This window comes from Carex rostrata, chromosome 12 (genome assembly GCF_964058835.1).
Source record: "Carex rostrata chromosome 12, lpCarRost1.2, whole genome shotgun sequence".
Classification (NCBI taxonomy): domain Eukaryota; kingdom Viridiplantae; phylum Streptophyta; class Magnoliopsida; order Poales; family Cyperaceae; genus Carex; species Carex rostrata.
Window position 1 is genome coordinate 8,572,421 of NC_135929.1, and position 72,089 is coordinate 8,644,509.

The window sequence follows — 72,089 nt, forward strand, 5'->3', positions numbered from 1 at the left end:
AACAGTTCAGATTGGTCGTTTGGACTTTAAATCCATGATTAATAGTGCAATGCATAAGAGGGTTCATGCATTGCAATGCACCATAGCCCATCTCTATATATATATATATAGAGTGGCTAATATGCATTCGGTTGCATATGGACCGAAGTGCTTACGGTCCAAATTTGATTTTTCAAAATTCAAACGGTCGATCAGAACCGTTCATCTTGTTCTCCATATTAATATGTGCTTGGAGACCAAATTTTATATTTTTCTGAATTTTTTTACTATTTATTAAGTATTTTACAAAATTGTTGATCCAACGATGGCTGCTGATTTTACTGTTTTGTTAAGCTACTGTTGGATCAACAATTTTGTAAAATACTTAATAAATAGTAAAAAAATATAGAAAAATATAAAATTTGGTCTCCAAGCACATATTAATATGGAGAACAAGATGAACGGTTCAGATCGACCGTTTGGATTTTGAAAAATCAAATTTGGACCGTAAGCACTTTGGTCCATATGCAACCGAATGCATATTAGCCACTATATATATATATATATACATACATACATACATACATATATATGAGATAGGCTAATGTGCTTTCGGTAGCATATGGGCTGAAATACACACCATCAAAATTTGAAATTTTAAAATCCAAAAAGTCGATCTGAACCGTTCATCTTGTTCTCCATATTAATATGTGCTTGGGGACCAAATTTTACATTTTTCTGAATTTTTTTACTATTTATTAAGCCACTTTGAAAATCGTTGATCCAACGGTTTTACTGTTTTGTTAAGCCACCGTTGGATCAGCAATTTTCAAAGTGACTTAATAAATAGTAAAAAAATTCAGAAAAATATAAAGTTTGGTCTCCAAGCACATATTAATATGGAGAACAAGATGAACGGTTCAGATCGACTTTTTGGATTTTAAAATTTCAAATTTAGACCGTGTGTATTTCGGCCCATATGCTACCGAAAGCACACTAGCCTATCTCCATATATATATATATATATAGAGAGAGAGAGAGAGAGAGTTGGGCTATGGTGAGTTGTGAAGTAAAACGTGTTTCTACTTCACGCCGTATTTTCATTTTGAAAGTCCAAACGACCGATCCGAACCGTTAGACGTGATCTCCATATTGAAATGTGCTTGGAGACCAAATTTTACATTTTTTGGAATTTATTTACTATTTATTAAGCAATTTTGAAAACCGCTGTTTTGCTGTGAACAGTAAAAATTTCTGGACCATCGGATCAGCGATTTTCAAAATTACTTAATAAATAGTAAAAATATTCCAAAAAATGTAAAATTTGGTCTCCAAGCACATTTCAATATGGAGATCATGTTGAGCTGTTCGGATCGGTCGTTTGGATTTTCAAATCACAAAATATGAGTGTGAAGTAAAATAGTCGCTTTACTTCGCAACTCACCGTAACCCAACTCATATATATATATATATATAAAGAGAGAGGGGAGGGGAGAGGCTAATATCAAAACATTTGTTTTCAGGCCGTGAAACAAACGTTTTGGTTTTTACATTTTAATAGTTCAAACGGTCAATCTAAATCATTTAACAATTAATCTATATTAAAATGTTCTTGGAGACCAAATTTTCTATTTTTTGGAATTTTTTTTACTATTTAATTAAGTCAGTTTGAAAATCGATGTTTTCAATGATTCAGAAATATTTCACTCATTATTAAAATCAACGATTTTAAAACTAGCTTAATAACTAGTAAAAATATTCTAAAAATGTAAAATTTGGTCTCCAAACACATTTTAATATAGATATCACATCTAACGGTTTAGATCGATCATATGAATTTTAAAAATCGGAAAACCAATTGGTTACACCACGGCTCCGAAACACACGTTTTGATATTTACCAACCTATATATAGATACAGAGAGAGAGAGAGAGAGAGTTGGGCTACGGTACTTCGCGAAGTAAAGCGAGTGTTTTACTTCATGTCTATATCTTCAATTTCAAAGTTCAAACTGTCCGAACCGTTCAAGTTGATCTCCATTTTAAATTGTACTTGGAGACCAAATTTTACAATTTTTAGAATTTTTTTACTATTAATTAAGATGGTTTGAAAATCATTGATTTTAATAAACAATACATAACTTTTGGACCATTGAAAATAGCGATTTTCAGTAAAACAAATTCAAACAAATATAAAATTTGGTCTCCAAATACATTTTAATATAGATATCATGTTAAACGATTTGGATCGACTGCTTGAACTTTGAAAATTGCAAAACTGAATTGGTAGTTTCACGATCCAAAAATAACCATTTTCATAATACACGGCACGGGACACGCGAGTTACGGTACATAACCAACACACATACCATGACATTCCATATCGTAACTGTGTCGTTCCATGATGGAGCCGACTCCGCCGTGCCATTTTTTCCACTCTATATATGTAGTACCGCAAAAAATCCTGTAGCTAAAAGAACTGATTAAGGGATTTAATTCCTTTAAAAAAATTAGATTTTCACATTTAAAGGAACCGAACCTGAGGTTCAGTTCGGCAGTTCTTTTTGACATCTCTAAAGAAATTGAAGTAGGAGTTTGGTTTCTTTTATTGAATCAAAAACTCAACGCAATTCATCTAATATTCTATATTATTTTTATATAATTTTTAAATATAAGAAATTCTGAGAAGCTAGAGGATGTGGGTCCCACTCCAAGCCTAAACACATCGATTCCATCCGTAAGATTTGATCAGATTTATGATAAGATGTACTCAATAAAGGAATATTTGAATTCGTATCCTCTGAGTTACCTCAAATTTTGAGTTAAGTTCAGAACCGTCCAATTTAAATCCACACGAACATTAAAGGGTCTTGTGCTTTATAGGTGTGCACCGGATTGACATGGATTTTTATTGGACGGTCCTCTGAATTAACTCAAACGGTGTGTTAATACAGATGATGCGGATTCGAAATCATGATTCTACCAAAAGAAAATATGGTTGATTAGAATATTTTATCTTTAATTTGTTTCTTTTTTTTTTGGGATAAGTTTAACATCGATCTGATCGTTGGACCTTTTACTGATGGATCCGAATCTGCTGTTATTCTAAGAAGAATAATAGCGGGTGCTCTCAACTTTACTGTTTATCTCTCTATTCAAAAGAGGAGAAGAGAGAGAGAAAAGAGAGATAGAGAGGATTTCATTCCTTTACTCAGAGATAGTATGGGTTTTTGAAAAGCAGCGGATTTCATTCCTTTACTGATAACAATTGAAAGCTCTATTTTTTCAACTCTTGACCACTAAATAAATTGTTACATGATATGTTATATGTTTGTGTTCAATTAATCGTATGTCAATTTAATAATTAGTATTTGGTCAGATAATATATTTTTTGTGATGTTCAAGATTCAATAAAACATAGCTAGCGCAACTATCAATTCATTAAGACAAATTATCATAGCATAATCATTTTACAGACCTGATTGTAAAGCACACTAAATAAGAAAAAAAAAAAAAAAAACCTTCACCACTTACAGACCTGATTATAAACATTAAATAACACAAATAAACATTCACCACTTAGCAACTACATGTAACTATTCCATGACTATATATATATGTGAATTTTAGCAAATTGATCTAAGGCTGTTGTGCTTCAGAAGAGCTTCACTACTTGAACCTACAAAAAAGAATTGCCAATATTAGATTTTGCAGAGTTAAAAGAGTTATAGATGTCATTAAAATCCAACCATGCCCATTGTGCATAAAAAAAAGTCTTTATTTTTCCAGTCCTAAGCAAGGTTTTAGCTATATATGCCTTAAAAACAAAAAACCCAACTTTTTTTTTTATAGAGGCATGAATTTGATAGGCCCATCTCTCTGTGTGTATAAAAGCCCAAATCACAAGGTAGCTTAAACGTTATGCATGTACATTTTCAATTCTTAAAAAAAAAAAAATCCTGCAAATTAGATAAATATTTAAGATATAGAAAACTATATCTACACTATATATATACTTCATTTAGTGTGTATTTTCTCTCGTCTATATATATATCCGACCATACAACCAGTATATATGTGAAGTACATTTTAGAACATAATTATATATGATCACCTTTTTTTTCTTTTTTTTTTAACTATGCACTGTTTCATATTGTTCCTGGTAGTAAACAAAAAGCAAAGAACAAGTTTAAAGTAACAAAATAGTTATGTATGTACCAACCTAATTATCTAGTTGTAATTAGGGAAAGCCACCCGGCCCGACTCGATCTTTTTGACATCATCAATGAGTATTTCATAGTGGCGCTTGACGTCATCAGCTGTCTTCCCGCCACCTATGGCACGTGCCACCTTGTACCAACGGTCTGGCATGTCCTTGTCATACACTGCCAATGCCCTCTCGAATAGTTTGTTCTCCTTCGCCGACCATTGTGCTGAAGCCATTAATTACTTGTTGTATATGGGTATGTATCTAAGTGCTATGTATATATGGAGATGAGTTAAGAATGAGGTTGTTGAAAGATTTGTTGATATGCATGTTTATATAGAGGGGAGAGGGTGATTTGGTGGGCCAGGTACCCAGGGGTAGGGAAGAGAATAATATGGAATATATTGGTTGCAAGAGGGATAAAGCAGGGGGGAGGGGAATAAGGGTGACGTAAGCACTTTTGAGCCGCACAAAGAAGGGTTCCTTGGGGGGAGCCAGGGAACAACATGCATCTGTATTTTTGCATCTTTAGGATCTTTAATTTCCTCTTTGCTAAAGTATAGGAGAAAAAATAACGAGAAATGGGATGGACAAATTAAGCAGGTATTTTTACAATTACAAGAATGGGACAGGATACTGTTAGTATACCGTCGCTAATAGAAAAAAAAAACATTTTTTTGTCGGTATATCCTCATAGATAATCACTTTTTACTCTCGCGGATGCTATCTCATTATTATAGTGAAATATATATTTGTTACTTGAATTAAAAATTCTCTCACACCAATGAGGACAGAAGTTTTTTGTTTTTGGTCATCAAGTCACCTAACTATTTAATATCTATAAAAAATTGTCTTTTCCGGATTTCGAACCTGTAATCTCTCACACACAGAGCATTCTCTTTGCCACTAGACTAAAACCTAGTCTCCACTCTCCGTGACGGTTAAAAGTGATTATTTCTGATGGTACACCGACAGAAAAATATTATTTTTGAATATATCGGTATTACCTGTCGACAGAAGTATCTACGAAGATACCTTCGGCAAAAAAAACTTCTACTCTCGTGGACAGTGACAGATTTTTGTAGTGTTAATTTTTCATTGCACCAGTTTGAGGTAAATCCTCTTTCAACTCAATTTTGTGTCATGTTAAAGTTAAACATATATCTCAAAATGAGCATTAAAGCATGCAATATATGTTGATTGTAAAGTAGTAGCATGTTAATTAAGTGATGCATAAAAATGTGTCCGTTTAGTGAAGAAATGGAGGGGAATTAAATGACCCATGCACACTCATAGCTAATTTTAACAGATTAATCATTATCCTATGTAATTTAATAAATAGAACTGTCTTTGTACTCATTTTTTGATATTTTTCTGATGGTCAGATGAAATTGTAAAAGAAAAGGATGAATAAGGCCTCAAAAACCTTTTTCACTGCAAATAAAAGCATTCAAAAAAGATGCCAAGGTCAAAGGAGAACCAAATCTATATTTCCTCTATTTTTGTTTCTCATGATGATAAAGGAAATTCCTAAGTTGGTTCATTTGATTTATCCATGTGAATCATCTGAATTTGTTAGATCTAAGTAAGCACTGTTAGGGCATGTTTGATTGTGGAGTATAAGGTGAAACAATGTTCTAAATAGTGCGCTATAGTGTTTTCGAACCTTGAACGCTAAGTTATGGAATAAAAGTGTGTTATTTCAACTATGACTGCTATAGCGGTAATAGCGGTCCGCTATCTGCACTAAACGCTACACGTTATAGCGCACACTATGCTACATAGGCTTTTATATAAATGCCTAAATTGAAAATTAATTTTAAAGATCAATTTTCAAGGTCCATATTGGTTTTGCTTTTAAATAGAAAAATTAAGATAGATTGTTTATTCCATGATGCTTAGTTTTTTTTATAGGGAAAAAAATATAGTTTATGCTATGATGCTTAGGTTATTTTGAATGAAAAAAGATAGATATTTTATACTAGTATTTAGGGATATTTTGAATAGCAATTTGGACTTTGTATTGGTTCAATATGAATATTCTAATTCCTTAATCAATTTTGTGTTACTTATTATTCTCTGAGACTTGAGATAATATTGATAATTAGTAGAAATATAAAATATATATATATATATATATATATATATATATATAGAGAGAGAGAGAGAGAGAGAGAGAGAGAGAGAGTGACTAATGTGCATTCGAATGTATATGGGCCGAAATACATACGGTTCAAATTCGACTTTTTAAAATCCAAACGGCCGATCCGAACCATTCATCTTGTTCTCCATATTAATATGTGCTTGGAGACCAAATTTTACATTTTTCTGAATTTTTTTACTATTTATTAAGTATTTTACAAAATTGTTGATTCAATGGTGGCTGCTGATTTTACTGTTTTATTAAACCACCGTTGGATCAATAACTTTGTAAAATACTTAATAAATAGTAAAAAAATTCAGAAAAATGTAAAATTTGGTCTCCAAGCACATATTAATATGGAGAACAAGATGAACAGTTCGGATCGACCGTTTGGATTTTGAAAAGTCAAATTTGGACCGTATGTATTTCGGCTCATATACATTTGAATGCACATTAGTCTCTCTCTCTCTCTCTCTCTCTCTCTCTCTCTCTCTCTCTCTATCTATATATATATATATATATATACATGATAGCTTTCGTTATAGCTACGCTATTCGCAATAGTTTTTTTTTTAGTCTTTCTGCTATGACGCAATAATCGCTTTTTAGAACCTTGGGTGAAAATGATACTTAAATTGTCAAACAAGAAGTAAAATAAAATGAGTAAGATGGAGTAATAACAAAGTTAAGTTAAACTATAATGTCATGCAGAATAACTTATTTCATACTTACTTCACATATAGGACCCACTATCATACACATATATTTATTTCTCAATATCTTACTCTTTCAGACAAATTATTTAAATCATGACTTAAATTGTTAAATGAAATATAAAATAAAGATAACATTTAGTAAGAAATTTAATCATTCTTTAAATTTAAGTAACAACCGAATGAGCATACCAAGTAGAGATTTTAAAATTTAAGTAGCACACTAGCTAGTATTTACTAGACATTGACAAATAATTATAACTGTCCATAAAGTATCTTTTTACTAGATGCTGACAATTCATTATAACCGTCCATAAAATAGTTTTTAGATTCAATATTCTTTTTCTTTCTTTCTTTCTTTTTTTAGTAACGTCATAATAGTCTTTCAGATAATTTTTCAGTCAAATCTTTCAATTCTACCGACTTTTGACCAGAACCATCTTCTAGAAGATTGCTAGCGCATATACAGCTGACGCAGTTAACGCCTGCAAGTATTTATATTGACGCTCATAAGCATTTATACCTCTCGTCATACAACATTAAATAGTACTCATTCCAAGTGTTTGTACATTAACAAATTCTATTAAATTTTAATATTTTTACAGCTGACGCTAGTTGGCGCTGTAAGTATTTATATTAACACTCACAATTATTTATACTTCATCATACAACATTAAATAGTTACAAGTGTTTGTACCTAATAGATTCTATCAAATTTTAATATTTTTACAGCTAACACTAGTTGGTGCCTATAAGTATTCATTTCAATGCTCGATAGTATTTATACATCATCATATATACAATATTAAATATAATACTTGTTCTAAGTGTTTGTACCTAACATATTTCTTTGAAGTATTTCTTTGAAGAGGGGGAGGGGACAGAAGCAGTGGAGGAGATGTGGAGAAGGAGAGACGGAGAGAAAGGAAGATAAGAGATTTCATAAGGAAGTTCAAAAACAGAAAAAGACAGTACTATAACTTGGGAGATGTTTGAAAGATTGAGGTTGGTGGAACAAAATCATTTCTCTTTATTTTTCTAAAAAAATATCTCAATTTATGGATACTAGTCATTACCAGCATCTTACTTAGATACAACGAAAACCTTGCTCAAATATGTAATTTTTTTTTTCTGTGCTTGGATAAATTATAAAATAAAATAAAAACTAAAGGAGTATATCGGATTAGAATTTACATAACTTTGCAAAAAAAAAACAGTGAGATCAAAATCATTTTATACATACTAAATAATCTCTAAAAAAAAAAATTATAGCAAACTGCCCTATAGTGAGGTGGTCAGGATATTTTTGTTATTTTTTTTATTTTTGAAAGGTATTTAAAAAAATCGGCAATTTGTTCATTATTTATTTATTTCTTTCTTGCAGAATAAAAAGCTCAAAATAGCATGTCTCGTTTTCAGTTGACAAACGAATATGCAATATAACTAGAAGAGGATCGATGTGGGTCCCACACCAACCAAGCCCAAAAACATCCCATCCGTAAGATTTGATCAGATTTATGATAAGGAGTCGATGCGGGAATATTTAACCCCATGCATGATTCTACCAAAAGAATATATTATTGATTAGAATATTTTCTCTTTTACCTTTCTTTTTACATTGATCTCATCCTTGGACCTTTTACTATGATAATAATTGAAAGCTCCATTAATTTTTACAACTCTTGACAGCTAAAATAAATTGTAACATGATACTTATAAAACCTAACATATTCTCTACGACCACTTTTCCTGCTAAATCTGATACTCCTTAAAAACAAATTAATTAACACTCTCCTAAGAATTTACCATTGCTCACTTCATTCACTATTTATTAATAGATACGCTCCCTCTGTCACCGGAATATTACTTAAAGACAAACATGGTGACATTCCCTGTAGTCATGGATTTGAATATGTACAATAAACTACTTAGTCTCGATAAGGTGTCATTCTTTAAACCTCTTGTTGAGGAAGAAATTTATGTAACAACACTAAAATTTATTTCAAATTCGTCTCCTTTTACGATGACAATAAAATTACTACTTTTGAATTGTAATTAAACCATTATTATAGTAAATCAAAAGAATACAAAGTTTCTAGAAAAAAAAATTGTTCAAACTAATCCGATTGATTCGGTGTGATATTTAGAAAATTTTAGTTTAATGTATTTGAAATGAAATACTCAAATAAAAACAAGAGTGAGGTTACTATGTATATGTATAGTACAGATTAGTCTATACTATGAATTAATATTTTTGTTTTCAAAATTCAAAAAGTCAATATGAACCGTTCAACACGATGTCCATGCAAAGATGTACTTACAAACTAAATTTTACATTAAAAAAGCAACTATTTTTTAAAAATAAGTAGAAAATCACTACTTTTGAATGTTTTGAAATTTTAAATCAAGTGATTTTTTACTATCTAAAAAATTACTCATGTTAAACGGATCAGATCGACTATTTGATATTATTTTAGTTTAGTAGGTTCCATCTAGGAAAAATTCTTAAGCATCTCCAATGCCAAAATTTTTATAAATACCCAAAAAAATAAAAAAAAAATTACCAAATCTACCCACCTTTTGAAAGTATTTCGATTTATGCCCCTTCCGGTTTACCAAATAACCGGATTTGGAATAAATTTTCGCTGACTGGGTAACCGGATGCATGCAAATTATTGGGTTACTAGGTAATCGGAAAGGAAGCATTTGTTAGGTTACTGGGTAACCGGAAATAGAGTTGGGTTACTCAGTAACCGGAAAGGTGATTTTTTTTATAAAATTCGAAACCGGTTTTGGTCCGGTTAAACAATTTCTCGGCATCGTACATACTTATAACAAATTAAACAATGAATTAAATAAAATTAATTATAAAAAAATAATAAACTACAATTTATAACAAATTAAACAATAAGTAACATAATTTCAGAAATTAAATAATTTACAAATTAATTATAAAAAAAAATTACCTTTTTTTTCTTCCTTCCTTTCTCTTCGTCTGAATGTGATCGTGTGCTTCGTATTTATAGCAGATTACGTACAAAACCAGTTATAAAAATTGATATTTAAAAGAAGTAATAATTAACATAATTTCAAAAAAAGATAGATAGTTAAAAATTGAAGGCCTATTATTTTTTTAAAAATAATAACTAATTTCAAAAATTAAATCGAAATCCGATTATAATACCATTCAAAAATTGAATAGATTTCGTAATTTAGTTTTTTTTTTGGTATTTATAAAAAATTTGGCTGATAATAGCACACACAGCATGTAGCACTTAAATAGGTCATATTGGCTCATTAATTAATCAGCATTGTATTTTATTGAATTGTTTGATTGTTTGAGTTGCGATGTATGTCACAGAGCTCAAAATATTCTAATTAGTATAAAAGATAATTAACATAATTTCAGAAAAAGATAGATAGTTAAAAATTGAAAAAATTGAGATTTAAAAAATAATAATAACTAACATGATTTCAGAAATTAAATAATTTACAAATTAATTATAAAAAAAAATCTTACTTTTTTTTCTTCCTTTCTCTGTCTGAGGAAAGCCTTTATCTCCGTCTGAGTGTGATTTCTTTTCTCTGAGTGTAATCTGAGATGCGCTTCGAATTTATAGACAGATTACAAAACCAGTTATCAAACCACTGGATTTCTTTCCGCTAACTGAGTTACCGGAAATATTGGCCATGTCCGGTTACCCAAGAACCGGACCAAAACCGGTTTTGAATTTTATAAAAAAAATCACCTTTCCGGTTACTGAGTAAGCCAACTCTATTTCCGGTTACCCAATAACCCAACAAATGCTGTCTTTCCGTTACCCAGTAACCCAACAATTTGCATGCATCCGGTTACCCAGTCAGTGAAAATGTGTTCCAAATCCAGCTATTTGGTAACCGGAAGGGGTATAAATCAAAATACTTTCAAAAGGTAGGTAGATTTGGTAATTTTTTTATTTTTTTGGGTATTTATAAAAATTTCAGTCCCCAATGACTTGCAAATGCAATTGCAAAGTCCTTGTTGGCAGTTTCATTTCTATTTTAAAAATATCAAACCCTTTCAAAAGCACTTTCATCTAAGAAAATTAGCAGTTACTATTCTTTAAAAAGTAAAATTTTACAATTACTACTCTTTCATGAATGCATTTATTTTACAATTAGTGGCTATTTTCAATTTGACAATTATTGTCTTGCAATTGCTAATCAATTATATTGATGGAGATGCTCTTTACAGTGAAATATGAAATTCGTATCATTTTCAGTAATAAGGGGGAGATAAAGTCAACGTGGCAAGATAACTCTGCTGAATAAGCAAAGTAAAAAAAAGATAGATATAGAACAGAAAGAGGTAGATGAGAAATGAAGCAAAGATTCTGAGACAACATCAGAAAAATGCTTCACTTCTCTTGTCTTCTATTATGAGATGTGGGATTACTGAATCCACCCAAAAAGCCTGGACCAAGGTATCTATTATTCGTCTATTCCCTTATTTTGAATTGCAAGCACCTCCACATGCAGGAAAAGCACTTACCAAGAGATTCATATACTGTTTTCATATTTTGCTTTCTTATCACTTGGACAGATCAGTTGGAATCACGCCGAAAAAAATCTTTGGAAATTTCCAACTTCCAATGACCTCGGACTGGAATCTTCTCTTTTTCCACCCTTCTTGGCAAATTTTCAAAGACCACCCTCTTCTTTAATAGACCAATAAATATTCTTGGCCATTATTGTGTTGAGCATTGTTGTAAAAAATGTCTATTTAGACTGATTAATCGGCTGACTACTTGACGGTGATCAAACCGTTACAGATCTTTCCGATTAATCAGCCGATTTTTTTTAATTATAGCCGATTATTTCCGATTAATCGTTTGGTAGTATCAATCCGTCCAACGAGCACATACTATTATTTACAATACTAGTGTTGAGTCCTAGTGACTCCTCGTTTTGGCAAAAGGTTTTCCAATAAAAGAGGCACAAGTTTGTATATATACCCTTTAGTTTTTTTTTCCTATTCTTTCTTTTTCAAGGTCCTAACTAACCCATGAAATATTTACCTTCTCCTGTTTATTACGGTTAAAAAATATATTATTCTTTTCAGTTCTAAATTGAGTCCATATTTTATTAGAAAAAAAAATTATTGGGTAAAGATTTCACTCCGATAAAATAGATTTTGTCCAGTAAAGAATTCATCTTGTTTTCGTTTGAAAACCGAAATCCGACAAATAGTAAACGGAGCGGATAATGCTAAGCAGATACGGATACAGATAGTAAACGGATATCAAAATTTAAAATCAAGTCTACCTTAAACGGATACAGATACGGAGCGAATAATCTACGAATACGGATTCGAATACAGTTATGAAATGAATAATTGTCGGATAATTTAGTTATACACTTTAAAATACAAAAGAGTGCCTTGTTGTTGTCTTGAAACAATAGCTAAAACTAATTTAACATAGACTAAAAGCATACTACATTTACGGTTAAAGTCTTGAATGAAAAATAATGGAGAGAAGAAATAAAGGTAAACATGAAAGAAAATAATACTATCGTAGCACCATCATTAGCGAAAAAGATATTAAATTGAAAATCAAATCATATTATCATTTATACTACTAAGACTGAAATGAATATGGGATAATTATATAACCTATATCTGGAGCAATAAAGTCGGAGCCAATTGGGAGCAATTTCATATTTGAATAATTACTGATACGAATACGAATATTCACTTTCATAAAATTATATGTATTTGCCATTATTTCACCATATACAAAAAATATATGTATTTGTATCCTCAATTATCCGTATCCGTTTAATTCGAATTCAGATAATTCTCTGGATACAGAGTGGATTATTCATATCCGTTTACACCCCTACCGACAAATCATGTATATTTAAAGAGTGAATCTTGCACAAAAAACTTTTAAAAATTATACCATTCATTTGGATTCCCCGCACCACAAAGTATGAATTATTTTGGACAAGTAGCTCCTATGGCGATATTTTTTCTTTATTTCAAAAATTGTTCGCATTCTCTAAGCACAACAAATATAACCTTTTAAGAAACTTTATCATTGGTATATTTTTTTTTTGTAAAATATAGGGAATAAAGTGAATCATCTTTTAAAACATAACATTTCATTTGAAAAAGAAAGCTGAATGTTCTTGCTAGATGCTGATTTTATGTGCCTCACAGTCAAAGCACAACAAATATCACCTTTTAAGGAACTTTTATCATTGGTACATTTTTTTTAGAGAAATAAGTTACAACAATTTTTGAGTTACAACAAGTGACCACAATCATTTTCTACATTTTCAAAGTCCAAATCATCGATCCAAACCGTTAGATGTGAACTCTACAATAAAATGTGCTTGGAGACCAAATTTTACATTTTTTAAAAAAAATTTACTATTTATTAAGATGGATACAAAATTCAATGGTCTAAATTTGATTAGTTTTTATACCCATCTTAATAAATTGTAAAAAAAATTCCAAAAAATGTAAAATTTGGTCTCCAAGCACATTTTATTGTAGAGATCACATCTAACAGTTTAGATCGATGATTTGAACTTTAAAAATATAAAAAATAGTTGTGATAACTTTAACTCAAAAATTATTATAACTTGATCCCTCCTCTCTTTTTTAATACAGGGAATAAAATGAATCATCTTTTAAAATATAAAATTTCATTTATCATTCAAATAAATAGAGTTATAAACAAGCATAATACCTGTTTAAAGATCAGAAAAAATTGAATATTATCTGCATTTATACTTCCTGTAAAACAGACCTATTCAAATCATCTATACATTTTACCTCTTATCACTGAGATGTGATTGTTGACGCATTTAACATTACACATTAATTCGCCTAGATAAAATAATATTAAAAATATATATGCATCTGTTATTTTCTTTCAACGAGGTAGATTTTTTTTTACAGATTTCTAAAGCAAACTAGTGATCAGTTGTTAAATTGTACAATACAGGCAAGTTAAACAAGATTAAACTTGTAATTAAACTGATTAAACAGTTTTTTTACACCCTCTGACATTAAAGATTTCTGAAAGAACCTTGCTGTCATACCTTGCTGTGAAATGGTGATTAAATAGCGATTAACCATTAAATCACACCTTGCCTTGATTACAAGGTATTATTACTGCACCTGGAAAAGATGATAAATCTCAATGTAAAATCACCATGCCAAATCATATAGAGATAGCAATGTCAGAAAGGCGGACCCATCCATAGTCACACCGATCTAGCATTCTCTCTATCTCCTCCAATGCTAAACGAACAGCTTGACCGATTGATACCAACTGCCTTTCAAATGATACTCTTGTTTTGTGATCCAACTGTTCAATTATATCAAAGATTTTTCTTATTGTTAGTACAAAAAAAGGTTGATAAAACATTTCTAGTACTAGAAAGAGGCAAACAATGAAAGGGGAGAGAAGAGGTGACAATTAGTAGGAAAAATGATAATTTAAACTTGGGGAGAAGGAAACCTTGTCAAGGCACCTCGAAGCATCCAGTACCAAACAAAAGTACGAGAGCTGCTTGTAGAGATCAGCTTCAGTGTACTGTATTAAAATAAATTACCAAAAAATTAGAATTTGTTTATGGTATCAAACACAAAAAAAAAGGGAATTGAAATTAACAAGAAATGGAGGCAAGGAACTTGCCTGTCTAATCAGATGGCCATCACAAGAAGGATACCTTGGGCACACTGTTCCTTTCTCAGCATCACCAACTAGCCTGAGGTTCACACTTCGAGTTGTGTATTTGCACGTCTCCACATCACACTTAAAAAAACATAAAATGAAAAAATGTGACATTTCTGTTAGTCCATATATGATTGTGCAGGTATCAAGGGAGATGCATCTAGAGCCCTTTCATGTGAAATTTCTTTTGGTGTTAAATAACCCATTGAATCACCTCTCAGTACCACTTTGGTACTAACAGATACAAATTACTTATCCTTAGAGTTTAGAATATATAAAAAACCAATCAGTTGTGACAATTACATACCACCATTAGCCCTTTGTAGTATGAAGAGATGAAGTTATCGGCCTGCCTCTTGACCTAAAAGAAAACAAAAGTTATTCACATCTTGGCATGAGGAATCGTGTTTTAGCCATGAATAGCATATACTCACCAGAACATATTGGCAGGAACTTGTTGGAAATTTTTAATTTTATAAATATGAAATTGATCAAAGATTATGTAATAAAAAAAATCAAGATAAATAAGGTACAGACAATGATCCCTTATAAGGACAAGAAAATGCTATCTTATGTTACAAGGGTGTGCATCACATAATGCTTTAAAAAAGAGATGTGATATTTTTCTATTAAATACAAAAAAAAAAAAAAAAAAAATATTTCCAACCTGATTAGCAAGCATAGGAGCAGAAATGAAACACCCTTCTGCTTCAGCTGGACATCTGGGGCACCTCATTCTGTGCCAAAAGTTGTGATTGGTATCATTCTCTGTACCAACACCACCACCACTACTGGTAGTGAGTATGCTTGATACAGTTGGGCAGTCAAATGTAGCAGAACAGCTCGGGCATGACAGACGAAGAGGTTCACAAGCCCTGTACCTGTAAATTTATTTAGTTATCCTAATTAAATTCAGTACCTATTTATTTAATTTAGTCGACTCAAACTCGTCGGGTTACAGGTCAGGTCAACCGGATCAGTTAGACTGTATTTTTCTTTTTTAAATAAAAAGCTGGGGGGTGGGGGGCATTTGGCTGTTCCTGACTCCAATTGACCAGGCCCAAACTGGACGTGTCAATTTTACCAGGTCAGACCATCAGAAGTTATTTCTATTAGTGAGCCAGTCATATAAAACTGCTGAATAAAAACTAAGAGCAAAGTACCATAGTAATTCATTTATCAGATTGTTTATCTTTTTTGTAGTAGGCAATCGCCTAATAATAATAATGTTCACTAAAAGAAAATAAAAACTATTTACAGGGTTTTGTACTTGTCAGATTGTTTATCAAATATTTTTTTTTTTATCAGGTGTAGCCAAATAGGTCTCTGTTTTTTCCCATTTTTTATTCAAATTTCAGGCATCCTTTAATCCAGTGATGTTCTCGTGTAGTATGTATAATGAACAGTGAGGTACTATTATTGAAGTAAACCTTTCTTCTTCATCAGTTACTGATAATAACACGCTGGAAGGGTCTTGATTTGATGTTTCAGATACTCTTGATTGGAACTACATATGAATTATAAAAAAAAAAAAAATTAGAGAAAGAACCACAATTTTTAGTTTATTTACAAACAAATCTAAGGGCCAACTGTACCTTAGATGAATCAAGACCCAGGCACTCTGCCAGACGAGCCGGACTGGTTCCTTGAATTGAGGCACACAACCGTGATACCACTGGATGGATCTGACAAATGTAATATAACAAATAAGTATAAAGCAACATTAAACAAGGGTAACTGCAAATTTTCCTGAAGTTAAAAGAAGCATGAACCTGTTGAGACAGATAATAGTCGATGTCAATCAACCAGTTTCCCTTGTCTCCTTTCAGCTCGTCCCTATGCCTGGCTCTTTGGGCTATGCCAGTAGAAGGGCCTGAGCTTGCATCCTGTTAAAAAATTGACAAAAACATACAAAATAAATTCAGAAAATCTTACATAAGAAGAGTAGGGATTGCAAGAAAAACTTATGGCTCATGGCTCCTTCAAGATCGATTTGAATCTAGCTCGAGCTCACTCCATTAGATTTTTGGCCAGCTCAAGCTAGATCACGAAATCAATTTTGTTGACTTGCTCAAACTCGACCTCAAATAGGTCGATATGTAACTATGTTATACCAATTTAAAGTATCTAGCCATTAATATAACATGACATGCTTGTTATTTTAGGTATGATAGTAATATTTGTCCAAATTTTATTATAAAATCCACAAAATATTACTCAAGCTCAGACTCGACTTATAATCAAATCAAGCTAAAACTGGGACCAGCTCGTCCGAACTCACTCATTGCAGCCCTAAAGAAGAGAAGGAAAAAAGGGAAAAGGGTAGAAAGAAAAGAGAAAAAGTGAAATGTACCTGCTCGATACAAATAATATAAGGAACTGTCTGACCAACAGAGAATCGGGTGTCCCCATTCTTCTCAAGTCTCAGTGCGACCTAAAGATTAAAAAAGATCACCGTATCAGTTTGCATCAGTATTGGTGATATTCTTTTTTCTAGTTCACCTTTTTTACAACAAAAAGAGTCTCTTTTTAATCTTTACTTTTTCAACCAAATATATTTATTTCATGTGTGCTGGTTTGAAGATTTGGCACAGGTGAGGCCTGACCTGAACATGAGGTTGGTTCTTGGCATCTGGATAATCCTTTGGAGGTTTTGTGAGGGTTTTTGTGATTTCGTACTTCCTGAGGTCTATTTCTCCATTTTTCATCTTCTCCTGGTCCTGATGAAAAGCCAATGATCCATGGAAAGAAAACATTAATTACAATAAGCTAAAGGACCATAATACAAAACAAAAAAAAAATTAAATGAAAACCCTGCATGGTGACAGTAGACTGTTTATATCCTTTGAAATGCAATATGTAATGCATACCCTACAATCACATGAAATAATGGCGAGAGGCTACCTTATGAAGCACAAAAATGTTTCTGTACAAACTAACAGATGATTTGGTTACCTTCAAAGAATGGCGAGAGGTACAATAATACAGAAGATATTTACCATATCCAATAATTTGGATGAGAAAATGAAACTGTTCTTGCTTTGCAGACTCATACCCAATATTTTGATGATTTAGGGTAAACAAAATTGGTATAAGAGTCTGAAATAAGAGTGTACACTCAAAAACTTATAGTATGTGATGTAATCTCTAACCTCCATAAGCTGAACTCGGACATCCCTTAAATGAGCATGGATCTTCTCTATTACCTCCTCAGAAGAAGTCCTAATGCATATTAAACAACAAAGTAAAAAATCAGAATAATTTGAAGGGACCATAATTGGTTTTTCTCTCAATTAACATGTAACAAGTTTGAATGTTGCTAATCTGCCTTTGTTTCTGAAAATTGCCACTGGCACTAGTTGAACCATACCAAGCATAATATGTACTGGTGTAAGAACAAATGAATTTAAAAACCATACTCAGTCTCTAAAATGCGATCAAGGCAAAAGTCACCAATGGTTGCCGATATTAAGCTCCAGTCACGCCTTACCATGTCAACTCCTTTGCTTTCCCTTTTCTGCTCAACATGGATTTTTTTTATTTGTCAACAGACTTTACTGACCACATAAAAAGATTAAAAACCCTACCAAATACATCGACCATTGTAATAAGATATTTTTGCACGGTCCATAAACTAGTTAGGTAAGGTTGCAAGAGTGAATCTGTCAGGTAATTATTGAAACAGACCAGCTGGAATAGCAATCCCAAGGAAAAAAATATAAATAGTACTCAATATACCTCTCCTGTTATGCGAACCCCGCGGTTGTAATCAATTTGGTAAAGCAACTTAATGCCCGCATACTTTTTCTTTTTGAGAAGCAACAGTCTCTTGTAAAAACCATCAAGATCTATCTCAAGGCATCTATACCTTTTGTTAACCTACATCAATTAACAAATAGTAAAAAGTAAGGAACTTGAAGGTCATAAATATATGTTTGATGTTGAGATTGGCATTAGGGTCTCTTCTAAGCATCAAAAAGTAAGTAAAAAATCAAATCAATCTCATAGGAGACCCATATGTGCCAGCATAAGTACACCAGAAAAACAACAAGCTGAGTAAAATGGACCAACCTCCTGAATGACCATTCTAGCCTTGTCATATGCCTTGTTTACATCATCAAGCCCAGTGTTTATCATGATAGAATCAGTATCACCATATATAACCTGAAGAACAAGACATGAAAAATATTAACATGTACTAGAAAACTGACTAAACTTCCAAATAATATGCCAGCACCAACTGGTAAACCTTAGTACTGATAGGAATTAGGTAGTTTACAAAATTCTGAGAAAGAAAGAGAATTAAATATAAGTACCTCCAAACTTAGATTATCTTGAACCAGATTGACCGTGCTTTGTAAGATTGTCCTTCCCTAGAGATAGCATCAATAAAGAAATAAGAACTTCAGAGGACCAATTGTGACACGTATATTAAGGTTTATAAACAGAAAATTAATGCTGTTCTCACTTGTAGTGTTATGATCTCAGCAAGTGGCTTGGCAAAAAATCTTGAGTTTGAAAATCCCAAGCAACCATATATGCTGCACAAAGAATATTGAAAAAAAAATGGTATATATTCTTTATAATTTAAATAGAGCAAAAAACAAAAAGCCAAACCAACAGCAGCAGCCTTTTCTAAATCAAGTGGAAATTACAGTACAACTGCAAAAAGGATTGCGCATCTATGAGTTGGATGATTAAATAAATTTTAGAGAAGCTCTTTTTCCTATATTGTAGTTAATACTTTCGTAAGAGTTTAACCATAACAGTATTAAAGACAACTATTGTGGAGACTTAGTTTTGAGTTTGCCTGTAAAGGTTGTTCTTGAAAACCATATGAAGACAGTATAACATTAATATTTTTAACTCTTTTGTCCCACAATCCTAATAATAAAAAAACAAATGTTAGTATTTAGAATGTACCTGTTAGCAGTGAGCTTGAGTGCAAGCTGTTGGATATTCAGTTGATCCCATCTGACACCTTTTGCTTTCTTTTGGTGCTCCTTAACCTCCCTTCTACTTCTTACCAGGTCTCTCAATAACTAATAGAGAAAGAGACAACATAGGAAGAAGTAATTTATTTTTAATAAAAGACAAATGAATAAAGAGCTAAATCATAGTAAAATTGTAAAATAAGTATATACCTCAGGTAGAACACCTGTATCCCTTGTGGAAGGTAAACTAGGGGCTGTACCATCAGCCGATCTCTCAACGGTAGTAAAACATATATTAAATTCCTGGCACCGTTAAAAAAAATTATACCCAAGGAAAATTTATGGATTAATTAAATTACTACAATAGTCCCATTTATTTATATACAACTAGCTAGCTATTAAGGCTTTTTAAATATTATATTTTTGCATCATCTTGATGATTTTCTTCTTTTTACTTTGTTATCCCGTAACTTTTCCCCTTTTTTTAACAAAAGAGCTAAACAATATCAAATAGACAAACTTGGGCCCTGTCATTGCAAGTCTTACTAAATCTAAAGATCAGTTTCAAAATTATAATTCAAGTTAATTTACCTGGATAATGGAAGGGTAAAGACTATTGAAGTCAAGAAGGAGCACGCATTTGTCATATAAACCAGTTTTGGGTTCCAGAACAAGGCCACCAGCATAAGAGGGACCTTTCTTCCCTTTCCCTTGATCAATATTTTCGACATCAATTTCATTATTATTTTCCAATTCATCAGCATTTTCACCTTTTTCTATTGCACCATTTGCTTTTCTCTTATTAATCAGCCTTGACTCCTTGTTTCGCATGCCTTCCTTATCAGGGACCAAAAACTTCTTCCCATGGAATGCATGCAATAGTAAGTATTCCACCCGTTGTGCTCTGGCACCCTGATAGTAATTGAAAATTTGACTTATAGCCAAAATGTCCAAGTAAACCTTCTTTTGAATTTTGGTACTTGTGCCTTAATATTTCCTCTTTAGGTTTGTGGGGAGGAGGGGGTGAGGATTCAGCTGGTTTGTTTTCATTTCTCCTCTCATTTGCATTTTTAGCAGGTAAAAATTTACAATGTTTACACATACATGTTAATACATATTAGTATATTGCTCATAAAAGCAGTTAGCAGTTCCATATCATAGGAAAAAACACTAATTTAGTAACGTAGTTGTGTATATTTGAATTAGAAATTGGCCTCCCTTCAGAAAAAAAAAAAAAAAAAAAAAAAAAAAAAGGTCAAATAACAAGCATGTAAAATGTACCTGAAGAGTTTTACCCCAGAGATTTCCACTAATATTTGTTAGTTGCCTAGTAAGAGGAAGAGCACTAAGCTTGAACATCAATTTCAGGGAAAGCATTGCATCATATTCTCCATACTTGACCTGTTTTAATGAACAGCTCAACATTAGCTAATCTTAAAATAAAAATTGAACTTTCAGACCGGGGAAAGAAAAACCATTCAATGTATGGTACCAATTTAAGAAGCTCTCCCAAATTTTGTAGCATAGAGGGGATATCTTTCGGCATTATCTCTTTCCTCTCCTCCTTCAGTTCTGTCTTTGAGAGTTCTGTCAGAGAGTAGCTCACCTAAGAAACCAGATAGACAACTAATTTTAAATACATTTTTATTCTAGTTTAATGAATTCGAGAATTAGCAGCGTCATAATAAACAGGATCCAGGATTGTCTCTTGTTTTGGAGTTAGATTGGTACAGTGTCAGCTCTATGAACAAAATTGAACAACGCTGCAGAATCAGTTTGCCCAGTAGCTTTATAATTGCCTAAATGTTCTAAAATTAACAAAAACTTCAGCTGAAATTACAATTAAGCCTTGAGATCAAGGTTTCACATACTGCTTTTAGGAGGTCACGAGCACACAAGTAGGTGTCACATAGGAGGCGACCAGCAACACAAGACATGATACCGGGACTGGCACCAGAACCATATATGGATTTCCCTCCTTTTAATTTTGGCATGACAGATCGCTTCAATCGGCCTATCTTTGACCAGCAGCTGCTTGGCACTTTGCAAGCCTGCATAATTTGTAAAAGAACACAAAATAAAACAGTTATGCCTTCCACTATGGGTTGAAAGTTATACCTTCTACAAGAAACTTATGCACCTTGTAGAACCAAACCAAACCCTAGTTCGGATATCTAACTCATAAAAATAATGGGTTGACAGATAACACTAACTACTTGCATCGCTCTGCCTTCGGCATATTTAAATTTGACAAAACCTTGAGTCTTAGAACCTCAGATAAACTCTAATTCAACAATGAACGAAAGCAAACACAAAGTAAACCGGACTAAATTAGAAAGAAAATAGAAAAAATAGTCGATGGTGCCCACAACTATGATGCATGGTAAAGTATCATCAGAAAGACTAATGTGGTAATGAAATCCAAGAACAAAACTGACTGGTACAGAGTTAAGAAAAGAAAACAGAAAAGGTCAAGACCTGAGCTCGATGGAGAAGCACATCAAGGTCAAAACCAGAAATGTTGTGCCCAACAAGCACATCAGGATCCAACTTGTGTATCTCAGTCATCAATCTATTTATCATAGCACGCTCACCGCTAAAATAAAAATAGTGCAACTCATGAGCACCTACCAATTATATTAGAGCTTAAGTTAACAGAAGGAAGTCTTGTTCAAGAAAAGGGGAATAATGTACCTGCTTTCTAATACAAGGGTATAACCTGTCCTAGAATTCCAATCTGACAAGGCCTTTTTGTAACCAATGGGAAAGATGCCACCTTCAATCTTTCGTACTACAGTAAAGCTGTTAATAACCCCCTTCCAGTCCTTTTCATTTTCCATGGGTGCATCAATCTGGAAAACAAAAAACATAACAAACATTTGAGAAAACTAAATTAAATGTTGTACCACAAGGTAAAGAGCAATTTAACTTGTAGACCAGTTTGATCCCACTTAGAATAAGGTCATGCTTGAAGACAATTACCAGAGAAATTTAAGTACTCATTTGGGCAAAAGTCCACAAAAAAAATCCACATAAGACCTTATTTGTTGTGCTTCTCACTTCTTCCAGCTACTTACTGCAAACCTAAGATCACAACAGCGAGTATAAAAGAAACTTAAAGGGAAAAAAGAAAGGTTCTCACTTTGGTCTTGTGGCAGCAGACTAGAGAAGCTGAGACAATCTCATGTGTGTTGTTCTTTCCGATGACTGTCTTCAGGTTGATTGCCATTGCAACAACAGGTGGCACATTTTTCAAGGAAGAGGCTGATATGTCCTTGGGGCAATCCACAATTACCTCAAATTTGCACCAGCTCACCTGTTTAGAATAAAAACCTTTGTCCTTTACTATTGACAGCTTCAGTAAGATACCAACTGGATCTAATAATAATGTTCATTTATGTGCATGCACCTCTTTGGATTTTTCATGTACATTTCTATTCTCAAGTAAATTTTACCAATATATAGACTGTGTGCCAAAGTCCTAAATACCACCTTCTTGCAATTTTCTCAGAGAGACAGGAGATGAGAATTTTACCCGTTCAGAAGTTGAACAGCTAACAAACTTTGAAATTGATAGCCAAGATGGTCCCTTGATGCGTCTCTTGATCAGGAATAACTCAAGAGCACTAAAATGACAGAGAGAATAATGTTGAAGTCATCCTTTATAAGTCAATACTAAAATGGTGTTAGACTTCAAAAACAGTGATGTGCATATAACTTTCAATGAAAAAAAATTGGCAGAGTTGCGAGGTAATACTCAGGATTTATCGGGCAATTTTTTTTTACTTTATTAACTGAAGGGACTCATTTGTAGTTTGCAGTATAAGTTGCTAGCATGAAATAGTAATATAACCAATGTGTTGTGGTGTAAAAGGTCCCACTTGGGTGCTTCCACTAAATAGGACCCCCAAACTCCAATTTCACTCTAGTTCAGAATAACATTATTACAAAAAAATTTAATAAAATTGGATCAGAGGTAAAAGTGGTTACATTACCTGGTATGGGTCCCCAACAATGCAAAGTAGTTTTCTCCTTTGAGATCAGCGTCAAGTGGTGGATTCTGCAAATAAATCAGTACTGTGAAAATTCATGAACTTTCAAAATAGATAGATAGAGAAAGAGAGAGATTGATTTTGCACCTTAAAAGGGTAGCTGATTTTGAGAACGTACTGTTCTCCAGAAGGAATGTCACACCTCTCAAATGCATAATTCCTCTGTAACATCAATTGACGAGAGATCTTTTTTAAAAAATTGGAGTAATACAAGCATATTAAACTAAACTTATGCAAAGGAAAAGGTGCAATAGCGAACCTTTACTGGTGCCATCATGAAGGTAGAAACATTTAGTTCAGACAACTGTTCAGCAATTTCCACCTTTAACCCTGATGCCATATCCTGAACAATATACAAACTCAAAGTTACAGCAAACCACAGACCTATGATATCCCATATTAAGATTTAAGTGAAAAAATCCCTGGTTCCATTCATACAAACTTTAAACATCGCTACTTAAGCAGGAATTTCAGAGAATTATCACTCCTAAACGGCATCTGAGGATGTCATGAAACGATGGAATAAACATGATACATACTTGCAAAGCTGCTCGAAAAGATGGAGATGAATCGCCACCAGATTCAGCATGTTTCTTTTTTAAATCTTCTATGGCTTCACGTGGGAAAATTGTACTTGATGGAACGGCATAGACACATCTTTGCATGTTCTTTACCACTACACAACAGCTCTGAAAAGTGCTTCCTGTTTTCACCTGAAAAAGAAAAAATTGCATATTAAAGTTGAGGTGGGATGGAACAGGATTGTAAAGTCATCCATTGTGAGAGCAGTTTAGTAGAAATTTGAAAAGGAACCATTGTATTCTCTTTGGGCATTAATAATGAAAAAACTAGAAAGTAAATTGCATAAATTTTGAAAGGGTTAACAAAAAAGTAGAAAATAACAAATATTGTTTTGCAAAATAGATCGATTGCTTATTGTGCAGGAATAGTTCAACACTGTACCACTCACCACATATCAGTGGTCTACCTGACCGGTATCAGGTACTTGGTTTTAATTATTTTATTGAATGGTAAACATGTATTCTTTGTCAAGTGCAATCCAGAACAAATATAAACAGACAATTTTGTAATTAAACAGGGAAAGCAGAAAGTAAAAAAATTTACCTTCCCAAATAGATAAATTGTCCCTGAATTGGCACTGAAAGGCTCTTCATATGCATCAATTATATAGAAAGGAAGCGATTTGTCAGAGTCGAGCTCAAATTCTGACTTATCATCGCTCTCGGGCCTTAGATCAATTGCCATTCTAGCTTCAGACAAATTTACCTCATCTCCTTTCTGCCCCGCCTCTCCATTTCTCTCCACACATTCAGTTTTATCTACTTCTATCTTGACAATGGACTTAAATTCTCCCTTTTGATCAGTTTCTGCCTCTTCTTTCACCTCCTTGTGTACATCTGATTTCACCATGGCTTGTTCTGTACTAGATTTTTCCTTCTCTGAAGGAATTCCCAAAATCAAGTTCTCATCCTCTTGGTTCATATTTGCATCAATTTCACCACCAATGTCATGACCTTCATGCAAATCCACTTCAATCTTGGAAGATATCGAACCGATTATTGGTGACTCAGCCTTAATTTGTACAGCAGAAGGTAAACCCGAAATCCTAGACCTACGCGACCTTCTCTCCTCCCAATCATTCTCATCAGGAGCCACCTCAGCTAAAACTGAATCCAATACACTACTATCCAAAGGACCAGATCCTTTCCCCTTCTTAGCAACTGCAGATGTAAAGATGGTAGAAAGCCTCTCTTTCATAACAGGTGTTGGCACCGGGAGTTTCTTAACAGCACCAGAACTAGATGGCTTGTTCTTCTTCCTCGGACGTCTCTCATGTGTTCCATCAGCATCCGACAGATCATCCTCTGACGAGTGACCATCTGTTTTAGTCCAGTCTTCCTCATGGCCATCATCGGCATACCCAAGATCCCCATCATCTACAATGAACGACTCGCCGTCAGCACGGCGTTTCTCAACCAGTTCTTTGTAGGCTTCTTCTGAGACAGTCTCATAGATAGGCTCATCGATCTTGACTGAAACTGGGGCCATGCGGGCCCCACCACTCCGCATTGCCTTGAGACGTTCGAGAGCAGCCAGCCGTGCAGAAGACTCCGAGCCGGGGCCTCTGGTGCGAGTTCGGCGAGCTGAATCCGCCATTGAGTAGGAGATCTGTCTCTCGGCTTCTCTCTCTGATGGTTAGGATTGAGTTGTGGAGTAGGAGGAGGGAAGAAGGGTTTGGGGAAAAGAGGGAAGGTGAATAAGTCCCGTGTTTTGGCGCTAATTTTCCCGCCAAGAGATCCCGACTTTCTTCGCTATTTATCGTTTTTATTTTGTAGAACGGTTGGAAGCTTCGAATAGGAAGTCGCGAGTTCCGACTCAATTTCGGAAATAAATCTGCTGTTATTCCCAAAGAATAACAGGAACCTGTTATTTCGAACCCAACCGTTACTATTATTTGAGATTCGTGCATGCAAAACTTATTTCTTTAAGATTCGTTCTTGGAAAGTTTGAACGGTTGAGATCAGAATAACAGGAACATGTTATTGGTTGAGATTTGAGAATAACAGCAGATTTATTTCCATCAATTTCGAGTTTGATGGTTTCGCTTCAGTCTAATTACTTAATTAGCTTCATATTGGTCTGCACTCTGCACTGTATTCAGAAAATATTGAAACGAGTGCATGCGAATACTTATAACGAGACGTATCGTATGCAGTGTCGTAAGTAATAGTATGAGGTAAATAATTAGTCGGGAATAATTGAGAATAATCGGCTATAATTAGAAATAATTAATTGATTGGATGGAAAAATTTATGATAGTTTGACCACTGTTAACAACTAATCTGTCAATTAATCAGCCTAAACGGACTTTTTTTACAACAGCATGGATCTTAAAATGAATTAAACGGAAGCAAAATTCATCTGAATCTGATAGATGTTGGACACAATGTGTTTCCGTTTTATTCAGAAGCTGTTTTATTTAAGCAACTGAAAAAAAAATCTGTGAATCATTTTTTATTGAATGTACAAATTTAATTATTAATTTATGATGATGTTGTCCTAGTGGTGAAAACAGAGCGATCGATGGTAAAATTATATATATATATATATTTTTTTTTATACAGAGGCATATTTAATATTAGACGGATATGAATACGGATAGAATCGAGTATTTATTAAAACATATTAAAATTCATAATAGCAGCGAATAACATAATCTGTTCATAATATATATTAGAGTAAATTTTGCCGGAGGTCACTAAACTTTGTCATTTCTCACGAATTGATCACTCAAATTTGATTTGTCTATTTTTAGTTACTCAACTTTATTATTTATTCCAATCAAGTCATTCTATACATTTTTGTTCAAAATCTTAATGAAATACTCTCATTCCATCCAAAATATTAACGAAATATACTCATTCATTTCAAAATACTAACGAAATGAGCATATTCCATTAGCATTTTTGATGGAAAAGTATAGAGTGACTTGATTGGGACAAATGACAAAATTGAGTGACTAAAAATGGACAAATTAAACTTAAGTGACTAAAAAGGGACAAATCAAATTTAAGTGACGAAATGACAAAATTTAGTGACCTCCAACGAAATTTAACACTATATGATATATATATGAGAAGGGTTCCAATGCCTCATATCTTTCATACCTTATCATACCTCATATTTTATATCTTTGTTTTCAAAGTCCAAATTATCGATCCGAACCGTTCAACATGATATATATACTAAAATATGGTTAGGAATAAAACTTTATAATTTTTGAAATTTTTTTACTATTTTTTAAGATGGGTAGAAATCATTATTTTTTGAACAGTTTAAAAAAAAACGATTTTGTACCTATCTTAAAAAATAGTTAAAATATTTCAAAAAATATAAAATTTTATCCTCATGCATATTTTATAATATAAATATTATGTTGAACTGTTCGGATCAATAATTTTGACTTTGAAAACAAAGATATAAAATATGAGGTATGAAAAAGATGAGGCATCGGAACCCACCTCTATATATACATACTATTCGGATATGAATAATTGAAACGTAAAATCATATTTGTATGCATATTCACACGGATATCCACGCCTAATTTTTTGCATACGGATCGGATATTCTCCACACTGTTTTCACCTCTGCATATGGTGGCGGATTCAGCTGAGAACTGAGGTGAATTGATCTTATTTTTTTTCGTGCTTTAAATATTAATCACGACATTTTTATCATTTTAGTTCTGGTAAACTTTTTTCTTTGAATGGGTTATATGGGTTTGCTCCAATTGGTCATACCAACATAGAAAGAGAGAATGAAGCGTTTCAGAGAAACCCGTTTCTGATCACACCCGTCTCACGGAAGAGGCGAGTGTTAGATATAATCTAGTGTTGTAAATAACAGTATGCGATCGTCGGACAGAAATGGTATTGTCAAACAATTAATCAGTTATAATTGAAAATAATTGGCCAATTAGTCAGAAAAAATCATGACGGTTTGATCACCGCCAACGACTAATTAGCCGATTAATTGACTTAAACGGACATTTTTTACAACACTAATATAACCATAGAAAAGATATTTAAGTTATTTCAACCTTTGCTCCTAATTCACATCCCCTCAGGTTACTGCACTGAGTACAATTAAATCGGATGGTCCAAAATTGTTCTTTTTAACTTGACACGAATCTCAAAGCACAAATAATACTGCCACTGCGTCATCCCGAGCAAGCACCCGCTCAGAGTAAATCTAGGCCGTCCATTTCAATTGTCCTCTGCGCTTGTACTTGAGTACTCTGATTGGGGGAAAGATAACTGAAGAAAGAGGTGCTATTTTTACCAACAAGCAGTTGTTTGGTTTAGAAAACACAACTAATATTTTTCTTACACAAGCTACATCTTTTTATATTTTAACAAAGTATACAAATGAAAACTTTATTGATTAAAATAAGTTTTAATAAAAAAGAACGCAATAAATTAGATAAATTGGTGAATTTAACTTGCAGGTAAATACGATACTATGAATTTTAGAATTTTTTTAAAGAGTAAAGATTTTAGTTCCAACTGATTAGTCCTCTATTAGTCATTCTAACAATCTATTGTCATTAATATGCAAAGTCAACTGTGTTTGACTTCTCTCTCTCTTCCGATCAACAAAAAAGCAAAATCATATTCACGCTCTTCACGGCCTCCACCTCTTCTCTTTCTCGGCGTGGTGCACCGTCGAGATCCGCCGAGGAGTAGCGTGGTGCACCGTCGAGATCCGACGAGGAGAGAGTGCTGCACCATAAAGATTCGGCGGGAAGAGCGTGGTGCACCATTGGAGGGGGGTCCATGCTAGCCCAGCGAATGTTGTCACAGTGGAACATATGAATAGTTTATTAGTTATATATGAATACTTCATTAGTTAGATATGAATATTTCTTAGAAAAAGGTGTTCAAGAAGAAGGGTCTAACTTTGAATTTTGAATTGTATAAATTATTTCAAACATGCATGAATACTTCGTAATCGTCAGTATGAATACTTCGTAATCGTCAGTATGAATACTTCGTAATTTTAGATATGAATACTTCTTTAGTTAGATATGAATAATATATAGATTCGCTGTAATGGTCCCCAATCTTGACAAATGTCGTTTTCAGACGGTTGCGGTCCCCAATCTAGGCTGTCACAAGACGTCAGCGGTCCCCTTGGTCGTTACTGGTCCCCTCCAGCTTGTGTTTACACATGACGAATGGTTTTGATAATAAATATGAATACTATACATTCGTAGGTATGAATATTATACGTTTTGACTATTAACTCAGAGTATAAATACCTCCATATCAGATGTTGGAGTCAGTTAGTAGTCCCCTGTTGAAAGTTGTTTGTCTTTTAGTGCGGGAGACATTTAGGGGACTAATACGGGAGTACTGTTAGTCGTTTCCTTTTTTAAAAAACCGAGTTAAAAAATATATTCTAATAAGAATAACCAAATCTCAAAATTCTTACGAATAATATATTATAATAAGACAAAAAATTTGAATTAACTATATTAACTATTCTAAACTAACCAAACACCAAATAAATTATTATGAATAATCTAATTTAAAAAATAATCTACTCTTAATCCAACCAAACATACCTCAAAGAACGGAAATCGACCAAGCTATCCTAATAAAGTAATAAACGAACCCAACTTGAACCGGGCTGAGGTCACCAAATCTGTTGCTATTTTCCTCGGTTATATCCATAAAAAACCGAGACCCAATTTTAAAATCTTTTACACCCATTCTTCAATTTGGTCAACGAGAAAGCCCAGCCCAAAACGAATTCACATCCTCTCCATTACCTGATAAGGGAATCTTTTACAATTAGTAGATCTGGACCGTTATTTTTAACTTGGCACGAATCTCAAAGCCCAATAATACTGTCCCCTGCGCCGGTCCGAATCCTAAACTGGGCTGAGATTTAATCTCAAACCGTAAACTGGGAGGATACGAATCCGCCCAAAACCGCCTAATCTCATGTGACCAATCCTGGCCGTTCGTTTCATAAGATGAAATCACGATCGTTAATTACAAGACGGAGTTCAACACCATGATATCCGAATTGTGATGATCCCAGGTACCTGACTCAAGCAAATTACAAATAGACAGTCTAAATTAGTTCGTTTAAATTGGCACGAATCTCAAAACGGAACCCCTATAGTTTCCAACTTTCCATAGGCACCGGATTGACTTTGGTCCGGCTGAGATTAATCTGGGCCGTTCGTTTGAAATTTTCTCGAGTCAAGTACCTGAGAGGATGCGGATTCATGATTTCCATCTATTTTCTTCTCTATCCCCATCACATCTTCTCTCATTTTCTCCAATCGTGATCGGAGCCTCTGCGACTGAGCGACTCTGTCACCGTGAAGCACCTCTCCGCAGAGCCTTTGCCTTCTGTCGTTAGATCTCTTTGAGATTGTTATAGTTCCTAGAAAGAGAGGAAGAAACAGATCTGCATGAGTTCTCTGATCTCTGCGTAGATCCCGAGGTATAATTTAATCCATCGGATGTGTTAGATCTCCTGAAGGAATCATATTATTGATAGTTATCTGTGGAGTTGCTCCTGTGTCTCTGATCCAATTCTATTGCTTTAGATTTGCACTGAGACAATGAGCTCGGGAAGGAACAGAGGGATCTTTGACGGGCTTCCAATTCCTGCTGATAAGTCGGTAAGTATCTGGTGTTCATTGTATTTGTTGCTCTTGTGTTTTCAATGTCAGAAGTGATCTTAATTTAATGTGCTAGGCTGGGATGGTTTGGTTTTGTGCGAGAAATCCATAATTGGAGTTGATACAAATCCATTCCTAATGTTTACTTTGAAATCAGCAATCTGCATTATGAGATTCTGATTCTCTGCACTCGAGTCAAATAAGTACCACTTAGTAGGAGTTTATTACTTAGAAGAAAGAGCTCAAGTGAATTTAGGTTCTGCCAGGAACATTTGCTATACTTCTATTTGTCTAAGGGTAAGGGACCTGTACCACAGCTGATGCGACTGTTTATTTCTGGACCAAACTTTTGCAAAATTGAACTGCCCTTGGAGAATAGAACTAACTGGACTTAAATATTGATAAAATTCAGTAGATTGCGTAGCAATGTTTGACTGCACACCGTGCTACAGAAAAATTCCTTAGTGTTACTTTTTTTAAGTAACATTTCATTTAGAATTTTGTAAATGTCCTTTTGTTTTCATACAGTACCTAAGGGAAGGGCTCTCTAGAATAGATGAGAGCTGGGCAACAGCACGCTTTGATTCATTGCCCCATGTTGTACACATTCTGACATCCAGAGACCGTGAAGGAGAAGTCCAGTTCTTGAAAGAACAAAGCGATTTAATAGAAGATGTGGTTGATGAGGTTGTGCATGCCTACCACCATGGCTTCAACAAAGCTATTCAAAACTATTCACAGGTCAGCTTTTCCTTATCCCTCTTTCAATGTATTTTTTTTTTCAGCTGAATTACTGACTAGTAATTTTATGTCTGACATTATCATTTTTACTATGCAGATTCTACGTTTGTTCAGTGAATCAGCTGAAAGTATTTCAACACTTAAAGTTGACATGGCTGAGGCAAGGAAATTGCTTGGCTCTAGGAATAAACAGCTGCATCAGCTGTGGTACAGGTCCCTTACCCTTAGACATATTCTTTCTTTGCTCGATCAGATAGAAGGTGTTGCCAAGGTAGGTACTTCATATGCAACAAGTTTTCTGTTTATATTATGCAAATTGTAGTCATCTGGAGGGTATATTAACGATCTTTTGCTAATTTTAATAGGTTCCTTCTCGTATAGAGAAACTAGTTGCAGAAAAACAACTATATGCTGCCGTCCAATTGCATGTCCAGTCAATGCTACTGCTGGAGAGAGAAGGCCTCCAAGTGGTTAGTATTGAGTAACAGCTCTTTATCACCTCAATATTTAAACATGCCTATAAAGAGTTGTATGTTTTATTTTATGAAGGTAGGCGCACTTCAAGATGTACGATCAGAACTAACAAAGCTGCGCGGTGTACTTTTCTATAAAATCTTAGAGGAGCTGCACGGTCATCTCTACAACAAAGGGGAGTATAGGTAACTTCTTTCTGTCTGTTTATCTTCTCTAATTCAATTTATTGATCAATTGGTATCAAGTATTGAAATTATCATCCTGTACAGTTCATCAACCTTGAACATGCTAGATGGAGATGACATACCAACTACTGCTATTGGAGGCGTTGTAAGTGGCCATTCCCTTTCAAGGAGAACTCGATCAATGAAAGGTGAAAGTAATTTTGGCGCTGGATCTTCTCTCCTCAGTTCTGTAGATGAAGGGTACAACTTTATCTGTTTAAAAAATCTATAAAACAATTGTTTATTCCATCAGGAGACTGTACCTGGTAAGCATTATTGTTGGGTCAATACTTGTCTTGTGCCAACTTGATTATTTTGATTCTTCATTTTTTTTTGTTTTCTGTGGCTTTTTGTTGTTTAATTCAGATTTTATACTGGGGTTGTGGCTAAACCGAGGCTAGGATATGTAGTTATAGCAAATCAAGTACTGTACCATGTGGTATTTTACTCTTTGGTTCATGTAAAGGTATATCTGCCTACTGCATGATATGGGCATGTGGTAATCCTCAGTTCAATGTCACAGGACTGTTATAATAGAAAAATTGGTATGGTTTTCGTAAGCCTGTACAGCATCTATTCTCGTAAGTACTTGATGGTATATACTGGTACAGTCCTTGTTTTGAGTGGCAAGTATCCTAAGATGTTTTATCTATTACAATTCCTATTTAGTTCTTCATTCGATGGTCATGACGAAGAAAGCAGTGCTGCTGATGGACGTACCAAGGATTCTAGAAGTAGTTTACGGGATATTCCTGCATGGCTTTCCTCTGCCTCGCCAGATGAATTTCTTGTTAGTTGATGTTCACTTCTTTCTATTTTTAAGAAGTGCAAATACGTGGCAAATTTAGTCAGTTAAAAAAAAAAATTACATAAATTTTTGACAATACATTTTGTGGATTGCCTCTCAGGAAGCAATTAAAAAGAGTGAGGCGCCCCTTGCTGTGAAATATTTACGAACTTTGGTTGAGTGCTTGTGCATGCTTGGTAAAGTTGCTGCTGCTGGAGCTATAATATGGTATACTGTTCTTCCCAATTAATGTCTCTAAGGCTACAAATAGCAACTTTTTCCATCTGCAAAATATTTCTATATAAACCTTCTCTACAGGTTGTTGATCCGTTTTTAAGAATTATAGAACTATAATAGGACTTCTAATACATATCACTTCCAACAAGTTTGAAGTCGGAAATTCTAGCAGACCTTTAATTTCTTTTTTTAAATACTATCTAAACTATTTCCTCTTTTATTCTTCAAACAGCCAACGGTTGCGACCAACTATACATGATGTAATCTCCACAGAGATAAAAGTTTATTCAGAGCGTTCAACTAAAGCTCGCCTTACTCAAGGAGCCAAACCTGACTTGTGTTCTTCTAAAGGGTTTTTAGAAGGCTCTAAATTGTTGAAGCACAAAAATAAGAATGGGTCTTCCCTGAATGGAACACAACAGATTGTTAGCCCTATATCTCCATTGATGACCCCAACTGGACAGGCCCAGCATGCTGCCAGTGAACTTCTGGCCTCAGTGCTTAACTCCATAATTCATATTCTGGGTGAGTTATCATTAGCTATGCATTTTGTTGGAATAAGTGTAGTTCATTTAGATTTGTTGGTTCTACATATAAAAAGATGTCATGTAGGCACAAAGTTTATATGACAAAATTTACCATCAGAAAATCACTTCATTGTCGGGGAGCTATTGGAAACAAAATCTTTAGCACATGGGGACGGCATAAATACCTCCAAGGCAGCTTCTGCTGCTGAAGTAAACTGGAATCCAGATTCTGAATCATCACAAGTTACTGGAGGTTACAGCGTCACCTTCTCTCTTTCTGTAGTACAGGTACTAGTTGGTTTAAACATGAAACTTCTGGGAGACCGGACACTGGAATAGTTCTATAAATGTTATTGTTATAATGATTAATTTTCAACTTAATTACCGATTGTTCACCATAGTTACAGTTGCTACCTAACATTTCTCTTCGACATAGCAAAGGCCCTTTTTCCAGTGATTTAGCTAACAACACACAATACTTGATTATTGACTGGTTAAATTTACGAAAACGGATTTATAGTTGTTGCAGACTTTGTAACTTCAAATTTTATCTAAATTGCTCTATATCCTTTTGCTAACTTAGTAACTGACGTAGAATTTTTGGCTTGATATTATTTGAATTGGTTTGAATAAAAAAAACCTATTGGAGATCATTGTTAAAAAGTTCAAGAAAAGTTTTGAGGTGATTTTGTATGTTACAAATTTATTTATGTATCTTTTTTTTTGGAGGTAGAGTGAATGCCAGCAACTAATATGTGAAATTCTACGTGCAACTCCGGAAGCTGCAACTGCTGATGCGGCTGTTCAGACAGCTAGACTTGCAAATAAAACCCCAGTAAACGAGAAGAGGCAAGTTGCATTCATTGTATATTGTATGTTCTATAGGTGCAATTGTAGATATGAGAGGGTGCCAATTTGGAAGGAAGTTTTTAGAGATAATGTTTAAGAAAATGCCAACTACCACTATGGCAAATGCTATTTGTTGTCAGTGCTTGATTTGTTGTATATTGTATGTTCTATAGGTGCAATTGTAGATATGAGAGGGTGCCTTCTTTGGAAGGAAGCTTTTAGAAATAATGTTTAAGAAAATGCCAACTACCACTATGGCAAATGCTATTTGTTGTCAGTGCTTGATTGTTTTATGACAATTTTTGAAATTTTTTCTCTTGAAACAGAGATGGATCTGAAAGCCTTTCTTTTGCTTTCCGCATTACGGATACATCTGTTTCTGTTCAAAACGAAGGTAAAACAATGGAATTGTTGTGCAATTTCTTATTCTAATCTTTCTTCTCGAGATTGGACTGGTTAACTCTGGTTGAAAATCACTTCTTTTGTTTTACTAATTTAATAGCACAAGGATGGAAAAGAGGTGCAAATGCACATCAGGAAGGCTATGGAACTGGTTCTGTACTTCCTGATCTAGGGATTTATCTAGCAGCTTCAGTTTATCGTCCTGTTCTGGAGGTACTTTTAGTTTATTATTCTTTAAGTATAAGGGTTAGACTTCTACCTTGCAAAAATACCAAGTGGACTTATTTTGCACAATTGTACTCTTCTTTTATTAGTTTACAGATAAGCTTAGGTCATTGCTTCCAGAGAAGTTTTCACACACTGGGTAATGCCCACTTTTCAATTTACATTTTTAATTATAGAATAGTGGTGCATTTGTTTTAATCTGGAAAGTTGAATGTTTATAGAAATGATGGTTTGTTGGCCTTCCTGGAGAACTTTCTCAAGGATCACTTCTTGCCAGCAATTTTTGTCGACTACAGAAAATGCGTCCAACAAGCTATATCTAGTAAGTTCTAAACTTACATCTAGTTGTCAAGGGACAAAAATGCAGAGTCATGAGAAAGATTTGGTATCTACCACCTCACCATGAGTACATAGTACTGGTACCTGGTAACATTTATGACAGTCTGAGAAGCTTTTAAACTAGAAAATTATATAATTGACAATTTATTTTCTTTTGCAGCCCCAGCAGCTTTTAGACCACGTGTGCAAGCAACTTCTGTATATAGCCCACTAGTTGAGAAGGGACGTCCTGTTCTACAAGGGCTCTTAGCAGTTGATTTTCTTGCAAAAGAGGTAGCAAGCACTCTTTTCTTTAGCTTTTAGTTGATTGCCTTAGTTATTTTGCAGTTTGTTGTTGATGATGATGATATGTTGTTTCTTTTGTAATTTTGTTAGGTACTTGGCTGGGCTCAGCTTATGCCGAAGTATGCTAGTGAGCTTGTGGAGTATGTGCGCACGTTCTTAGAACGTACCTATGAGAGGTGCCGAACATCATACATGGAGGTGTGGCACTTCATTCAAAAACATTGATTTATTTTATTCTAAAAAACTGGTTAGTTCTCCTTCAATGAATCTCATCGGAACTGAACTTGAGAATCTGATGCAAATATTTTATTGAAATCATAGGTTGTTCTGGAAAGACAGAGTTACATGCTTCTAGGAAGGAGTGACATGGAGAACTTGATCCGGCTTGACCCTGCAAGTGCCTTGTTGGAAAATGCTTCTGATGAACAAAATCTTGGGAGCAATGTGCTAAATGCCGAGACATTAGAGATTGAGATGCAGATAAGCGATCTTTTGTGGAGTCTTCGCCCCATCAAGCAGGTGATTGTTTAATAATTTGACTGCATGCACAAACTGAAAACACAATTGAAAAGAAAAGAAAAAAAAATCATTGCTTTATTGGTAGTTGATCTTCTAGCCTCTCATGTGAATATTCCTTGTATTTTACCTTTTTTGTGAAAATCAGCTTCTAATATCTTATAGAAAAAATGACAACGCAAGCAATGCATTATTTTGGCTACTAATCCATCTTCTTTCTGGGATTAATGTACTCTGCAGGAGAATTTAATCCATGATGATCAGAAGTTGATACTTCTAGCCTCTCTGAGTGATTCCTTGGAGTACTTGGCAGATTCTATTGAAAGGTGCTAGCAAGTACCATTTTATCAACCTAATTTCCCAAGTATCTGTTACATTTAAATGTTTTTGGTGTAGTTCTCTTAAGACTTACCATGTAAAAAAAAGAAATAATAATAATTGCCGAGAATGACGAGCTCTTACTTTTTGAATACTTCTTTTATTGCTTATTTCTCATAATATTCAGGCTCGGGGAGTCCTTTGTTAGGCCAACCAGTTTAGATGACAAATCACGCAACCATCATCACCATACAAGGTCGTCAAGTGCACTTCCAAAAAGTCTTGCAACTCTTTCCAATGAGTATAGAAAACTAGCAATTGATTGCCTCAAGGTCCTTCGTCTCGAGATGCAGTTGGTCACTGTTTTCCACATGCAGGTTTTGTAGCTTCACAATTTTCTTTTCTTTATTATTGTTATTTTGTTCTGTTTGATTGCTATGTGTATCAATTGCTAAATTTGGAATATAATCAACTTGATATGGGTCATAACAGGAAATGACTAATAGAGAGTATCTAGAAGATCAAGATGCCGATGAGCCTGATGATTTTATCGTTTCACTCACATCTCTGGTAAACAGCCGTCTCCTATTTGATTGAACTTTTTTAGTTGTTTTAATAATGTTAAGAAGATTCCTTCATGTCAAGTTGTTGTTAGTCTGACCTGTGAAATATAAAAGTGGATATTCTTTTCTGTGCACAGATTACATGTCGGGATGAGGAAATGGCCCCATTTATTTCTGAGTTAAAGAGGAACTACATATTTGGTGGTATTTCAAGTGTAGCTGCTAATGCGTCAATCAAGGTTTGAATCATAGTCTGTTTACTTGCGCTTCTTATAAACAGATTCTGCCTGCATCATATGAGTACCAATCTTAACTTATATGGTATTTAGCTGTTATTAACACGCTGTTGCACAAAAATAGAGCCTCAACCAAAAGCCTGTGTTTTTTTTTCTGTAATCCCTAGTAAATTTAAGATTTGGAAGTATGAAGTATCTGTGAATAATTTTATATTATTTGTATAAAATATAAATGTGACAAGTTTGCTTGAACAGGCACTTGCTGAAATTAAGTCGATCAACCTTCTAGGGGTCCAGCAAATATGCAGGAACTCTATTGCACTGGAACAGGTACATTATCAGCTCAATGCATTTTTATGAAATTATTATCAATTGTAACATGTCATATTTTTATCAAAATTAATCAAGTTTAATCTTTATTGAATGCTTGCTAACTATACCTAATAATTCATCATATTTCCATGCAGCATCCAATAGTTTCCACCTTTTTAAAAAATTTCAGCCACAAATATATTAGCACCTTGCTCTAGCTCAGAACTAGGAACATAAATTGTTGATTGTTGTGTTATATTTGATAAATTGGGTTTCGAATAAGAAAAGCTAATTGGAGTTGGGGGCAAATTTGTCAGTTCTTAACAGAACCTGATCACACTATTCTTTTTTTCAGGTTCTATTTGCAAATATGGTAAATAATGTTGAATGTTACATGCAAATATGAAAAATGAGTTATCTCGGTCTGCTAGCACCTATAGTACGTTTCAGCCAGCAGTAGTTTTCTTATATCTTTTGTAATACAGGCACTTGCAGCCATACCATCAATGGACAGTGATGCAATCCAACAAAGACTTGAGCGTGTTCGCACATACTATGAGCTTCTAAATCTTCCATTCGAGGCATAATTCATTTCTTCCTTCTATTGCTATTTCATATTCAAGATTTGTTAAACCTAGATTTTTATTTATTTGTATTTCCCTATTAACTTTTTGCAAATTTCAGGCCTTGCGTGCATACATGTCAGAGCACGAGTACTTGTTTAGTTCAAAGGAGTAAGTTTTAAGTGCTTTTCGTTTTTATAAGCGGAAACTGTCTGGTTATATTTTGCATCTGCCCCCCTTGGATTTCAAATTTTTATTTTTAACCCTTGAATGATCTTTTGGGGTACCTACCATCAATTACAATGACTTCTTTTGTTTTATTTATGCTTGCGGTGTTTATGGATGAAGTAGGCTCTGGTATGGAATTTTATACTATGATCTATGAAAAAACCAATTGTCTCAAGGAGATTATTTTGCATCTGATAGGTACACAACCTTATTGAAGGTTAGCGTGCCTGGTAGAGAGATACCGAGGGATGCTTAGGAGGCCTATCTAAGAGATGTCGAGGTTTTAACTGTGCGCTTTTTCTTGCCCCCAAATTTGTTGATAATTTTGGAGCAGTATATAGAGACAAACGATCACTGGGGCCTGTTGGTAATTTCTCTTATACAATCTTTAGTTATTATATGTTATTTCTCTTTTCTTTTCCTTTCTTTTCTTTTATTTTTGTAGTTGGTTGAGTGTCATGATTTTTTTGCAAGTATTCTGTATGTAAAAAGGGATGTAAATTTGTTGTCTAGTGTGTGCAATTTTTTTGACAGAATCAGTCTTATTGGGTTCTCACATTTTGACTTGTAACAGTTCATCTAATATTTGGTTCATGAAACGAAGTTTTAGAATTGCTCTGACCACTGGGGACATTTATTCAAATATAATATTTCGCTCAGAAAAATAGTACATTTCTCGTGACTTCAGATGAAAAAAATTCAAATTATATATTTTTTGGAATTTTTTTTACTATTTAGTAAGTATTTAACAAATCTGTTATAATTAACTAATTTAATGTTAAAAATACACAGTTATTCGGTTATTCTTTTCATTGTTATATTTTAAAAACAACTAGCTTACTGTTAAAGACAACACGCATTTATATGTACAATATATCTGTTAAAAGAATGAAATACTGGCATACTGCGCTCTTATAAACGAAGTTTTTTTTACTATCTTTTGTCATGTATGAAAGATGGCAAAAAATAATTTTAAACATTGATAATTTTATTTTATTTTTAAGTTACTTTTCTCTATCTTTTATAAATCATAAAAATAGTAAAAAAAATTAAGAATAGTAAAAATTAATATTCTACAGTTTCATTATATAATCATAAATTAAAATTTAAAATTTATACAATATATTTTTGAAGCTATAGCGATGCTATCCATAACAAACCAAAGAGAAGAACCTAAGCCCTACTCCTAAAATAGAAACTTAATAAGCGACTCATCACATTTAAACAAACCAAAGAGAAGAAAAATAAGACCCAAACAAATTTGTTCTTAATGGGCTTTGATCAACAGGCCTCCTTCGGTCTCTAAAACCCTCTTCAAATCAATCGCCTCCATAGTCATCAATCATCCTAACCGTTCATTCTAGAAAAATAATCCTAACCGTTCATCAAAGTAGATTTCCCTATTAATACCTCCTCCTTCCTCCACAGCACTTACCTTTGACCTCGCCGCCTCTCTTTCTCTCTCTCTCTCTCTCTCTCTCTCTCTGATTTTGCTCTTTCTCTCTCTCATGATGTGTTTAAAGGGTAGGCTGCAATGATGGTTTTCTCGTTAATCTGACCTCAAATGAGGATAAACCAACAATCCATTCAATATTGTAACCTCTGAGCGCCTCCCTCTGCTTCTCATTTGTTGCCAGAATTGTTTCTTCTCTTCTTTTTTGGTTGGATTTGCTTTGGAGAACTGTTCTTTGTGTTTATAAATATATTGGTTTCTTTTTGCTGCTTTTTCAGGGGCCTTCTTTATTATTTTTCTTCTTTTTCAAATTTTGGAATGTCGATCGATCCATGTTTTCTTTTTCAGAAATTATAATATGCTCTTCTTCTGTTCTCCATTTGTCTGAAGCAAATTGTGGTACTGAACAGAAATAATTATGAAATTTTCAACACATTTTTCATAATTATGTTCATATGAAATCTATAAATCTATACAAAAAATACAACTGTCTAATCCAACATCTCAATAATCTAATAAAGAATAGAACCAAGACATTTTCAAGCTTGTGAGTTGAAATTCAAAATCTCATATGTTCAACACTTCAACTTGATCTAATTCATAATTCACGAGTGACGTGTTTATCATCAAAATTTATAAAATTTAATTAATTAAGTATAAAGTAAAATGATATAAAATAATAAAAAATTAATATGTTCAAATTGGCCTATACTTTTTACCACTTAATTTTATATTAAATTAATTCAAATATTTATAAATTTTATAAATAAACACTCGACTCAATTAAATATGAAGTCAAGCTCGCCAAAGAGATGAGTATAAGAACATTCTAGTTTTACTCAATTAAATAACATAAACCACCCTAATTATGTAAATTCTATACATATTGTATGGTAATTTGCAATCTAATTATGGTGATATTACTTTGTGGAAAAAGAAAATGCAATAGGACTAATTTCTTTTTTTTTTCTCATCATTGTTGTGTAGAACTAGTTGGAATTATGGAGGGGATTTATAACCAAACATACCTAGAAATAAATAGCGTGATCAACGACTGTTGAGAGAAATGTAACCTTTGTTGAGATATTATAAAGGCTCCAAAATTAGCACGACTTTGTAGCTAAAGGCGAACCGGGAGTTCAACTGAATTCGTATCCTCTGCATTAACTCAAACGAGAATCTTTTGAGTTAATGAATCTTGACCATCTAATCTGTTTTAAGATTCGTGCAGACTAAATCTGCACTAATATTAAAGGCCTCCCTATATCATAAGCATGGATCGGATTGGCTTAATTTAAAATTAAATAGTTGAGATTCATTAACTAAAAAGATTTCTCTTCGAGTTATCTGACTCAACAGTCAACACAATTAAAATGGACGGTCTAGATTTATTCTCAGCCGATGCTTGCTCAGAATGGTACAGGGGCAATATTATTTGTGCTTTGAGATTCGTGCCAAGTTAAAAAGAATAATTTTGGATCGTCCGATTTAATTATACTCAGTTGGGTAACCCAAGGGGATGTGAATTCCTCCTGAACTTAAATTTTAAGACCGAATTCGAATAGCCCGATTCAAACTGACACAAATATTAGAGGAGTTCGTACAGTTTCAAATTTACCTGAATTAATCAAATTCGATCGGACGGTTCAAATCCATACTCAAAATTTTGAGTTACCATGGATCCGGTACGGTACAATGGGAATCTTTTAGAATTAGTGGATCCGGATCGTTCTTTTACCTTTGCACGAATCTCAAAGCCATAATAATACTACTCCCTGCACTAGCTCGAATCTCAAAGCGCCATATAGGTCCACGTGCTTATTCCATTACATAATTCTGGAACCATCTTGCTCACAAGAACTTGTAATTATGACGCCTAACGGTTTATAAAACATAGTAAAAACAATGATAAATCACTCTTACACAATCTCCTCATCCCCTTACAAAACTTTCATGGTTACATATAACCAAATTCACCACAAAATCAATAAACCTTATATCAAACTAAAAAGATAAAAAATATTACACTAAAACCCACAAAAATAAGATACAAAAACCTCACTTTCACTTCCTCCCCCTACCTTTCCCCTTAGGTGCACCACCGCCTTTTACTCCCTTCCCTTTAGCCGCACCGCCTTTCCCTCCCTTCCCTTTCCCTTGTTTCCCCTTCCCTTTCTTCCCCTTGCCCCCGGCACCACTAGCCCTCTTATCCTTCTTCATCCTGGGGTCCACTAACACCTTCCCCTTGCCAACCTTAACCCGTACCCCCTTCTTTGCAACCACATACTCCTTCTCCGGCTTCTTCGGTGTCGCCTTCCTGTACACCCGGTTTATCATCTTCCTCTTGCTCAACTCTGATATGTCTGTCTGATCCGAGATCGCATCTGCCTTCTTCCGCGCCTTATCCAATTGCTTCATCTCAACCCGCTTCTTGCGGGCCTTTGCTTGGGCCACCTTCTTCGACGGCCGCGTGTCGATTTCCCTGAACATAGCCTTCATGGCCGCTACTTCTTCCTTTGTCACCGGCTTGGTTGGTTGACGGTGACTCTTCTCCTCTTCTAAGAACCACACAGGCAGCCCCTCGTCATCAAACATGTACCTGCCATATGCATCATCTAGAATTTGTTCTCGCTGTTTCTTTCTCAGCATTTTTTTCGCGTAGGCAAGTACTTCCGCTTTGGTGTCATCATTCAAGTCATCATCATCTTCGTCAGAAGAGGAATCAGAGTCTGAATCGGAGTCGGCAGATTTTGGCAGTTCTTGCGGTACGATTTCAAAATCGTCTTTTTCTTTGGAGCTTTTCTTTTTTGGTGCAGTGCTGTCATCACCTATTTCAAGGCTTGTGATTCTTTCTTTTGGTTTCTTTGTGGGTTTTAGTTTCTTGTCTATCTCCTCGTCACTGTCACTCTTTTCAGTGGGACCCACTGCACCTGACTCGGTGAAGATGTCCTGGCTGAACCACATCTCAGCTACCTGTTCCTTGCTTGGTTTTATGCCAGTATCCAGAGGGACCATGAGTGGGTTCGTTTCCTCTTCCTCTTGGTCCTTGTCCGACTCCCGATCCATGTCCATGGCATTTTCATCTTCTTCACCTTCCTGCAATAAATAAATATATCCACATTGACAAAAGTGTAAGCAAGAATAATTTTCAGCTATCTTGAAATTTTTGTCAAGGGAGATCAAGTTAAATCCAACACACTGGATTAGGATACAATCCAATCAGCTAGGAACCAAGGGCAATTGAAATTCCCACGAGGCCATGATTAACCAACCTTGCATTTAACTGCATAGTGCTCTATAGTAACACAACAGAACATAGGGATTAAGTTAGAAATCTGGAAAATGTTTGGTTCAATTTGCAAATAATGGGTATAGTTCAATTAATTAGACGATGCAATAGCATTTTAAGTTCCTCACTGTTTGTTTTTGGCATTGGAGACCGCAGCCATAATATGCTCATAAATCATAATGCAAAAGATTATCATGCAAACAGAGTGGGAGAGAGAGAAACCTCTAGCAAATCTGTATCTGCATCTGGATTAGCTATTCTAAGGCGCTTTCTTGCTTGTTTCGTGACTCCGCCTTTTCTAGTCACATATTGCTCATAGCATACGTCTAACATGTCCTCTAGTTGTTGCTGATACCTATGTCATAATCCAAAATGCTGTTGTCATATAATTGTATAAATTCAGAGTACTAAGAAATAGAGCTACAACAAAAGCAACAAATATGTCCGCACATGACAAAAAATCCCAATTTTGAACAAGAAACATATCACGAAATGCATGAACAGTTGATGAAAATACCTACAATATAACAATTCAGTAACACAAATCTCAAAGTGTCATTAAAAAACTACAAACCGGCTTTGTTCCTCATCAGAATCCGCATCTTGCAAAGGTGCATCCCTTTGGCCAGGAATCTCTTCACTTTCACTAAGATCACTGTCTTCATTCAGCTCTGTTGTTTCAACTGCTTGTAGGTCTTTCCTTCCCTAAAGAAGTAACAAGAATAACAACTTTAAAATGCATGTATGTGTGTGACGTACATCAAGAAACTCTGTGTAATTCCCAAATTGAAGTCCCACTTCAACCTCCAGATATCAAGTCATTACGGGGGGGGGGGGGGTTGGAGAGGGGAGAGATGGGGAGAAAGAGAGAGAGACCTTAATAGAGGAAAGGCTGAACAAAGAAGGGTCAACATAATCATCCCCAGTGGCATCCTTCTGCATCCCCGTAGCTGTGCGTGCCTTATCCTGCACAATGTTGAAACAGATAAAACAAAATAAACTACATAAAAATACCCACATCAAATTACATATCTTACAGAACGATTTATCAATCAATAGGCAACCATATCTTTCTTTAAGACAACCCTGAAAATAATCCTTAAAAAATGCCTAATTTACCCTTCTTTTCTCCCTCATTTTTTTTTTATATAGATGCTTACTACCAAGAGGTAGTTTGGCATCTGATTCTGAAGAGAACAAGAGCACAAAATGATGTTTCTTACATTGAGCTTGGGCTAGTGAATACAATTCATCATTTTCAAGGAAACATGTGATAGTTCTTATTTTATTGGGACATGACTGAAATATTCCTTTAAAGCGAACCTTTTGGCGACGCTTTGAAACCTTCTTCTTGGCTTTCTTCATATTGCGATCGATGATGTTTGTCAGCTCTTCCATTTCATGCAGTAACTTCTCATCCTCATCAGGTTTTGGCTTCTCGGTTTTTTCACCAGAAGCCTCTTTGGCGGCTGCTTCTTTTGGAGAAAACAACACATTTCTCACACGTATTCTCCATCTACAAAATTATACAATTTTTATCGCCCTGAGAATCAATCTTGTAATTAATACCTACGAGAAATCTCCGTCATGCCTTCACTTAGTTCCCTAAATAAGAAACTCAAACTGAAAGATTTTAATATTAATCAAGAACATAGTTGACATGAGAGAAAAATCCGTACTTTAAGAGTTGCTTGAAGCTATTCCTATCCAAAACATACAAATCTTCACACAGTGAAATGACCTGATGGAAACCAATAGTCATGTTAAAGCAGGAAAACTAGTTAAATAGAAAGCATCAAGTTTTAGGCAATAAAAGGCCAAAAAGAAGAAGATAGAAGGTACCTCATCAGTAGTTAATTCATGATTTTTTATTGGCAAACTAGCCGGGTTGTCAAATGAAATTGTATTGAAAGTTCCAAGGTACTCGAGCGGTGAATCTGACGAAATAAAATCAGCTGCGGTCCCCACTTTCCAAAGAGTAGGGTTACCTTCCTCATATCTGCTCGGAAGAATAATTTTCATAAGCTACTCAATGGACCCTCAAAAAATTAGTAAACTTAATTACAATGATCGTTAGAAATAAAAAAAAAACAAATAAAGAAACAGTGGGATTGGGTTGATGGCTCTATCTTTATCCAAATAAAACTAAATCAAAGAAAAACGTTTTTTGATATACAAGTGGTACTATGCCACCTCTTCTACTAGATGCATCAGATCACACGTTATTTCTATATAAAGAGACCTTAACAGAGAATAACAAATCCAGGTTTAATTATATAGGTGTTCACTAGGAATGTGCGCAAGGTTCACTCCACCCTTCAGTCCCGATAAATTGCTTTAAGGGCACAGCACATTTTATGCATCCTTAACACAAATATATCTATATCACTTTACCCTAAAGTTTAAGCATGTATAACCTGTAGGATTTTGACCTGGAGTTCCTGTAGCATTTCAATCCCTTGTACTAGTAATCTTTAGTCGGTACCAATACATCATGGCACTATTTTTTTTTTAGCTTGCTACTCTTTTACATATAGGAGAAAGTACGAGGATGGGCCTCAAAGAAGTAAACTGGTATGAAAAAAAATTGTTCTAGGATACAGGATAAAAAAAAAAATTACCCATCACGATGTCTCTTCTGTTTTTCGGGGTGAAGAACATCTTTAACCTATGACAATCCATTAAATTTGCCAACTTCAGAAATTTTCAATAATTATAAAAAATGTAACAGAAACAAATTAAATAACAAATATGAAAATTAAACTTTTCCATATTTAACAGGCCTTAGCGCTCACAGCTATGTCTCTGTCCCAATTATAAAAGGTTTCAAAAGTAAATGTTATATCAGTAATATGTCAAACAATTAATCTTCACAGATCCTATACCTGACATCAAGGCACTAAACCAAGTTAAAAAGAGCGGCCAAATAAAGTGGTAAATTACCTTGGGTTTATCCAAGGCGCCTTGGAAAAGGTACTTGATATCCAAAAGATGCGGGTCAATTTTTGCAGGGGCTTTGTATCTTTGAGCTATAACATAAATCTCAGCTGATGAGGAACGACTTGCAGCCGGTTTAGTTGCTTCCACTCTTTCAAAGAGCTATAATCCCAACAGAAACAAACTAAATTAGAGATTTTAATTTAACCTACAGTTAAATTAAGGCTCAATAACTACAGTTAAATTCTGGTTTATACAATTTCATGTCCTATTGAGCAATTATCAAGTTAGAGATCATCTTGGGTACAAATTAATCATCAGAACTAATAAAAAAAAATACAAAATCGAACAAAAATTAAGCACAACTGAACCAGCGACATGTTGGTATTTTTACCTGTTTAAGACAGAAGAGAATTGCTGTATAGTCTTGCGATCTGAAAACCTATCAAGCATAACAAAATTTACAAGTTAACATTTGCAAAATAATTCAGTACCATAGTGACAAAACTCGCGATATATTCGCGTTTTATTCGTTTTTTTGATGTTTCCGAACCGAACTCCGAATAAAATGCAAAAAACGTATAATATACCCTACCTAAATGCAAAAAAGTTGAAATGTTTTTTCTACTGGGTTTTTTTTTTGCTTCCTTATTGTACTGAATCAAATCATTCCCGAATTATACCCGAATCATGAACTTTTGATCCCGCCAAACCGAACCCGAACTATTCGTTTGTCATTATTCAGTACTGCAGCATTTGCAACTTAAAACAATATCTAATAAAAAAAAAAAACCTTGGTGACAAAAGTTCCTTTCGGAGCGAGAAACTCAGTGGCCATCCTAACTGATTGGATGACTAGAACCGACTGTGTGGTGGCTTCCTGTGACCAGGCCCCACCGACATTGGGGGACCCATCATGCAGTATCACATCAAACGCCTTAACCCCATTCTCCTGCAAAACCTTCTTCACGGCGACGCGACACTGGCTGGTGGTGATATCAGAGATGAGCGACACAGCGCCTTGCATGGGTCGAATTGGCGCGAGATCCACACCAAGGACTAGATTTGAAACGGGGCCCTTTTGCACCGCCACTTGCATCCATCCTCCCGGCGCAGCGCACAGGTCGAGCACAGCACGAGCGCTGGAGAGGAACTTGTAGCGAGCATCGAGTTGAAGGAGCTTGAAGGAGGCACGAGAGCGGTACCCGGTTTCCTTGGCGAAACGGTAGTACTTGTCTAGACGTTGGTTTCCCTTGGCCTTTCCCATGGCTGGTTTGCGCCGCGTTCACGCAATGAAATGAGAGGCGGTGGCGGAGGAGAGGAGAGGGAGAGAAGTCTTGCTAGGGTTTTTGTTGAGGGTTTTTATTAGGATACAAAATCGTCTGAGGCGGCTCCTCCCGGGTAAGGATTTTAACAGAGTAGCTTTGACTTCGTGCAGTGAATAAACTATATAATCAAAACGACATTTTATATGGTTAGTATGATGCATGTAGCCAAAACTACTCTGTTAAAATCTTTACCCGCTCTGCCCCCAGCTACTGCCCGGTGAGACCGTTATTTTATCTGTAGCATTAAAAAAAAATTTATGCAGTAAAATTTTCCGAAATTTTTATTTATACCGTAATAAAAATAAATAAACAGGCAATCTTATTTATGGGAGAATCTGAACATTACTCGGGCCGTCAAATAATGCTGCGGTTTTAAAGATTGAGAGCCACCAATTGACTCTGCAGCCCCCAGTCTAGAAGTCTTTTAGCAACTCTAATTTTTTTTTATTAAAGAAATTTTATTAAAATGGTATCAGCAGCTCTGTCCATAACAAAATTCACATTACCTCTTTTTTTGTGTCAGCAAATTGGTTTTTAGACAAAAGAAATTGGATCTTTGTGCCACTTACAATAAAAAAATAAAAATAAATAAATGGGACCACTAAATCATTTGGAGGTCCCTATATTGAGGTCGCATGACCAATTATTATGACCAATCTTTGAGACTGTAGAGACATTTGACGGACTGGATAGATTTGAAATCCCAAAACAAAATGTTTTTGTTTATTTTTATTATTATTATAATATAAATAAAAAAAATTGGTAAAATTTCGAAAATAGATGCTACTGAAAATGAAATTACAGTCATTTTATCCTAAAAAATACCTTTAAATACACATTATTTATTAAATTGCAAAATACTAGTGAAATATTGTCAATAATAATGTTTTCTAGGGATAAAAACGATATTAATGATATCTTCTACACCAGCACGAAAAATGTTGCCGGCAATGATATTTTTGTCATGTTCTGAGATTTTACCGATTTTATGTCATAAATTTAAATTTATTTATTTTAAATTATTATATGTGTATTTGCCAGCCTAACAAGATTTCAAAAAAAAAAAATTATTATCTGTAAAAAGTATCTCGAAATTTGTAATTTCAATAATTAAAAATTTGAGATTTTACATTTTTGATATCACTGCAACATGAAATCACAAATAAAAATTGAGTGTTAATTCGCAGCTTAAAAACTTATTTTTTTAATCAGCTTAAAAACTCATCTGATTGGCCAAAAGAATTCGGAGCAGCGTGAAAAAAAAAATAGTGTCTCCAATTTTATGTTGTGGACGTTAAGTTTTTATTTGCCATTTGTCATTGTATTTATGATAAATATGAAATTCTGAAAAAATCGTAATTTATTAATTTATTTTTAATGATAAATATATATATATATTTTTTGGAAAAATATCAACTTGTGCGACCGCTCTACAGTGCAGTAACACACGGCATTTGTGATACAATAGATGAAAACATATGATTTTTTTTTCTTGCAATGTTACAAGCTACATTATCATGAATCTTTTAATTTCAGTACAGCTGCTGTTAGAGTTGATAATATTAGAATAAAAAATATCACTCAATCAAATTAATTAAACGTCAATTTGACACACAAAAATATGATTTTAATTGAAATAACATCTCCGATATTAGGCGTTAAGCTTAAAGTTTCTATAATTGATTTATGAATTTGATTTTTTAAGTAAACCATAAAATTGAATTTTCTCCTTTTCTTATGGTGTAATATCTAAACTGAATCAATTCAGACTTCTACATGATAGATAAGCATAAAATCATTCATTTCTAATAGAATGATACATCGTTCTTCTTTCTAACAGACATTAATAAGACAATTCGACCAAGTGTCAGCATCACAAACAAATTTTTAATACCTTGTGAATTGTTTGAAAAACTTGTTTTATGGTAGAAGTGATGTTGTTTGCAAAGATAGTTACCAATATCTTAGTTACTTTCATCATTCTATAAAAGTCTCAAAATCATATTCAAATAATTAATTAAAAATTAGAAATAGAGATAAAAAAATTTTGATGAACAAAGAGAGATAGAGAGACGTTAAGAGCCTAGCAACTTTATTAAGATAGCGATTAAAACAACACAGCCGTGCCAGCTTATAGAGTCTCAAGTTTTACTATTATATTTTGAGGCAGTAGAGAAATGAAAATGAGGGGGTGACATGGAGGATACGGTTTTTGTTCTGGCGAAGAGGAGGTGCAGGAGGGTTTTAGATCTCTTGTAAACAAAATTGCACTTGTCTTGTGTTGGCATGCGAAATCGTATTTTTATTTTTACCCAAAACTTTTAGCGACCAATATTGGCATTAATTACTGGAAATATTGGTTTCCATAATTGACCGTAATTTTCTTTTTTTTGGAGAAAAAATAATTTCAACAACCAACAACATCATTAGTTATTGATAACGATTATTAATTCTTATTTTTACTGTAGTAATCCATGCATCACTTCAATAATGTTCGTGTTAACAAAATAAATCAAAGTTTTTGTTTATTCAGTTATCTCCAACATCACACTAGTAATTTTGACAATTAAAACAAATAAATGAACTATAATATTTTTTTTTTGAGGAAATGAGTTGTCTCTTTTTTTTATTCAGATTTATGTATTAGTCGATGTATTTATATTTTATAGACATTTATCTAGCAGAGAGAGCATCTCATATGCATGATTTTCTCACACTTTTTATTTCTTGTCAAATTCATGCATTACTGTTCCCGTCAAACTAATTAATTCTATTTTCTTGCAACTCGTGTCATTTTTTTAAATTTTTTTGTCAAATTGATGAGTTTCGTCATGCGTTTATCGTTTTAATGTACAGATCGAACCTGTTAGTCACATTGTACATGCCATGTTATGCTAGGTTCTGATCGTGTACAGCGAATGCTAATTTTTTTTGGAGAGACGAGAGAAAAATAAGGCTCTAATCTATAGGAACACGGGCTGTCTCATGAGCGTCAAACTAAATTCAATCACACCCGTCCGATTTGCAACAAGATTCGTGCATACTTAATTCAACTTTTGTGTCTTTAGGTGAGGTCTGGAATTTAGAAAGAGAAGCCTGATCAGAGTCTTGGACTCCAAATGTTCTACCAGATGAAAAAAACATGGCTCTGGTCTCTGGATTTTTTTTACCTTTCCCAATGTTTACTCTACATTGGTTTCAGTTTAATTTTTTATTGGATCAGTAGCAATGTCACTCACCGAGCTAAATCCAATTATCTTTACTACTAAGCTTAGGAATCTGAAAGAGGTAGGGTTGAAAAAGGATGAGATAATATTCGATCTGTATTTAATTTTTGTTCCAAAATTAGATACGATATGGTTCTATCACTATCAAATATCTTAGAGGAGGGTTCCAATACCTCATTTTTTTATATCTCATCATATCTCATATTTTATATCTTCGTTTTCAAAGTCTAAATTGTCGATCCGAACCGTTCAACATAATATTTATACTAAAATATGCATGAAAATGAAATTTTATATTTTTTAGAATTTTTTCACTATTTTTTAAGATATGTATAAAATCATTGTTTTTGAACTGTTCAAAAAATAGTAATTTTCTATCCATCTTAAAAAATAGTAAATTTTTTTCAAAAATTATAAAATTTCATCCCCAACCATATTTTAGTATGTATATTATGTTGAACGGTTCGGATCGACAATTTGAACTTTGAAAATGAAAATATAAAATATGAGGTATGATGAGGTATGAAAGACATGAGGCATTGGAATCCTCCTCAATATCTTAATAGTAGATATATACTATAGTTTGAGGTTGGCTACCCTACTTACATAAGCATATGAGAGTCAGGTGCGGAACTAGAATTTGAATATAGGGGAGCTAAACGTCATTTAAAAAAAATTAATTAAACAAATTTATAGCACAAAATCTTTCACTATTTGATTTCATAAAAAAAATACAATAGATAACTAACACCAATAAAATACAATTTCTATCAAAACTAAACTAAAAACATGAAATCTGATAGTTGGAGGCGTTTCTCTGAATTTCTTTCATATTTAAATGATCTTAAAGAACTATGTGAAGGTTGTTTTTGATCAATATTCATCACAAGCAAAATTTAAAAAACTATGTAATCAATTCAGAAATCTAATTATCAAGACTTGAAATTCATGTTAGAATTTGAGTTATTTTCCTTTGCCTTGAAATAAAAGTCTAATGTCTTTCTCTTAAATATAATTTTATCTATACAAATTATACATAAAAAAATAAATTATCATTTTATCTCAAAGTTATAATGAATAATAATTTTAAAAACTATAAACAAACACAAACCTTAATTAAAATTGAATTTTCGCTGCACTTCTGATTAACTTTGCTTTCTATAATTTTTGCACATCGCAACTCTTCTGAAGAGATGATTGATTTTATTTTAATGAACTGAAGATCGATGCTACATGAGATTTCAGATTTAATTAAGAAGATTTCTTTCTTTCAATCACATTTAAAGTTTTTATTTCAATTCTTTGTACCATGATAACTTTTCAAATTAAAAAATTTCTTCATTTTTTTTAATATTGATGGTGCAAAAGTCAAGAGTACATATGAAGGGAAAATTTACAGAAGCAAACATATTGCATAATTATTTTTCATATTTTATCTCAAGACCTTATACATTTGTCATATTACATAGAGAGAGCTACTATGTACAAAAAATATATTTTACTCAAACTTCTATATACTTGATAAAAAATAATTGAAATGACATAGAGGCTTAGCACCCCCCCAAACTCTATTATGTTCCGCCACTGATGAGGGTATATGCTTATAAGTTATTTTTTCGTTTTTAAAATCCAAAAAGTCGATCTGAACCATTAGATGTGATATCTATATTGAAATATGCTTGGAAACCAAATTTTACATTTTTCTAAATTTTTTTACTATTTATTAAGCCACTTTGAAAATCGCTGATCCAATGGTGGCTTAACAAAACAGTAAAATCAGAAGCCACCGTTGGATCATCGATTTTCAAAGTGGCTTAATAAATAGTAAAAAAATTCATAAAAATGTAAAATTTGGTCTCCAAGCACATTTCAATATAGAGATCACATCTAATAGTTCAGATTGACTTTTTGAATTTTGAAAACGAAAAAATGACTTATAAGCATATAAGGAATATGCTTAATTATGTAAGTAGAGTAGCCAACCTCCTATAGTTTAATATATATAATGAAAAATATATTTTATTCAACATTTATAATTAGATAAAATTACGAAATTTGAATTTTTGTAATAATAATTATATATTTTTTTGTTAGTATCTTTGATTAAAAATAATCACATTGTTGATTTTTTTAACGAATTATATATTTTGTAATCCAATCCATATTCTTATCCGTCTAATATCTAATCCGTATCCGCATCTAAAAAAAAATATAAAATAGATATGGATACAATTTTACCACTATCCGATATGGAATTCACATCCTCTCCAATACCTGATAAGGGAATCTTTTACAATTACTAGATCTAAACCGTTCTTTTTAACTTGGCACGAATCTCAAAGCTCAAAAATACTGCCTCCTATTGCAGCCCGAATATCAAACCAGTTGAAATTTAATCTCAAACCGTAAAGCGAGGGTGATCCTTTGCAATACCGGAGAGGATACGGATTCTCCGATATGACTACACGATCTGTTTTCACCCCTAAAAAGAGGTTATTGCCTTATTGGCATAAATTGACCTTCAGGTCTAACTTTTAAGCCACACTTAAATTGTCAGTGTTTTGTTCAACCTCATTTGTGAAGGTGCACAAGTCAGATCTGTATTTTAACTCTGCCTCATAAATGCAGTGCGGTCTTCCTTTTTGGTTTAAAATAAGGGCATTTTAGTCTCGCTTTTAAAGGGAAGTAGAGGTCATGTATAATACATTGAAGGGTTAATTTCTGATCAAAAGTCTAATAGAGTTCAAAATCTCTACTATTTATAACAAAAGGAAATCATAATAGCACAGTGAAAGAGAGTCCTCTGTGTTAGCCAATTCCACTAAGACTTGCTCTGGCACCAGCTCCTGCAAAGGGAATTGCGATATGTCACCCGGCATACATTCTGCAACAGCAACTCTTGCTCCTCAGCATGACCTGACCATAACTGTCACAGATTATCATGGCCGACACAGTCCAGCGTCGGAAAATCTGCAAGGCTCAATCCCGGTTTACCGGGTCTACTGGCACGGGGATGATTCAAGGTCCCTCGCCACAGTCACCACCACTCCTAGCCCGTCGAATATCTCCGAGGCTCACTCAGACTGTTCCGGTTGTGACTAAATCAACTAATCAGGTTGGCAACCCAAGGTTCGGTCGAAACCCCCGCTGCCGCAGAAAAAGGCAATTGCGGATGGTCTGGGTTCGGTGACCCAAGCAGGGACGGTTGCCCCGCTGCCGCTGCCTGGTTGTTGTTTGCTGTTACTGGTACATAGTACAAATGCTTCAATACTGTGCATTTTGTTATTGTGTTCTATTATGACTTAGTTAGTGGCGCACAGTACAGATGCTTCAGTACTATGCATTTTGTTCCTGTGTTCTATTAAAACCACTTCTTTTGGTACTTACAACTTGGCATGATCCCTCTAGGTAATGTGTAGTACAATCTTGTGAATTTGAAAAAACATAATGTGTGGAGAAATAGTGCAAACAACCAATGAAAGGAAAGACACAGTGGCTGTTCTGTGCTACAGTTTCTAAGTCTGAAGTATGATTTGTCTTTTTATTTTAATTTATTAACACAATGGGAAAACCAAGTTTACACAGTCCTTTAATGCATGGTCATGTATCTCTAACTTTACACAGTCCTTTATAAATTGTTTCATGAGTTTATATTCAGTTTTTCATCATGGCTTTTATCACTCTTTTATGGTAACCACAATTTAATTGGTGACAACAATTTGCTACCAAGTTTTTTATATTTTTCTTATGGAAATGCACATATTAATTTAACATGATCTAATTGCTCACAAATATTCAATTTTTTCAACATTATCAGCAGCTATCCCTATCTGATGCATGCGCGATTGTGGATGTTACAAGCAATGAATCCACCCCTTCACATGCCACCCTTTTGTTTTTTTCATTCCAGAATCTTCACATGCTAATTAATAGGGTTTTTTTGGTTATTAATATTTCGAAATATAACATTGTATTATGTTGTGGTTGTATTAATATTTCGAATTTATGTGATGGTTGTATTAATATTTCTAGTGTCACAAAAGGAGATATCAAATTTAGGTGTGTCTCTCTGTCTAAGGGTGTCACAAACAATTGCAACGGTGACCCTTGCTAATAATTTCCTTCTTTTACAATAAAATAATATAAATCGAAACTCAGAAAACATTAGCAAGGGTTCCCCTTGCATATAGTTAAGCCCTTCACAATAAACTAATATAATCTGAAACCTAGCTAAAAGCAATTGCAACAGTGGCCCTTGCAAATAATAAGGTCTTTCAGAATATAATAATATAAAAACCAACCCAAAAACATTTTGCAACGGCGATGCTTACAAATAGTTTAGGCCTTCACAATAAAATAATATAAATACAATCCTAAACATTATTTGCAACGGTTGCCCTTGCAACAAATGTGTGGGACCCGTCTACGACTCATTTGCAAGCGCAATAGAACTATTAATTGCAACGGGTTTTAATAAAAAATAATATCTGGCGTGTTTGGGGTGGGTCTTATTATTTGCAAGGGAGAATATGTGACATTAGCAAGGGCCAGTGGGAGACATTAGCAAGCGTGATTATTTGCAAGCGACTCCTATTGCAACAATATTAATTTAATCAGCAAAATTCAAAAGCTCTATTTCTATTGTAAAGGGGCTTCCTACGCTTGCTAATAACACTTAGACCCATTGCTATTACTGGAAATTCTAGTAGTGGGAGCATGATTTGACCTAACGAAACCCAATGAATAACATTCAAAACTGAGTGCTTGATACTATCACAACTCCCTTGGTTAAAAAAAATATTACTTCTTAATAATGAAGTAGTCCATGCAACTGCACTGTACATTATCAGAAAATTGTCCCTGTTAGTTGTATATAAAGTGAAGGCAAAATCAAGAATATCATCAATCGTGTGCCAATATTTCATATAGTTTCAGATAGTTCTGACATTGAATTTTTTTTTAAAACTTTTTATATAATCTACCCGAAATTTTTATAAATATAAAAAAAAAACAAATTATGGGATCTACCCATTTTTTGGTTGGATTTCGATTTATATATGCCCATTCTGCTTACTAAATAACCAGATTTGGAATTACTTTCCGGTGATCCAATACTCAAATTTTCAAAACATTTATGGTTACCCAATAAGCGGAAAGGCACAAAATTTCCGGTTACTCAATAACCGGTTTTGATCCGGTTATTGAGTAACCGAACAATGGTCAAAATAACTTTTCAATTCGCAGATGAATGGTCAAAATTTCATTTTGGAAGCCGTGTCAAGCAAAAAAAAATTACAATTTGGAATTTTCAATAGTTGACCATAAAAATTCCACCTTGAAATTAAGCCGTGTCATGCCCAAAAAAAATTATTGGATCAGTATAATTTTTACTGATTTTTCTATGTATGAAAAAAATCAAAGTATTTTTTTTTCTTATTTTATAATATTTTCAGTGAATAAAAATTCTCCTATTTATTTGTATAATTAATTTAGTTGAAAGGATGTATAATTAGTCGAAAGGATGTATAATTAAAAGGAAAAGATGACCATGTTGACACATAAATATGTAAATTAATTTTAATATCGAAGAATAACTTTGAAAAATGCGATTGAACAAAATAAAATTATGAAAATCTCTGTCATATGACGTGGCATAATTATTCTCAGTTCTAGACCCGGATATACACCTAGGGGTGTTCAAACGGTTCGGTTTAATCGGTTTTGGACCGAACCGAATTAGTTCAGTTTAAACGGTTCGGTTATTTTGGTTTATTTGATTGGTTCGGTTGGATTTTTAAAACCGAATTATAACTTCGGTTCGGTTTGAAAAATTTCAAAACCGAAATAACCGAACCAACTGAACTTTCATATCATATGAATTTGATCCGAACCACCCCGGTTTATTTTTTAATACTCTGGTTTATTTATTCTTAATCAATTGTTTTAAATACTTGGTTTATTTCTAAATATCTTAGTTTATATCTTAATACTCCGGTTTATTTCTTAATATACTTCGGTTTATTATAAATCAATTGTTTTAAATAAAAAATTAATATATCTCGGTTTGAACCGAACAAACCGAGCAAACTGAGCAAACCGAAATAAAACTTCGGTTCGGTTGCAGTGCTAATTCGGTTTGGTTTGGTTTGATTCTATTTTTAAAACCGAATTATAACTTTGGTTTGCCAAGTTCGGTTTGATTTCAACCGAACTGAACCGATGAACATAATACACCATGGTTTTTAATTATAATGACCGGATCCAATTGCCAGAGATTTGATGACCGAGAAAAAAAATATACACCACGGTTTTTAGTTATCCAGGAGAATAATATTTCTTTATTCATATTTGATGAAGGAGAAAAAAATATCATGTAAAAAGAATATTGCTAACTACATGAGTAGCTATATAACTTGAATACTAATTGCTAACTTATTACAATGAAACTTTTATTAAGAATACAAATAAATAGTATAAATTGCTTTCTAAGTGACTTTTTAGCTATGTTATCCTGACACTCTTAGAAAGTCATCGTACTCGTGTCCGACACGTATCCGACACCGACACGCCTCCGACATGCGTACGATACATATCAGACACGCCAGCTGGCGTGTCAGGTGAGCTAACCTGGGAATGGGGTTAAATGCAACAGACTCCGAACCACTGCACCAACTTAATTTTACGTTATAATGCCGCAAGTATTGTATTTAACTAAAAGTTATACGAAATTCTTTATTCAGAATTTTTAATATTTAATTTATATAGTAATTAATAATATAATTAAAATAATAAATATATAATAGCCGTATCGTATCCTCTATTTTTGAGAATTGCCGTGTCTTCGTACCCGTGTCGTATCCGACACGATACCCGTACCTGTATCTACGTAACATAGCTTTTTAGGAACAGTTGTGTCCTGTGTGCACAAATAGTTGTTATAAAAAATAAATAATTAAAAAAGGATAAGATATGGGGGTTGGGGAAGCGCATTAAATGCACTATATCATATCTAAACTGTGAGCACTCAGTTTGGGTAACTTAACTATTCTTAATAAATAATATATGTTAAGTTGTAGGGTAGTGGTTAAAGTTTTATATTATAGTTGAAATAAATAATATATGTTAAGTTGTAGCGTAGAGTTAAAGTTTTATATTATAGTTGAAATAAATAATATATGTTAACTTGTAGCGTAGTGGTTAAAGTTTTATATTATAGTTAAAGAGACTTTGGATTCAAAATTTTCTAGTTCTGTCTGATAGGCATGGAACATATTATTAATTGTGAAACTAAAATTTCGGAGGAAAATATTTTATCATTATACAAAAGTAAGATATTATAATTATTGTTCAGTTAATAATCACCTAGCTAGCTAGCCAGATCCACACAAACATCCCTAATCATCTTCTCCAGTGCTACATACGAAGAACCTCCTTCATCCATTGCCTGTTTTGCGGCCATTGCGAGCTCCTCGGCCTTCTTCTTTGCTGCCTTTCCTTCCTCCCCGACCACCAACTCTCTCGTCAACCTCTCTATTTTCTCAGCCTCCACCAAGCCGTTCTTAGTCCCGTCACTTGCGCGTATCCTCAACCCCATTTTCAACTCCTCCACCACAAACTTTGCATTCACTCTCTGCTCGGCAATCATTGGCCATGCTAACACTGGTACGCCCGCACACATGGTCTCCATGACCGAGTTCCATCCACAGTGAGACATGAACCCGTGCACAGCTTTATGCGCTAGTATCTCTATCTGATCCACCCATTCATTTACTAACCTACACCGAACTCCAACTCTTTCCGCAAAACCGTCATGCCAGTTGGATTTTTCTCCCCGCGTGACCCAGATAAAATCGAGCCCGGACCATTCCAACCCGGTCGCGAGCTCCTTCGTTTGGATTGGCGAGAGCTTTATTTGTGTACCAAAGGCAACGTACAATACTGGACGGTTCATGCTGAGCCTTAAATCCAACCAATCCAGAAGAGGGGACTGTGACTGGTTTTTCTTATCAGTCCCTAGCCGTGCGAGACAAAGTGGCCCGACTTGGTAATTGTTAACACCCATCTTATCCATGTAATCAAAATAAGGCTGTTCAAGCTCGTAAAAGCTGTTCATAACAAACCCACGACTATTCTTGGTAGCCTCACCTGCTTCCACGACGAAGTCCCAGTGCGGTCCTTTTGGGTCAGGGTCGTCAAAAGGCGGCTCAAGGTCTGCTTTTGTGAGCATAAGGTGTGGAAATCCCGGGACAGGAAAGGGTTCATCAGGAGAGGAGACCTCTGCATGTGGTTTGTGTATGCTCACTGACATAAAAACAGACTGAGCAAATCCACCCATGCCATAGAAAAACAAACACGGTATGCTGAGCTCCGTTGCCACATATTGTGTCCAGCCAAGGAATCCATCAGATATGAGGAGAGAAGGACGTGGCGACAAGCAGCTGATTGCCTGAAAGAAGGCAGGCCGTAACTGAGGTACGGTGGTTACGAAAGGAAGAAATAGATCAGATGAGGCGAGTTGATCGGTGGATTCCGTACCGGGGGGTATGTCGGGTGGGAGCTTGTCGGGGAAGGGAAGAGCAACGATGCTTGTGTTTTGAGCAGTAGCTAGAGAGAGAGAGGAACGGATGAATGGTGCATTGAGCAGGGTGGTGAAGAAAGTGATGTGAGAGACAAGGTGACGACGGTGGAGGAGGTGGGCCAGGTGGAGGAGGGGGATGGTGTGGCCCTTTGACATGAAAGGGAAAATTGCTATGTGAGGGGAATCCATTCAATCAAAGGAAGAGAAACTGAGTGCTCGAATTTTGTTTCTGTTTCGAACTTTCGATCATTAAATAGACCAGAATAAATCCATTTAATTAACTTATGTCCCTTTCTTTTGGAACCGAATTGCTCCCAGAATCACTGCAGAGTGGGCCTCCATTTAACTCTAAACCCAAAATCATTTTAACCCTAAACTCTTTAACAGTAACCGGGTCCATCTCGCAGTGACTCTGAAGACAGGAATTTCCTTCACCCCAGGGGGCAGGAAATATGATTCCCTTTCTTTTGAGTAACCATACCCAAGTAGGTAGGGCACGCGTAAAAGAAGGAAGGGCACGCGTAGGTTTTACAGAGTACGGATTCTATAAGCTTTCTCCGTCGAGTAGTTTAGTAGAAATCAGTGTTGTAAAATATATATGTCCGTTTAGAATTTTCAAAAAAAAAAAAAAAGGTCTGTTCAGATTGATCAGTCAATTAGTCGTTAGTGATGATCAAACAGTTACGGATTTTCTCGATTAATCGATTGATTATTCTCGATTATTTCTGATTATTCTCGATTATTTCTGATTAATCACTTGACGGTATTGTTTCCGTCCAACGAGCGTATACCGTTATTTAAAACACTGGCAGAAATAACAAAATGTAAACCCATTAATTAATCATGTTCTTGCTTTATTTAAACTTTTTTTAAAGAAATAAATAGCTGTTATTAATGATTTTATGTTAGAATGTTTATTTTTTTAAAAATAATATGTTATTAGTGAATTTTTGTTTGCTTTAAATAAATATTTTACTTACACATATAAAGTGTGTATGTGTTGTTAAGAAGAAATATATATAAAGTTATGTTATAATAATAGAATTAAGTTTAATTAAGTTTATTTGATAAATTCGATGAGTTAAATTAATTATTTTTAATAAATTATAAATATATACAAATAATTTTAATAAAAACGATTAATTGGCTGCATAATTCTTATCTCATTTATTTTATTTACTTGTTTTCTTGGAGAAATAAACTTCACTATATTCTTAGGTATTTAATTTTACTATCTCTTGGTTAACAAATTTGTTGTGAACCCGAGAAAGTGATTACCAATCTTTTTGAACTAAAAATTAATTAGCTGCGAGGCTTGTTTTACTAGTGAAATTTATCATAAGCTATTATTAAGGTCCCTTTAGATCGCTACAAAGAAATAAGTAAGTAATATCAGAGAAGCACATATCCAGTTAATAATATTTAATTGGAGAAATATGTCAAAGATCAAGTTATATTTGGTAAAATTTCAAGAAAAAAATTAACACTTGAAAAAATGTATGATAATTACACTGATTAACGATCTTTATTGTTTAAGATATTATTCAAAAATAATGTGATAATCAACAAAAATTAATTTAAAGTTCCAAAACCATCAAAAAAATGAACATGATATTAATTAATTATTTGTTGAGCTTTGTTTCTTAATCTATTTCAAAAATCTTAAAATTCTACGAATTAATATGACTCGTGAAAACTTCTGCTCAACCAACCCTGCAACAACTGATCAATCATTCGTTGGTTGTAAAATAAAGTCCCGTGATCTGTACAGAAATTTTATATTAATTTCCATAACGTCTGTTTCATAGGAGCCACCAAATGTGGAAAAATTGCAAAGGCTCCTATAAAATAAAACATTAGATAAGACAATCAAGTCCATGTGTTAATGGGCAATACAATATACAAAGCCACTTGTAATATTCACACGTAATAACAAATAAAAAATTAAACGTCTTTTTTTAAAATAGCAGTAGGGGGTGAATTTACTAGTATTTATGTGTACTAAACAAATAAAGAAACATTTACGTTTCTTTCGAAAATAGTAGTTGGTCGACAACTTAATTTCTAATTTAATATGTAATCAATAAAGACAAATTTAATGACCTTTTGAAGATATAGTAGTAGGTGGAGGCTATATATAGTAAATATAAAAAGTTAATACCTCTTTTAAAAATTATGGTTGGTGTCATGGAGAATTTAGTAATATTATTGACAAATTAATTTTTAAATATAAATTATTGATTGTAATCATTTATTTAAATATAAATTATTGACAAATTATTTTTTTTATCAAATTTTTCTTATTTTTTAGTGTAAAATAAGCTTTTGGCCAAAAAATCCGATTTTCCGATCCGTATCGGCCGATATCGGCCGATACCCTGATTCCGTATCGGTATCGGCCGGAACCGATCCCAATCCCGATACCGATAATTCCTACTATGCTTGTTACCATATAGAGTAATTAATAAATAATAAATTATAAGGACGAGAAGTTCATTTTTTAGCTCAGACAACCATGCTGCTGAGAATCTCGTAATGTCAATTTCAGTTTTTATTACTTACCAACTAATACACCATGATGTGTAGTTACCCCAATTTTACCATGCTGCCACATATATCACATTCTGATACAATGTTGCTGTATGTGGTCGTAAAGTTACTCTAAATTGTTAATTTCTTAAAATTGAACAGAACATTCCTTTTATATTTCACTAACCCATGCTGTTAATTTTGATTTTCAGCACTTAACCAAAATAGTTTTTAATTTGATACAAATAACTGCAAAAGGCTAAATATGCAAAAAATAAACCACTAGTGGAAAATATGGAATCAGGATCGATTATATACGCATATCAGTATCGGAATACAACCGATCCTGATGAAGGCGATACTGATACTATCAGGATCGGTTTTTTATTTTTTAAAGAACCGATCCAAATAGCAACTATTAGGATCGGTTGTTTATTATAACCGATCTTAATAGCAGTTATCTAGATCGGTTTTTCTTAACGAACCGATCCTAATAGTTATATTCTGGATCGGTTCTTTAAAATAACCGATCCAAATTAATACCTATTAGGATCGGTTCCTTAGGTTAACCAATACTATTTTTTTTTACTAACTTTGAAAATAAATAGTATTAGGATCGGTTGTTTATAAAAAACCGATCTTGATACTATTTTTTTTTTTTTGCAGAACCAACTTTGAAAATAAATAGTATTAGGATCGGTTGTTTATAAAAAACCGATCCTAATACTATCAGGATCGGTTTTTTTATAAAAAACCGATTCTGGTACTTTTTTTTTTTTTGGAATGAGGATCTGAAGAAAAAACTTTTAGGATCGGTTATTAAAAAATAACCGATCCTAATAGTAGTAATCTGGATCGGTTGTTTAAAATAACCGATCCTAATAGTTTTATTGAAGCTAAAAAAAACATTTTTATTTATTTGACCAGCTTCCATATATATTTTGCTGGCCAGCATCCTAAATATTTTTTTTTTTGCACAGTAAGAAACAATAATCAAATATCATATACACATCCTAAATTAAATATCATACACATCTTAAATTATTACAAAAAATTCATGTTCATACAAAGTTTTGTGAATCATTACATATTATAACAAGAAATTTAAATCCAAAAAAAATTAATTAACAAACGTACAAGTGACTAATTGAGCTATTTCTTCAATTAACACACATTTATGCAATTAATGTAAAACACAACAATAAAAAAATCAATAATTACCACTTTTGCAATCACATCACTTGAGATTAAAAAAGATCCTAAAAATAAAAACAAAGGTAACAATTAGATGGAAAAACATTTTACAATAAAAAATACAAAAAAAATGTGTTTTTAAAGTATAATAATGAGAAAATTAGATAAAGCTAATACCGTGATAGTTGATCGGCCGGATGATTAAGTAACTTGAGCGAGATGTCCTCAAGACTGTAAAACAATATACAAACACCATTAATTAATTTTTGAAACAATAAAAAAAATTAAAAACTGACACAATTGAGCCGGAGGTGCGAGAGACTCGGCTTTGAGAGGAAGAGACGGAGAGAAAGAGAGAGAGAGAGACACGGAGGAGAAGGAGAGACGGAGACAGAGAGAGAGACACAAAGAGTACTGAGGATTTGAGAGGGAGATACGGAGACACAGAGAGAGAGACGCTAAGTTGAAAATGAGAGGCACGAAATGAAAATAAGAAGAACCCTAAGCAGGTTATATAGGGAGTAAATAGTATTAGGATCGGTTGTTTATAAAAAACCGATCCTACTACTAATTTTTTTTGGCAGAACCAACTTTGAAAAAAATAGTATCAGGATCGATTTTTTATAAAAAACCGATCTTGATACTATTTTTTTTTTTTTGCAGAACCAACTTTGAAAAAAAAATAGTATCAAGATCGGTTTTTTATAAAAAACCGATCCTGATACTATATATAAGAAAGGTCACTGAGGTAAACCCCACTCATATTGATGGTCTATCAACCATCAAACGGCTACCATTTATTTTCTTTTCTGTTTGGTAATGCATGTACACAGATAAATATTAAGAAAAATGTGAAAAATATAAAATTTATTTATTTGTGTTTGTATGGCCAAATCAACTCTACTATGATCAATTTTGTACAATTTTATTATTATTAATGGCATCAAATTGTTAAATGGAATGCAGACCGTTCATTTCTGCATGATCATCCAACGGTGGGTCTGTAATTAAATGACATGTAATAATTTTTAAAATGATCAAGATATAATATGGAACATTAATAATGTAAAAGTGCCGAAGGCCCGACAACTGTAAATTTTGATCCAACGTAAATTATTTACGGCCGTGCGATGTTGCTATATTGTTTTGCTTTGATGAACTAGTACACGAATCCCGAATTGTATCAAATTTTATAATGGTGAAATTAATATGACATTCTTTCATTTTAACGGTTCCGATCGACCAAATGCTAATATTCGTATTCGTTCCTTCACAACCCCATACAACAAGGGTTCAAGTCCTATGTATATTATTATATGGCACAAGTCATTGATGCATCATGCATGATTGTATAAAAAAAATTCAATAGTCAAAATGACTTCAAAATGAAATATCAATGTCAAATAATTAATTATATTATCACATAAATTTTAATAATATAAATTACATTAATTTTCATCAAAAAAAATTTATAATTGAACCATATGCCATATACAACAGCCATATATATATTCTATTAATCACCACACTAATTACATATAACACAAATGCCTAATTACATATACTTCTAAATATTAAAATTACAAACATAAATATTTTAAAATATTGAAAAAAAACTAATTATAAAATGAAATTTGCTATCTCAATTTTGAAGCTGTCACTGTGCCAATTTGCTTTCAATCCGAACAGAGCATTTTAGACTACATACAACGCACCACACAAAGTTGGTTCTGCAAAAAAAAAAAAATAGTATTTGAAATAACTGATTCTAATACTATTTTTTTTCAAAGTTGGTTCTGCCAAAAAAAAAGTATCAGGATCGGTTTTTAGCAATAAAACCGATCGAGAGCTGTCACACCCCGCGGCCACGGGTAGTAACAATCCCCCGCCGTAAGCATACAACGCCGTGTATGCTTACAAGGCTAATCACAATTTAAACCAAACAACACGCAATTCAAAACAAGTTTCTAACATAAAATCAGAGTGCACAGTCTGGTCAGCATATAATACAATAAAAGTATCTCATCCGGATACCAACCACGAGGCCTACCCTAAATCTATACAACAAAAGCTATCTAGGGTCATGTACTGGTCAGCTACTAAGGCCTACTACTCTCGTGCCTCCCCGGAATCCGTCGCACCAATACCTGTAAAATAACGGGGAAGGTGGGGGTGAGAATAAATTCTCAGTGCGAATTTGCCACAGTTTAGACTATTGGACTTGCAATCAAACTCTATATCCAACAATGAAACCCAAACAATAACAATGCAACAGTTAAATAAGAAAACATAACTAACAGAATGCCACTACTCGACAACAGTTAATCAACTTGAAACACAGTTTACGAAATTTTCAATATGGATCTCAAAACACAACATATATTTTGGCTTAACTCGATTCCTAACTCAGTTCAATTGGGCTTGTAGCAATTACAGATGTTCTCTCGAGCTGAACCGTTATCAAACCCACATCTGTAGGGTTACAGACACCTACAGATGGCCAACCAAGCTGGACCCTTTATCAGACACCCATCTGCAATTGCTGTTTGGCTTAACCATTTCCTAAGGTCCGGTTACAAGTCACCAACACAGGTCAACTTGACACAAATGCAACACACGGAATCAAAGTTTACCTATACAGGTCAACTTTGCTAAATCTCAAGCAAATATATATCAAAGCCACACATGCAGGTCAGTCTCGCAAACTCATAACAGGTCAACGCATAAGTCAGCAGCGTCACCTTATCCAGCCACCTAAACAGGTCGGTCTGGCAAATTCTCACAGGTCAACGCATAAGTCAGCAGCGTCACCTTATCCAGCCACCTAAACAGGTCGGTCTGGCAAATTCTCACAGGTCAACGCATAAGTCAGCAGCGTCACCTTATCCAGCCACCTAAACAGGTCGGCCTGGCAAATTCATAAACACAGGTCAACGGATAGGTCACCGTTACCTTATCCAGCCACCTAAACAGGTCGGCCTGGCAGATTCATTCACATCAAGAACAATTCACAGAACTAAACAATTAATAACCGTACCAACATGCAAATCAACCTTAACTAAAACAATTCAATCCTTCTCATTTATGCAAGAATCAATATGCAATATGAATTCCAAAATATGCAACAATTAATCATTCAACATGACAAACGAATAAACAGTTTAATTCCTGAAAATAAAGTATCAGACAAGTCCAAGAATCCCGCACCTTAGTATGCCGAGCGTACCGCTTAATTTTAAGGATCGGACGTCTCGTATTGTCTCGCAAGTTCTTGCTCGACCGAGCCTACACCTATATTATGCGTATACTTGGTTTAACATTGGTTCAGGATCGAGAGGTTTATTCGAGTTACTTCTAGGGCTTATACCTTCTCTAATCAATTCCTATGTTTTTGGTATCAATTCGTTCGGTTCATTATTTCTTACCAAAATCCTCTAAAACCACACAAAATCTCATCTAGGCCCTCTAGCCTTATACTATTTCACTTTGGTAACCATCAATCACCGTTTCACTACTTTGGTTCTCGGATCAATTCGATTCACCGTTTGGTTAACCCTAATTTGGTCAAAATCTCAAATCAGCCGTTAATTGTTCTAAAAATTCACGATCAGGAGGCAACCCTACCGATTACAAGTCTAATTGGTCGGGTTAAGCAAATCAAATCACGATTATGCCAACTTTCAATTTTGGCACGAAACCCTAGAAATCAGATTTCATAAATCGGAAGAAATCGGGAAAAAGAATGACAAACAAACTAGTAAGAAGTGTAGAGGAACTAGTCCTCGAGCAATTCGAGCACAAATCTCGGGTTTAAAACGAGAATCTGAGAAATCGAGAAAATTCGAGGTTTCGAAAGTAAAAAGGAGAGAAAGAAATACCAAATAGAAGGGTTCTGAGAGATCCTCGGCTGCTTTCTCGGTTCCAAACTCGATTTCTTGCAACAATCGGGAGTCTGAACGAAACGGAAACTCACGGGATCTTTTCCTTCTCTCTTGGACGAATTTCACTTAGAAATGGGGAATGGTGGAAGAGAGAGAGAGAGAGAAGTTTTAATTTGGGTTTTAGGGTTAAAATTACCCTGAATGCGGATTAGCCAATCCGCACTGCGGGTTACCTAATCCGCACTCGAGACTTAGTCGGTTGTCAGCCGAATCCAGGAAAAGTCCGAGCCTACTGCGGATGAACCTGATCCGCACTGCGGTTCACCCTCATCCGCACTCACTACTTAGCCGATTTCAGGAAAATTCAGTGCAATACAGAAATTCATGAGTGCGGCTAAACTCATCCGCACTGCGGATCCCTCACCCGCACTCACTACTTAGTCATTTTTTTTGGCAAAATTCAAGAAAAAGCCTGAGCCACTGCGGATGGCTTCCACCCGCACTGCGGTCAACCTAATCCGCACTGGGGCTATAAAATTCCGAAATCTCGAAATTTCGACGCGGTTTCAATTCACAATTAACTTACTTATTTAGGGGAACCTTAATTAAGGTTTAAACTTCCATTTTATTAACATGATTTATCGATTCTTTCTTTTAAATCATTCGAATTTAATTGTAAAAATTTCATAACGTAACATCCAGATACTATCAGGATCGGTTATTATGTACAGAACCGATCCAGATGCTATTTTCTGATATATTTTAATTTGTTAGATGTATTTAAGTTATCTGGATCGGTTATTATGTATAGACCCGATCCAGATGCTATTTTCTGATATATTTCAATTAATAAGATTTATTTGAGATATTTCAATTATCAGGATCGGTTTTTTGTTAGAACCGATCCTGATACTATCAGGATCGGGTTTTATAAACAATCGACCCTGATAGTTGAATTATTAAGATCGGTTATTTAGAATAACTGATCCTGATAGTATCAGGATCAGTTCTAACAAAAAACCGATCCTGATAGTTCATAAATCAGGATCGGTTGACAATAAAACCCGATCTGAATAGTTTTTAAGATCGGTTTTTTTTAAGAAAATCGATTCAAATACCTTTTAGGATCGGTTGGCTCATATAACCGATCCAAATAGGCCGATCCTGATTCCAGTTTTTACACTAGTGAACACTGCACAAATGTTGTTTTCTGAATCAGAGAGTAGTGCAGCTGGAAGCAAGGTAGACAGAGACGAGTGCATGTCGATCCCTCTCTCATTTTTCTCGAGTCTCTAACTCTAGATTGTTGTTTTTCATGTGAGTTGCTTCCACCTATAGGAGAGTTGGAGTCTCTCAAGCGTTTGAAGCTGACTAGATTGGCTGTGAGAGAAATTGGACCTCAGAGCATGAAATTTCCATCTTTGGAAGAGTTGAAGATAAAAAAGATGCCAAATCTCCAAAAATGGGTGTGGACTGACCAACTTCAACAATTTCCCTGCTTTAAAAAACTCAAGAAACTCACAATTTGAGATTGCCCTAAATTAGTGTATCTTCCTCTCTCAGGATATGCTACATCTGAGGTGTTGGAGAGGTTTCCTTCCCTAGAGGCTAGAGAGTCTGAAAATTGAAGATTGTCCACTAATTTTAGAACTACCACCTCTTCCATACAGTTCTCTACTTTCCTTTATAAGAATTAAATGTACTGGATATATTAACTCAATGGCTTATAAGAAGACAAGTCAACCAAGTCTGTCCCTAAGTGTGGGTTTGGCTTTCCTTAAGGTGAGTGAACTATTGGCGTTCCATGAGCTTAGCTCTCTGCATTCTCTAAGGTTATACAACACCCCCAGTTTGAAATCTTTGGACTTGCATTCTTTTGTGGCTTTAACAAATTTAAAGATAATGGGCTGCCAATTACTCACTTCCCTTACTTTTGGGGATCAATTGGTCTGTTTGAGGAACCTCAAAATTATATATTGTAAAAAACTGAGCTCAATAAAAGGTCTGAAGTCCTGGGTCAACCTGAAAAATTTGTATTTTTGTAAATGTCCTGGTTTCATTGCAGCTTGGTGTTGGAAATCATAAAGGTCAAACAATTACGTCTTATCTATAAATCATAGTAATACTAAATTTTCAAGTTTAAATTAGATATTACATTATTAACAAATTGGTAATTATTAATGAGGAGGGTTCAAATGCCTCCATGTTTTTGTGCCTCCATTATGCCTCCATCTCTCTCGATCATTTTCATAGTTCAAACAGTCGATCCGAACCGCTCAACCTAACCTCCATACTAAAATATGTTTGGAGACCAAATTTTATATTTTTAGAAATTTTTTTACTATTTTTTTAGATAGGTACAAAATCAGTAAATCTGAACCATCTAAAAACAGTATTTTTGTATCTATCTAAAAAAATAGTAAAAAAATTCCTAAAAATATAAAATTTGGTCTCCAAACATATTTTAGTATGGAGGTTAGGTTGAGTGGTTCGGATCGACTGTTTGAACTTTGAAAATGATGGAGAGAGATGGAGGCATGATGGAGGCATTTGAACCCTCCTCATTATTAATAGAGTTTAAAATACTAATTGATTGGTATTACTATTTAGGGACTAAATCACGAGTAAAGCTAAGGTGTGATGTGCTCACCAAGAGGGTTTGGTGAGCATAACTCCAAAAGTATATCGGATCGACTTCAAATGTTAAATCCAAACCGTTGAAATTCATATACTTCATGAGTGATGCAAGTACATGCAAAATTTTGAAAGTTTTGAGTTTTTTGCTACAAAGTCAAGTTGTGAAAGAAATGAATTTTTTATAAGTTAATTTATAAGTTGTTTTATATATTCAATTTTTATAATTTTTTTGACCGCTTGACCATGTAGCAAATAAACTCGAAACTTTTAAAATTTTACATATACATGCATCACTCATGAAGTACATGGATTTGAACGGTTTGGATTTAGCATTTGAAGTCGATCCGATATACTTTTGGAGTTGTACTCACCAAACCCTCTTGGTGAGCACATTACATCCTAGCTTTACTCCTAAATCACTAATATATTGGTAATTAATAGTATACATATTAGTCTGTATGTTAATCATGCATTGTATATGTTTTATTTTGAGAGGTATTGGTTTTATGTTCCCTTATTTTGTATGATTTATTGACATATTAATAAGAAAAAAAATGGATATAAAGAATTCAAATTTTTCTCCCGCTCCAGACCCCAAAATCTTCAGAACCGACTCTGACAACCAAAGAGTATTAATTTTGAGGTGGGATTGTCATAAGCTGATTTTTATTAAATAATCAAATTAATTCACGACATGAGTCTTTAAGAAAATTTTAGTTACTTAGATCTAAAAAATAATTGCCAAAAAAAAAATCTCAAAATATAGGCAGAATGTCACTAAAGTTTAAAAAGGCATGGCCCGTTTGTGTGAAACTGTTAATTTTAAATTACAAGTTTCATAATCCAGATCCATATATGTTGTCTGGTATGTTAAACGAAACGTTCTCCTTAATTAATAGCTAACATCAAACATCGAAAGCAAAGCAACTCCTACAATCTTACTAAAAGACTAATAGAGTTCCTAATCTCTACTATTTATAACAAGAGGAGGGTTCAAATGCCTGCATGTTTTTTGTGCCTCTATCATGCCTCCATCTCTCTCTATCATTTTCAAAATTCAAACAGTCGATCCGAACCGCTCAACCTAACCTCCATACTAAAATATGTTTGGAGACCAAATTTTATATTTTTAGGAATTTTTTTACTATTTTTTTAGATAGGTACAAAAATACTGTTTTTAGATGGTTCAGATTTACTTATTTTGTACCTATCTAAAAAAATAGTAAAAAAATTCCTAAAAATATAAAATTTGGTCTCCAAACATATTTTAGTATGGAGATTAGATTGAGCGGTTCGGATCGATTGTTTGAACTTTGAAAATGATGGAGAGAGATAGAGGCATAATGGAGGCACAAAAACATGGAGGCATTTGAACTCTCAAGGAAAGCATAATAGCACAGTGAAAGAGAGTCCTCTGTGTTAGCCAATTCCACTAAGACTTGCTCTGGCACCAGCTCCTGCAAAGAGAATTGCGATATGTCACCCGGCATCCATTCTGCGACAGCTAGCAACCTCTTGCTCCGCAGCATGATCTGACCATTACGAAACCCAATGAATAACATTCAAAACTGAGTGCTTGATACTATCACAACTGCTCCCTTGGTTAAAACAAATATTATTTCTTAATAATCAAGTAATCCATGCAACTGCACTGTACATTACCAGAAAATTGTCCCTGTTAGGTTTAGATAAAGTGAAGGTAAAATCAAGAATATCATCAATTCTGTGCCAATGTTTCATATAGTTTCAGATAGTTCTGACATTGAATTTTTTTAAAAACTTTTTATATAGTATATGTTTAGTTGTAACTTAGTTGTTAAATCTTTATTTTATATTTGAGAGGTCTTGAATTCAAATCTCACTCATTATAATTGTACATTATTAAAATTTTCAAGTTCTGTCCTGATAGACATGGAACATATTATTAATTGTGAAACCAAAATTTCAGAGGAAAATATATTATCATTATACAAAAGTACAGACAAGGATGGAGAGATATTATAATTATTGTTCAGTTAATAATCACCTAGCTAGCTAGCCAGATCCACACAAACATCCCTAATCATCTTCTCCAGTGCTACATACGATGAACCTCCTTCATCCATTGCCTGTTTTGCGGCCATTGCGAGCTCCTCGGCCTTCTTCTTTGCTGCCTTTCCTTCCTCCCCGACCACCAACTCTCTCGTCAACCTCTCTATTTTCTCAGCCTCCACCAAGCCGTTCTTAGTC

At 34.0% G+C, this 72,089-nt stretch overlaps 3 protein-coding genes and 2 pseudogenes across 3 annotated transcripts; 1 reads left to right on the forward strand and 4 right to left on the reverse strand.

Annotated features, from left to right (window-relative positions):
* Window positions 1–13,943: 13,943 nt before the first annotated feature.
* Window positions 13,944–26,068, reverse strand: ICU2 (DNA-directed DNA polymerase). Its single transcript, XM_078311949.1, has 31 exons — window positions 24,882–26,068; window positions 24,296–24,469; window positions 24,016–24,099; window positions 23,844–23,918; window positions 23,700–23,764; window positions 23,240–23,330; window positions 22,847–23,020; window positions 22,399–22,556; window positions 22,183–22,300; window positions 21,576–21,755; window positions 21,197–21,310; window positions 20,986–21,105; window positions 20,296–20,616; window positions 19,915–20,007; window positions 19,694–19,812; window positions 19,239–19,311; window positions 19,087–19,143; window positions 18,842–18,934; window positions 18,509–18,649; window positions 18,190–18,287; window positions 17,923–17,992; window positions 17,377–17,490; window positions 17,124–17,204; window positions 16,543–16,656; window positions 16,366–16,455; window positions 16,201–16,277; window positions 15,438–15,651; window positions 15,078–15,131; window positions 14,732–14,851; window positions 14,555–14,629; window positions 13,944–14,401 (listed from the first exon to the last, which is right to left on the reverse strand). Exons 1-31 carry the CDS (start codon window positions 25,932–25,934, stop codon window positions 14,255–14,257), a joined length of 4,557 nt encoding a protein of 1,518 aa, XP_078168075.1. The 5' UTR covers window positions 25,935–26,068; the 3' UTR covers window positions 13,944–14,254.
* Window positions 26,069–30,577: 4,509 nt separating this feature from the next.
* On the forward strand, window positions 30,578–39,346 carry SEC8 (subunit of exocyst complex 8). The gene is made up of 27 exons (XM_078312503.1): window positions 30,578–30,800; window positions 30,907–30,981; window positions 31,510–31,722; window positions 31,820–31,993; window positions 32,088–32,192; window positions 32,272–32,381; window positions 32,466–32,621; window positions 33,090–33,210; window positions 33,329–33,435; window positions 33,677–33,969; window positions 34,090–34,259; window positions 34,705–34,820; window positions 35,147–35,214; window positions 35,323–35,435; window positions 35,537–35,586; window positions 35,669–35,769; window positions 35,947–36,059; window positions 36,162–36,269; window positions 36,393–36,590; window positions 36,828–36,913; window positions 37,093–37,282; window positions 37,398–37,475; window positions 37,606–37,707; window positions 37,960–38,034; window positions 38,502–38,597; window positions 38,701–38,750; window positions 39,006–39,346. The coding sequence occupies exons 2-27, from the start codon at window positions 30,922–30,924 to the stop codon at window positions 39,061–39,063; spliced, it is 3,111 nt and encodes a 1,036-aa protein (XP_078168629.1). The 5' UTR covers window positions 30,578–30,800; window positions 30,907–30,921; the 3' UTR covers window positions 39,064–39,346.
* A 2,772-nt stretch (window positions 39,347–42,118) lies between these two features.
* Window positions 42,119–47,885, reverse strand: LOC144563113 (FtsJ-like methyltransferase family protein). Its single transcript, XM_078312505.1, has 11 exons — window positions 47,280–47,885; window positions 46,881–46,928; window positions 46,493–46,648; window positions 46,171–46,217; window positions 45,392–45,548; window positions 45,229–45,290; window positions 44,873–45,065; window positions 44,426–44,515; window positions 44,124–44,254; window positions 43,772–43,904; window positions 42,119–43,356 (listed from the first exon to the last, which is right to left on the reverse strand). The coding sequence occupies exons 1-11, from the start codon at window positions 47,751–47,753 to the stop codon at window positions 42,325–42,327; spliced, it is 2,523 nt and encodes an 840-aa protein (XP_078168631.1). The 5' UTR covers window positions 47,754–47,885; the 3' UTR covers window positions 42,119–42,324.
* Window positions 47,886–58,407: 10,522 nt separating this feature from the next.
* Window positions 58,408–59,816, reverse strand: LOC144563703 (UDP-glycosyltransferase 90A1 pseudogene; annotated as a pseudogene).
* A 12,024-nt stretch (window positions 59,817–71,840) lies between these two features.
* Window positions 71,841–72,089, reverse strand: part of LOC144563593 (UDP-glycosyltransferase 90A1 pseudogene) — a 1,450-nt pseudogene continuing 1,201 nt past the window's right edge.

What these genes read in the sequence shown, in the direction of transcription:
- LOC144563113 (XM_078312505.1), bottom strand. Translation starts at nt 47,753, where the DNA reads ATGGGAAAGGCCAAGGGAAACCAACGTCTAGACAAGTACTACCGTTTC. An exon ending in AAGGAACTTTTGTCACCAAG is followed by an intron (nt 46,929 to 47,279) that starts GTTTTTTTTTTT and finishes TATGCTTGATAG; the next exon opens with GTTTTCAGATCGCAAGACTA. An exon ending in TTTCAAAGCGTCGCCAAAAG is followed by an intron (nt 44,516 to 44,872) that starts GTTCGCTTTAAA and finishes AACATTGTGCAG; the next exon opens with GATAAGGCACGCACAGCTAC.
- ICU2 (XM_078311949.1), bottom strand. Translation starts at nt 25,934, where the DNA reads ATGGCGGATTCAGCTCGCCGAACTCGCACCAGAGGCCCCGGCTCGGAG. An exon ending in TGCTTCTCCATCGAGCTCAG is followed by an intron (nt 21,756 to 22,182) that starts GTCTTGACCTTT and finishes CAAATTATGCAG; the next exon opens with GCTTGCAAAGTGCCAAGCAG. An exon ending in GTAACTGATGAAGAAGAAAG is followed by an intron (nt 15,652 to 16,200) that starts GTTTACTTCAAT and finishes ATAAATTTACAG; the next exon opens with GTACAGGGCTTGTGAACCTC.
- SEC8 (XM_078312503.1), top strand. Translation starts at nt 30,922, where the DNA reads ATGAGCTCGGGAAGGAACAGAGGGATCTTTGACGGGCTTCCAATTCCT. An exon ending in AGAGAGAAGGCCTCCAAGTG is followed by an intron (nt 32,193 to 32,271) that starts GTTAGTATTGAG and finishes TATTTTATGAAG; the next exon opens with GTAGGCGCACTTCAAGATGT. An exon ending in TACTTGTTTAGTTCAAAGGA is followed by an intron (nt 38,751 to 39,005) that starts GTAAGTTTTAAG and finishes TGCATCTGATAG; the next exon opens with GTACACAACCTTATTGAAGG.